This window comes from Nicotiana tomentosiformis, chromosome 7 (assembly GCF_000390325.3).
Source record: "Nicotiana tomentosiformis chromosome 7, ASM39032v3, whole genome shotgun sequence".
NCBI classification, from domain to species: Eukaryota; Viridiplantae; Streptophyta; class Magnoliopsida; order Solanales; family Solanaceae; genus Nicotiana; species Nicotiana tomentosiformis.
Genome location: NC_090818.1, coordinates 115,643,537 through 115,704,484, shown reverse-complemented (window position 1 = coordinate 115,704,484; position 60,948 = coordinate 115,643,537). Strand labels below are relative to the sequence as shown.

At 37.1% G+C, this 60,948-nt stretch overlaps 2 protein-coding genes across 2 annotated transcripts; both read right to left on the bottom strand.

Annotated features, from left to right (window-relative positions):
- Window positions 1-1,727: 1,727 nt before the first annotated feature.
- On the bottom strand, window positions 1,728-12,269 carry LOC104112173 (probable LRR receptor-like serine/threonine-protein kinase At1g67720). Its single transcript, XM_009622022.3, has 15 exons — window positions 11,822-12,269; window positions 10,139-10,670; window positions 9,444-9,955; window positions 9,222-9,354; window positions 8,985-9,056; window positions 8,808-8,876; window positions 8,648-8,719; window positions 8,437-8,505; window positions 7,726-7,880; window positions 7,398-7,639; window positions 4,042-4,168; window positions 3,898-3,966; window positions 3,622-3,808; window positions 2,729-2,864; window positions 1,728-2,225 (listed from the first exon to the last, which is right to left on the bottom strand). The coding sequence occupies exons 1-15, from the start codon at window positions 11,892-11,894 to the stop codon at window positions 1,890-1,892; spliced, it is 2,784 nt and encodes a 927-aa protein (XP_009620317.1). The 5' UTR covers window positions 11,895-12,269; the 3' UTR covers window positions 1,728-1,889.
- Window positions 12,270-16,807: 4,538 nt separating this feature from the next.
- Window positions 16,808-21,063, bottom strand: LOC104112174 (L-ascorbate peroxidase 2, cytosolic). Its single transcript, XM_009622023.4, has 10 exons — window positions 20,924-21,063; window positions 20,663-20,808; window positions 19,688-19,862; window positions 19,523-19,588; window positions 18,475-18,523; window positions 18,298-18,380; window positions 18,102-18,181; window positions 17,840-17,942; window positions 17,543-17,601; window positions 16,808-17,057 (listed from the first exon to the last, which is right to left on the bottom strand). Exons 2-10 carry the CDS (start codon window positions 20,779-20,781, stop codon window positions 17,039-17,041), a joined length of 753 nt encoding a protein of 250 aa, XP_009620318.1. The 5' UTR covers window positions 20,782-20,808; window positions 20,924-21,063; the 3' UTR covers window positions 16,808-17,038.
- Window positions 21,064-60,948: the final 39,885 nt, after the last annotated feature.

Genomic DNA, 60,948 nt, shown 5'->3' with positions numbered 1-60,948 from the left:
TTGTCAATCAGATTGTTTTTTCACTCTTCCCAGATGATAAAAGTTCTGGCTCTGAGGGAGGTTTGTCTTCCCTTTCTCAATTATGACGTACGTGGTTAGGTTGCCGTAATAGTTCTCATTACTTATGGCTTCCTTGTTCATAGAGAAAGTTAACTTTCTTCTTTCATTGAAGGCCAAATACATATCTAGTCCTTTAAACTTGGCACTAATTTTCATTTAAATACCTAAACTGAGACTTGTTCCCGTCAAATACTTAAACTATGCTTAAATTGTAGTACCTATTAGACACATTTGACTTATGTGGCAAAGTGCGTGCTCCACACTTTCTCTAAGAGCGTGAAAAGGTAAGATTTTTGTATTTTAAGTGTTTTCTCTCTCCTTCGTCCCTCTCTCTCCCCCCTCAAGCAATCTCTCTACCTTCACCATTTTTACAGTCATCACCTTCATTAAAACCACATGAACCCTTTTTTCCCTTCGATCCTTCAAAGCACAGGTGCCCATGGTTTCTCTCTTATTAATCAAGCGTCTTTCTCCGTGGATGTGAGAGATAAACCAACCACACCACCACCATTGTAGTCGTCGGCGCCAATTCCAGTGACCCTACTTTTAAAGTTCTGGCTGCCAGGGAAATTCGGCGTCTCATCAAGACTTTCAAACGTTACCATTGTTATTCCTCCAACGCCGTGAAACCCTTCATTGATATGTTCCGTTTTAACTCCACCACTGCCCCACCATTTTTGCCATTGACCTCACCTACCTCCATTACTGCCTCGTTAACACTACCGTCCCTCTCACCTACCTCTTCTCGTCCACCATCGTTCACAGATCCAACGCACAAAATTTCTAAAACCATTCTTGATAACATAACAACCAGGTCCCATTTATTTCAGGATGTATATAATTGATAAATTTGAGTCCTTAAAAACTAAAGAGATATTCAATGGGATTGACTTATCTTTATTGATAATGCTCTTTTTGGTTGATATGGCGACCGGAGACACCAACTTTATTAGACCCAATTATTTTTCCTTCAATCTCAACAAATATTTCTAGGGGTTTCCGCAGCTTTTCTCTGTTTATCATAGATTGATTTGATCGCCTTCTCTGTAATGACAAAGATATTGTTTTGAGCAAGAAAACTGTAAGAATTTGCCGGAATAGTGAGGTGGGGGCAGGGGGTGGGAGCACAGCTCCAACATTTTTTTGAACTCAAATCTACATGACATATTTTCATTCGTTATTTTTGCCATTTCAGCGCGTGGGAACTTCACGCATATTTTTCTTGCACTGGCTAGTCTCTGAGGTATTTAATAGGTACAGATTGATTGAAGTTAGAGTGTCTAATGGAGACAAACCTCAATTGAGGTGGCTAAATGAAAATTGATGCCAAGTTTAAGGGGCATTTATGAATTTGACCTTCATTGAACTATTCCTATATCATACATGTGGGTGTAAACAGGTACACACATATTAGGGAAACACAGATTCATGTGATTTGGTTCTTGAACTAGTTATCCCCTATAAGGTATTGTAAAAAATCATTAATTCCTAATGAAATGGATGTATCAGTAATTTGAAGGAAACCAGAGGTGCAGGCCCTTAGTCAAGTCTGCAGCCACTCAAATGGAATGGAGAATCTTTTTGTTTGATCTTGATTTGATGTATATGTTATGATGCCTTCGTATGAAGGAGGATTGGGGGTATGGCAGATAAGAAGAGCGACCCCAAAAACAGAAAGAAGAGGAATTTCTACCAGAAGGGCAGATAGAAGCAGGCATTTTCTTGTACAATTGCTTACACTTTTTTCTCTTGGTTCACTAGTCAAAAATGTAACATTAACAAAGGCCTAAAAAAGCTTGCCTTTACACAGCATAAGAAAAACTTGCCTATCATCGAGCTGTTGGTCTCGTGATAGACTCATCAATGGACAAGTAATGGTCACTTGCACCTAGGTCCATTGAGCCCGCGTGAAGGGACGAATGCATCGAATGCCTGGATATATCATCTGAACTACCTTCCCTTACTGCTTCTGCGCCTTTTTCGATTGCAATTGCATCCTGGATTTCCTTAATAACTTCCGAGATCGACGGTCTCATGCTCCCATGGGGTTGGACACACATCAAAGCTTTCTCAGCTATCTTCCAAATTGATTGGATATCATAGTCGTTGTGTAAAGCGGGGTCGATAATACCCTGAATATCCCCACTTTCTATGTGTAGTTTTGCCTAGACGATTAGAAGCAGAAAATATTAGAATCAGTCCAGTAAATGCAGGAGTACCAACTATATAGCATGGTTCAATGTATAAATTATTTCCCATAATACATCGAGTATTAATGCAAATTATTCCGATATTCTAACTAAATCATTAAAAACCTAGAGGAGAGAAACAGAAGAAATCATTAATGATAAGGTAATATAGGACTGATTTAAAAAGCAGAAGCTAGAAGGGGAGCCTTGGAGTAACACTAAAGTTGTCTCTGTGACCTATAGGTAATGGGTTCAAGTCATGGAAGCAGCCAAGAATTCTTGCATTAAGGTAGGCTATCTACTCCCTGGACGATGCGTGAATGTGGGATGCTTTTGTGCATCGGGCTCCCCTCCCCCTCCCCTTTTTTAAGAAGTAGAAGATAGCAGCAACTTATCTTAAAGGGAGAAAGTATTAAGGTGATGATTCACTAGCATATTGTAATAAAAGATAGTGCATATAAGTCAATAAATGATCTTACCCATTGGACTATATTGCGGCAATTCAAACCAAATTTTTCATTAGAAATTGCTTCTTGACCAGATATTAGCTCCAAGAGAATGACGCCAAAACTGTAAACGTCACTTTTGTCCGTCAACTGCTGCGAAATGTAATATCTGTGTAGAAGTTGGATTAAAAGAGTCAATATACAAGTCATTAAGAGCATATGACTTATTAGGGGAAGACAATTTGTGAGAGGCATTAGCCACCTAACTGCAGGTAGAATTCATAAGCATTCAAAATAGTTTTGGTAGAAAGAGCATAGCAGCAAGTTTTAACAATTCTACATTTTCTTATCAGGATTTATTTCTTTTTCTTTTATTTAAATCATTGAATTCCACATGAAATTATTGAGAAGGAAACCAAAACTTTCACAAAGAGAAGGTGGTGCATCAATTGTCGATACTCCTGGAAAGGAGATTGTGCACAAAGTCATTTTCTGTAATTATCATTAGATTTACTACAAACGAATTTTATTACTATTGAGGAAACGGACGAACATAATGGAAGAAAAATCTGGTTAGAGTTGTATGACAATGTAGGAATTGAGAACCAAATAAATAAAGCATACTACAACCAAGGCCCTTTCCATAGGATGTCGCAGTTCTGGAACATGTCCTTTATATTCGGCCTTTTTAGAGGGTGAAGATAAAACTGCAAGAAGATTGGCTTGTGCTATGGGGAAACTTCTCATATAGTCCAGTGATTTGCTTTTCCCCACAGCTTTGCAACTTGTGTATAACTCAAGTTGGGAAAGGTTAATGTTAGCACTAGCTTTATTCGCATTATTTGATATTCATAAAATAACATGCGGTTGATGATTGGCCTTGTACAGTAAATAAAAAGTTCAATATTCCAGAGAAGAATGCATACTCTGGATCGAGATATCCTACAGTTCCGCGGACTATGCTCGACACATGAGAGGCTCCATCTACTGCAAGTTTGGACAGACCAAAATCTGAAACTTTTGCTCTCATATTCTTGTCAAGCAGAATGTTGCTAGTTTTCACATCTCTGTGGATGATGGACGGAACACATCCCGTGTGAAGATATTCAATTCCTGAAACAAAACATAGTAACACAAATTAGAAAGACGATGCTTCTCTTCTAATCCCCCCCAAAAAAAAACACTCTTCCTTTCTCACCAACCTTTTGCAGCATCTTCAGCAATCTCAAGGCGCCTGATCCAATTAATACTCCGATCAGGTAATTGAGGACCTGCCGGTGTTTATACACATTGAGCATGATCCAGTTTTTAGAACTTACTGTAATTAAAGTGACAGATAAAATTACCATAGAGATGTTCTTTAAGAGTTCCATTATGCATGAATTCATACACAAGGATACTCTTCCCATCTTCCTGGCAAAATCCCAAAAACTGTACGAGGTTTCTGTGATGTATTCTTGAAAGCAGAGCTACCTGTGTCAAATATCATGCATTCACATTTTAAGTAACCAGTGACACTGTACTCATTCTTCCATGAAGTAAAACCCTCAATAAGAATGGAAACTCTAATTTTGCATGTTTCTGTGATGTATTCTTGAAAGCAGAGCTACCTGTGTCAAATATCATGCATTCACATTTTAAGTAACCAGTGACACTGTACTCATTCTTCCATGAAGTAAAACCCTCAATAAGAATGGAAACTCTAATTTTGCCACATATAAACTGGAAATGGTTGTTCTAATTTGCATCAGATCCAAAATTGCACCATGTAAAGGAAAAGAAAGAAATTGCAGCAGTGCGCAAAAAAATTAATCAGGTTCTAGTCCATTGCTGGTCATGAAAGCAGGTTCAGATGGCCTGCAAGCTTTTATCGAATTTACATTTGAGATGTGTTTGGCATGAAGGAAAATATTTTCTGGAAAATAATTTTCAATTTTCCCATATTTTGTTGGCTTAAATGTTTTGGAAGATATTTTCCTTATGAACTCATTTTCCTTATGCACATGGTGTTTATTGACCTAGAGAAGGCGTATGACAAGGTCCCTAGGGACGTTCTTTGGAGATGCCTGGAGGTGAAAGGTGTGCCGGTAGCGTACATTAGAGCGATAAAGGATATGTATGATGGAGCTAAGACTCGGGTTAGGACTGCGGGAGGCCGAGGCGACTCAGAGCTTTTTCCGGTGGTTATGGGGTTACACCAAGGATCTCCGCTCAACCCGTTCTTATTTGCCCTGGTGATGGACGCCCTAACACACCATTTTCAAGGAGAGGTGCATATTGTTTGTTGATGATATAGTTCTGATTAATGAGACGCGAGGCGGCGTTAATGAGAGACCGGAGGTATGGAGGCAAACTCTTGAGTCCAAAGGTTTCAAGTTGAGTAGGACTAAAACGGAATATCCGGAGTGTAAGTTCAGCGGGGTGACGGGGGGAAGCGGACGTGAAAGTGAGGCTCGACTCACAAGTCATCCCCAAGAGAGAGTTTCAAGTACCTAGGGTCAATTATCTAGAGAAATGGGGAGATCGACAAGGATGTCACGCACCGTATTGGGGTGAGGTGGATGAAATGGCGGTTAGCGTCTGGAGTCCTGTGTGACAAGAATGTGCTACTGAAACTTAAAGGTAAGTTCTACAGAGCGGTGGTTAGATCGACCATGTTGTATGGGGTTGAGTGTTGGCCAGCCAAGAATTCACATATCCAGAAGATGAAAGTAGCTGAAATGAGTATGTTGAGATGGATATGCGGGCATACTAGACTGGATAAGATTTAGGAAAGAAGACATTCGGGAGAGGGTAGGCGTTGCTCCCATGGACGACAAGATGCGGGAAGCGAGGCTTAAATGGTTCGGACACGTGCGAAGGAGAAGCCTAGATGCCCCAGTTAGGAGGTGTGAGCGGTTGGCTTTGGCAGGTACGAGGAGGTAGAGGGCGGCCTAAGAAGTATTGGGACGAGGTGATCAGGCAGGGCATGGCGCGGCTTCAGATTTCTGAGGGCATGGCTCTTGATAGAAACGTGTAGAGGTCGAGCATTACAGTTGTGGGCTAGGGGGCAGTCGAGCTTTTTTCCTCTTTGTACCAGATAGACTGATAGAGTTTTGTCTAGAACTGCTAGCGGTTTATGTTGTGTTCACACTATTTTTTGTTTTGTTTTGCATAGTATCTGTGTTGCTCGGACTCTCCAAAAGTGTTGCCGCACCCGTGTCGGATCCTTCAAAAATGCACTAAATTTGGAGGATCCGACACACACCCAACAACATTTTTGAAGAGTCCGAGTAACATAGCATAGTATTGTGTTATTGTCCTTCCACTTATTTGTTGTCTCTTACGATGCTGATATTATTTTTCTAGTTTCTTTTGTTGTTACGGATCTATTCCTTTATTCTTTTCTGATATTATTGCCTTTTCTGTTGAGCCGGGGGTCTCCCGAAAACAGCCTCTCTACCCTTCCAGGGTAGAATAAAGGTCTGCGTACACTCTACCCTCCCCAGACCCCACTAGTGAGATTTTACTGGGTTGTGTTGTTGTTGAACTCATTTTCTTTCAAATGGAGGAAAATGATTTCCCACCAAGAGGAAGGAAAACATTTTTCAAAACTTTCTTTCAACCTTCCCCGCCCCAACCCTCAACCCCCAATCCACACCCCTCCTCCGCCGGCTCTCAGACTCCCACTGCCCCGCTCATCCCCCTGCCCTCGCCTCTTTCATCTCCTGTAATATTTGCCTAGATTATATGTTTTCCAAAAAATATTCTTTGCCAAGCAACCAATCACCAGAAAATAAGAAAATCATTTATTTTCCAAGAAAATATTTCCCATGAAATTTTTTTTCCTTCATACCAAACACACCCTTGATGAGTGTGAAAACGCACTGCTGAGAAAGTATCCTCTGGCGTTGAATTAATCCGTTAGAAATTATGCAACTTTTACTGTTTATAAGTAAAAAATGAAAAAAATTCCTCTAACCAACAAAGCCTCCTTTTGCAGGCATCCAATTATTTTTAGCCCCGCTCACTTTAGCAGCTCAAGCAATTCATTTCGATTTAAGTAGAATATTCTCTTTCTTCGTCCGTTCATACATATTTCATATATTGCTAATATGGAGTTGGGTTTTATGTGATTTGCCAAATAATACTGAGATGCTATGCAGACTTGAAAAACAAAAATAAACACAAGTTTCATGGTAGCCCCAGGGCTTCAGTTCAACGGCAAAGGTAGTACAACAGAGGAGCAAGGGAGAAGCAAAGTTAGGTATTTAAGTGAAAACAGGTAGAGGAGTGGGCCCATTATCCCCGAGTTTCAAAACTAAAACAATGGATTCATCGGTCATAAAAAGTAGAAAAGAATTAGTGTCATGGTAAAGACACTTACATTTTCCTCACAAAGATTATACAAATAATAATGGGTTTTTAGCCTCGAAGTAAGTATTCAACATTTAAGACCATGCTTATGCCGATTCACCAAGCAAACAGGCAAACTTGATAATAGCTTAGATTGGTATCAGTAACGAATATAAACAATTTCGTTTCTTCAAGACTTACTAATTTAACGTCAAATGACTCCTTCAAGTCGTTTCCCTCACTATTTAAAATAGCTAGACTTCAAATTGAGGACTAAAACTGCAGTTCCATCTTTATTCTTATTCCTTTAAATGTCACAAAGTGTAAACAAGCTTCTAGAATATAGTAAGAACATCCACCTACTTACCTCATTTGAGAACTCTCGCTTCCCTTGAAAGGAATTATTTGTAAGAACTTTGACAGCAATTTCCTTCCCATCCTTCAATTTCCCATAGTATACAACTCCAAATCCCCCTGATCCAACCTTTCTTTCAAAGTTCCTGGTTGCTTCTTCAAGTTCAGCTAATGTAAAGCAGTGTGCTGCTTCTGTTGCAGCATCCCCAAAGGAAGAGACAAACCTTTGAGGAGGTAAATTCTGTTCGAGACGGCCTAAAATAGAAACAGATATATAATGTGAGTCCCACCAATATTTTTTATGCATTAGGAATATGACATAATTAAGTATTGCATCACACCTTGCTTAGGAGAGCTTTTTTTTCCTTTTTGCAATAGTATGCAAGAGGCAACAGTAGCAAGAAGAAGAGCGGAAGCCCCAACTGTTGATCCGATGATGATTTTCTTACGGCTGTGATTGCTGTCCTCTTTGCGAAGATTAGTGTTTCCAGTGTAGCTGAGGAGAATGCAGAAATTTCAGCAGATTTAGTAAAGAAACAGAAAACATTTTCTTTCAAAAAAAAAAAAAAAAAATTTAAAGGCAGCATGATTATCAGTGGAACTAAAGACTTGTGATTTCGACATGGAAATTATAGAGCAGTGAGCAGAGCCTAGTAACTAAAACTTTTAGTTGCTGAAGACACTTTGTATGCACGGCCAATAGAGTCACTCAAATAAGAACCACGAGCTAGATTCATTCTGTGAAATAGTTAGGATTTTTCTCATTTGCACCTCACTGTAAGATATTGCATAAGACTGGCAAGTGGCAACATATAACAACAACTACGCCTCAATCCCGAACTAGTCGGAGTTAGCTATATGAATCCTGTTATCCATGTAGCTCCATTTAGACTCACCTCAATCCAATATTTGAAGTTTTAGCTTTTTAGGTCTATAGTACGATAAAAAATAAACTCAACCTCAAATCTACTATGGTACACGGCCTATGCATCATCATAAGATACAAGAAGTAACCTCAGAAACAAAACACTTGGCACAGAAATGATACCCACTTCAAAATGACACCATTATTGAGAAGACCAGATGGCACGCTTCCAGTTAACCTGTTGTTCTGAACATACCTGCAATCATAATTTTCATTAAGAGAAGAAAACTTTCCTTAGAGGTAATACTTTTGACTGCAAAACTAAAATAAGAGAAAGAAAATGCAAGCGGAGCAAAATCTTTTTAACATTTATCCACGAAGATGATTCTGCAGCTTACAGTTCTTTCAAACTTGTTAGGCCTTCTAAGGAGGAAGGAAGCTCTCCACTTAACTGATTGTTCTCAAGATGTCTGCAAGAAGCATTATGATGAGATTCACAACTCAATCTGCTTAAAAAGGATAGCAAAAGAAGGAATTGAAAGAGGAATTTTGATTCACATTATCTGCAAGTTTGGACATCCACTTAAATCAGGTATTGGACCAGTCAGTGAATTCCCATCCAGCCAACTGCAGTAGGAACATTGGTGCATAATGATTACAATGCAGCAGAAAACGAAGCAAGGAGCCTCTGCAGATGGTGTAAGGAACATTTGAAAGAATTATCTTTGGACTTACAGCTCAACTAAGCCGCTCAACTTTGTCAACTCCGGCGGAATATTTCCAGTCAAAATTTTTCCAGACAATTTACTGCCAAAGGTGACAGTGATGAAGCATTAGCTCACAGGTTCAGGTTGAAAGGGTGATGCCAAGTAGAAAGTAGAAATTTAATTACAAGACTTCTTCCATAAGAAAGGTGCAGAAAGTTGAATGTGTGAAACTTAGCATAAAGAAGATAAAATTAATGAACTCTACATTGATGTTATTCTTGGTAAGATATCTGAGTCACAACGGATCCAGGACCATGGGACTGGTAAGCATGGGTCACCACCTTCGTTTGTCCAATTGGCAGAAGAGTAACGCGAAATTAAACTGGAAATAACTGGTCCTGCAACTCATGGAAAAGAGTAATGGACATACCAAATTAGATCTTGAAACATACGAAACAAAGGTGCTCAAAGAAAGACATTGTTTTACCATCTAAAGAGCCGCCAGTTCTCTTCACATATCTGTTTATTTCCATAGCATTCAAGAGGGGCCCCATGGTGGAGTCACCTGTCTTTCCAAAACGAAAAGATAACACAAAGGGTAAGGACAAGTTGAAATAGCCTGGCTCATATAAACGATATTTCCCGTGGGCATTCTCTTGAATATTAACAACAAGCTTGCTGATATCAGGATCTCCAGGGAGGACCAACCGAAATTTCCTAGTATCACTGGGATCCAAATCCTCAATTTCGGCAAAATAGACAAATGCCCATCCAAAACCAGGGAAACCATCGAGATTCAGACGATAAGTCAACGAGCCATTTCTTCCTACTACAGCAGTCTGCATTGCTTTCTGAGGAGGAATTTCACCATTTACAGTGTTGACATCAATTGGCATTTTGGTTGAAACTCTTTCGGTGCCAGCAGCAACATCAACAAGGTAATTGGCTTTTTTTATGGTGTCAGACGCCCATATTCTATCGAATGGGTCATCAGGGTACCTACAAGAACAAGGACATTAAGGGCAGATTACGATAAGCCATAAGAAAAGATCATGCTACGGACAGAGCCTAAGCACACGTTTATTTCAATTCAAAGAAGTCAATAGCTGTCATATTCTAAGTGTATATTTAAGAACATGAAAAAACAACGATTTGGAAGCTGTAACAGTAACTGAAACATACCTTACAGGATCATCACTCTCTGCACCAAAATTTATCCTTGCGGAGACACTCATGAAAAAATCATTTTCAAATTCATTCATATATATTGAACCATTAAAACGTCGGAGCTCAAGTGTAGAGATGAAGGGCTGCCCAGTAGTTGCATTGGATAAACAGACACTTATTGAAGGGTCTGTGGCTAGAAATATTAACTCTTGGTACTCCATTGTATTAGCATCAGAAATAACTATTGTAGCCCAACGAGTTGCGCCAAGTGAGATGTCAAACTTTGGGTAGAAATTGTTGTTATCAAAGTTTCCATATAGAAAAGTTGCTCTTACAAGGTACCTGTTCCTGGGAATCACATCAAGTGTATAGCAATACTTTCTGTTATCGGCTGGAAAGTATCTCAAGGTCATATACTGTGTCCTCGTCTCATTTAATACAGATATATTAGCTATATCTCCACTTATCATTTGAGTATCAGGAATCCATTCGAGACCAAGTTCATCTGTGAAGTTGTCTTTACCTCCGCAATCTAAACTTATAAAACCTGTTTCACAGTTTGAAATCTATCAGCAGTGCATGAATATATTTCCACCAACTTTCACACCCATACGTAAAGCTTTATTAAAGAATGAGAACTGCTTAGTCTTTTACATGTAACAATCTAAATATAGGGATCAGGAATATTTCTTGCATTTGTAGCAAGTTAAGTTCAATTTCTGTCAATGGCAATGCTATTCAACATAGTCTTAAAATCTATCCTCCAAAAAATAGAATTTTTTGCTCTAAGTCAGTTTTTCAATTAGAGTTCCTTTTATGGAGATATCATAGAGAGTGGAAGCGCTCCACTTCTCCTACTCTTCAATTTGTTTTCCCCATTTTCCTTTTCAAATTTAATTAACGACCTTAACAAATAGTACTGATTTTTTAAAAAGCACCACCATAAACAGCAATAGATACACCCCCCCCCCCCCCCACTCTCTCTCTTTCTCACGCACACACACATATGTATACATATATATGTTTCTTTTTTCTTCAAGCATCCAGTGTCTAGAACCTACTGGCATACTAATCTGGAATCGTGCCATAGAAAGCCCACTGTGGGGGGTTTCAGCGCTCCCTACCGAAGAGGACTTCATCCCCAGACCTCTTATTAAGGGTGAACAAAATTCTACTATTCCGACACACCTTTTCTGTGGTCAATTATGTATGTATGTATCGATGGCATAGCCACATAGAGTGAAGGGTATTTAATTGGACACGCTTGATCGAAAAATTACACTGAGTAATAAAAAAGATTATACTATGTATGTAGATTAAAAATTACTTTATATATATATATATATATCAAACCTTGAATCCCCTTTGCAAAATTCCTAGCTTCGCCACTATATGTATATATGTATGTATATGCATTGTGTATCATAAAAAAAAACAATAGGATTAAATGCTTCTAAAATCACATCTTGCAGCAGATATACTACATCAGAGTACAAGATGAACATAAAGAACAGACCTTTTAAATAAAATAAAACAAAAAAAAATCAGAACAAATTTTTTTAACAAAAGTACAACCCAAAGCAGCAAAAACATAACAAGAACTATGTAACTGTAAAGAACAAGTAAATCTAGAAACCCAGAACACATATTAAGTTAATATTTCTAAAAAAAAGCAGACAGATTTAAGCAGAAGAGTACCTGGTTGTGCTTGGCTACCATTTATGAGAAGAAAAAGAAACCAAAAAAAGAAGATAAAAAATCTACTCTCCATTTACTCTAATCTTGTTCTTTGATGAAAAGGGGAACAAAACTATGAAAATGGGAACATCAAAAAAGACTGAGCTAAAAAGTTGAGAGCATATACTATCAAAGAAATGAAAATGAAAAATGGGAAAAACTAAGTTTCACTGACACATAATAAGATTTAATAAATGAACCACATAATTAAATGATTGCCATATGTTTCTGGAGTGGAAGAGAGAGAAAAGGAATGTTTTTACTACTTAAACAAATTGAGTAAATGTTGAAAGAGAAAGTGCAAAAATATTTGATGAAATGTTAAAAATGGAGTTTTTAGAGTGTGGGAAGGAGTCTAACACTGCTAAGTTAAGTTTGTTGGAAGCATTATCACTCGTCAGGGCACTACTTTCTATCTTTCTTTCTTTTTCCTGCTTATGTTTATCTACTTTCTATCACTTATGTTTTTCTTTTAAGGAGAATCTTAGAGCCTGTTTGGATTGGCTTAAGAAAAAAGTGATTTTTCGGGAGAAATAATTTTTAAGTCAAAAAATAATAAGTTAGGGTTGCCCTGCTTATTGCTTTTGGATTGTTTTAAGCAGTTTTTAATTTATTTTAAGCACTTTTTAACTTTGCCAAACACTGAAAAAAACTAAAAAAAAGCTTAAAAGCCAATCCAAACACCCTATTAGAGTAATGGCAACGGCATCGTGTAACATATAGGTTACGAGTTAGGTTACAGGTTCGAGTCGTGAAGTTATCCACTAATATTATATTAGGATAAATTATCTACGTTACTTTCCTCGGATTCTTGTCCAGAACTTATGTGAATGCAGAATACTTGGTGATACACCGATCTGCTTTTTAATATAGTAATTTTTTTTTTCATAAAGCTTATTTCTAACGTGTCATCTTGAGTTGTTACTTGAATTCCTAATCATAAATAATTCTTTCCTATTTAATATTTAATATAAAGATTCGAATTAATTTCGCATCATATAAGATCCTTTAAAATGAGAAATGTTTACCATATAATTTTCTTATTCCAATGCTCGAACTCAAACTCTAATTTTCGTTTCTTTTTTCTCTCTCAAACTCTACTTAAAATGAAGAGATTTGACTGTTACCATATGTAATGACTTATGTGCTGAAAAGTCCACAGCTTTCATTCATATATATAATGACCCTGAAAGGCTGAAACATTTACTTGATTTTTTTGTTGACCAGTCGATTGCAACATTAATTAAAAATATAAAATGACATAAAAAATATATGTGTTTTAATTAACTGCAAAATTTGATTTTCAACATTTTATTTTATTTTTCCCGTACTTAGCCTAACAGCCAAAATAAAAATGAAACTTTTTTATAATATTAATAAAATCAACTTGTGTGTATCTCGATTATTTCACCGAATTCATGTGATAAATGGTCCAACTTATCCATCAAATTTTAAATAAGTGAGAAAAAATCACTAAAAGTTTTTTTTGTAATAGTGATCACCATTAATTTTCATCTATTTCATTAATCGTTGGCCACAATTTTGAGTGCAAAAATATATTATTAACTTTTTAATTATAAGGTGTTATACTTCTTTTCGCTTTTGAAGTTGAAGAATTTATTTTTTTCTATTTTTTGAATGAAGTCGAAGAATAAAGAGTTAAGTTTTTTGCTTTTTTTTTCTCTTAATATTTTGACAGGAAAATGTGAAGACAAGCTGTAGGAGTAATTGCTTCTGATATGCCTACTGAAAGAGAAGAAAAAGGTCAAATGGGACCCTACATATTGGCAGGTTTAAGTTGGACTATTCATAACTATGTAAAAAAGAAATATTCCTTACCCAATATAATAATTTATTATTATTATTATTAATCTAATAATAATAATAATAATAATATAGGGTCCTACAAGTTGCATACATACACATGGCCATTTGTTTCCTCTCATTATTCTTTTTTCATCTCTTTTTAGATCTTTCTTTGTTGATCTGCATAAAGTAGTGTGATTGCAGGTTGTTATTTGCATTAAATTATAGTACACCCAATTTTAATATCTTTAATTATTAGGATAAGCTCCAGAACTTAATTTTTTCAAAATATGAAATTTCTTGGTAAATAAGGCTGTGAAAATTTATTTTTTTCTTGTCTTTAATTAGGTGATAGGTTGGAGTGACTCTTGTGTTCACTCTTAGGTCTCTATCCCTTAGGAATTAAGGACTAATTCAATTTCTTAGTTACAAGAAAATCTAAATAAGGAAAGTTGGCGTAATATTGCAAACCAAAATAGAAGTTAGTATTATAAAGCAAATGTGAGGGAAAGTCTTTGAAATTGTCATTTTTGGTTATAACCAGGAAAAAAAAATAAGTAAAATATTATTAAACAGATAGAGAGAGAAAACAGTAGTAGCAAGTTCTGCAAATGTTATTCAACCATAAAATGGCTATAAAAAGTCTAATCCTAGTGGTCAAACTGCTGGATGATCGTGGGCGGAGCTAGAACGGTACAGGCTATGAGTTCGGCCGAATCCAGTAGTTTTAATCGAAATTTTATTTTTGTCTTAAGAAATCTATTGAATATATATAAATTATTAATTTAAAATTCAGTAACTTAAACGAACTAAGAATCCGAACTCATAAACTTTAAATTTTAATTCTGCTTCTGTGGTCGATAGCAATTTCAGGCTCGCAGACGCAACCAACATATATTTCAGCGTAAGGTCAACTTAATTTTAAAAAGTTCAACGTAATATACATTACACACCCATACTATATATGTGCAAGTTGTAATATGGATTAACTGCATGTTGAATTATTTTGACCAAATTCGTTTTACTCTTCAATGCCAATTAATTGTGGTTTTCATAATTATGCAAGTTGAGGAACTTGTAAATATTTCGACATTACACTAATCAAAAAAAGGAAAATAAGTTATTAATGTGGTTTAAAGAATCTATCCTCATCACTCATTATCCATTATCAAATATAATAATTAGGTTTGAAAAATGTTATCAATGCCTTTTGAATACTTAATAGCTAAGAGATTTTTATCTTGTCAAAACCTGATAATGATTGCGAAAACAATCCAATTAAGTATTTATTATTTTATACTTAAATATAAATGCAAACCAAATCTATATGCAAGGTCAATAAAATCCTCTATAATCGTAATTAGCTTCTAACAACAAAGCTTATCATTAGGAGAAAAGGGAGCGCAGATGGTGCTTATACGAGGCTATATTATTTGACAAAAATATAAGATTTTTGAGATCAAGTAAATAAGGTCACCACCTCAAAGTTAGAGTAAGAATATTTTTGTCGTCTGATCGTAATTTTAAATATTTTTTATCGTATTCAATTCTAGAATATTTTTTGAATCGTCTGTTCATAAATTCAAGTAATTTCTATCGTATTGATTCTTAATTTCTATGCTCTCTCGGACTATCGAAAGAAAAGCAAGATAGGAAAAAATAATTTAGACAAAACAAATTCAATCTTGACAATAATTATCCTTAGTATGTATCATCATTCAAGAAAAAGTATTAATTGTGGAGTTATCCTCCCTGCCAGGGGCGAAGCTACGTTGTAGCAAGGGTGGTCAATTGACCACCCTTCGTCGAAAAGTGTCGGAAAATTAACACTATGTATATAGGTAAAATTTTGAATTTACATGCATTTAATACATATTGAACACCCTTGCAACAATGAAAAGTCATAGCTCAGTGGCAAAGGGTGGTCAAGAGGGCCTCATGGGCGCGGGTTTGAGCTTTACTCTCCACAATTTTTATTTTTCTTGTTCAAGTTTGAATACCCTTGAAATATTTTCTAGCTTCGCCACTCTCCCTGCACTTAACCTTTTATCTAATTTATAAATCTTAATCGCGATTAAATTGTGCAATTTTACTATTTTTTCATTTCTTATCGCTTTCTCATATGCAAAAAAAATTCTTTTAAAAAATTACCCCATTTACTGAAACTTCTAAGCAAGAACGTAATAACAACTAATGCTTTGAAAATGAAGTGATAAGAACGGTTAATAATGCTGAATTATTAAGCACTTTTCCACTAAGATGGACTTACTTTATTGCTACCTTTTAGTATCAAAGTGTGTGATTGAAAACTTTTTGCTTATGACTTTACAGAAATTAAATTTCTCTTTGTTTTTCTTTAATTTGCCTTTTGCTTTACCAGCTTATCAACTTTCAAACGGAACGCCAATTTGCATTGTGTTTGGAACCACATTTTTCTACGTATGTATTGCTTAATGTCGAAGTATATGTATAAAAACAACATTCTAAAGTCCAAATAATAGCAATTTTGAAATTCATACAAAAAAACGTTTATTTTTTTCCTCCATCAAACTAAACTTGATTGGTTTTATGGACTCAATCGAGTATGACGAGAAGTTTTTCTAATTATATGGTCATTTACACGGAGATCAATAATAAAATACGTGAGGTCGATTATAAATAAAATATATAAGATCTTTGTAAGATTATTTTTTTATTTAAATCGTGACAGTCAATCGGTCATATAAGATCATTTTCTTTGAATGTTTAGTTAACCAAAATTTGGTTAGTATTTTGTCAAATCCAAACTAATAAGTTTTCACTTTAACCCTTGTCCCAAAAAGTAAGAAAAATGAAATCCTAGAGGGTACCGTTTACCATTTGTAAGTAATGGCATTAGGCTATTTGAAATTGGACTTCAACTAAATTTTGCCTAGAATTGTATTAACAATAGAATAATGTAAACCTAAACTTGAAGTTTAAACCTGAAGACACCTAAAAGAGGAAAAAGAAACCAGAAAGCATTTTTATTTATTTGCGAGTACTATCTAAACATAAGAAAAGATACATTTTATTCATTATATTTATATACTAGTATTACTTTTCACCAAAATTATCACTACTAAGAGGTGAGAATAGGAAAATGCAGAATTGGACAAGTCATATCAAACTATAATAAACAGACTATACCAACATCAACATATCAATACAAAAATTGTATCACGTGTGATTACAAGACTCAGAGGCCAACCATTTTCTTCAATCCATATAATATAGGAAAAGTTGGGTCTTTGACCTTAATATATAAAGTTTTGATACATACTCCATACAAATAAAAAATTGGAAGAACCGATATTGATCTCCAGAGATCATTGATCATCTTTCTCACACACCTTATGTAGAATCTGCAAACCTGAAATTTGGTGCACATAAAAGAAAGCTTTCTCACAAACTTCCATCATAATTCATGAAAAATATACTAGCTACCAAGCAGTGGTAGAGCCAGAATTTTTATTAAGGGGTGTCAAAATATATAAAAGTAAACATACCAGAAAATTAAGGGAAGTCAACACATAGTATATATACATATAAATATTTTTTTTACCTACATATACAGTGTATTTTTTCCGCGAATGTGTCATTTGACACCCCTTTCTATAAGGTGGCTCCGCCATTGCTACCAAGAGCGGAGCTAGGGTGACGCAAGGGGTTCATCCGAACTGCCTTCGCCCGAAAATTACATTGTATATACAAGGTCAAAATTAATTTTTATGTATATAAAATAAACATTGAATCTCCTTGACTCTTTCGTGTGTTTATTTATTTATATTTTGAATCTCCTTAGTCAAAATTTTGACTTCTGCTAGTTAGTTAGGGGGGCAGAAGAAAGAAACTTACCCGAGCTCCGAGAGCTTTAAATGAGCTTCAGCATAGTCAGAAAAGAAGGCATCTTCATCCTAGAGCAAAGCCATAATGTTATCAAATTAGACGAGAAGATCATCATATAAATGTTCATACCAAGAAAAAAGAGAGGTTAATTTCATGGACAACCATCCAACTTTATACTTATGGAACCAAAGTTATAAAACTAATTTTTAATAAAAATATGACTCAACTATGGTTATATATTAGGGAAGAACACCAGAAAATGCTAAATACGGCCCTGAAAACACAATTAGGATTCAGTCAACATACTGCAGCGTATTTCTCGACGAGAGGGCGGAAGACTGGATCTTCTAGAAGTGCTTTGTCTGATGGTAGCTGGAGAAGACCTTCTTTCTCTCCACTCAGGAGTTCCCTGGCATTCAAAGAAGTTAGCGTTCGAGTTATACAACTAATCCTGGCAACTTTTTCTTGTGCTTAAAATAACTAGCAAATTCATAAATAGCATGAAAACGGAATATGTGGATTCAGGAGCCAAAGTTAAGTAGGCATTTCTAGAGAGGCAAAAACTTACTTGAAATATGAATTATCAAATATGAGAGGGTTGTTAGTCCATGCTCCCTCAAATCCTGACCGTTCTTTGTGGCACCTTCCCTGATCAAAGAACCAAGAAACCACAATACTATGGACCAAAGACAATGGAAATGCATCTTCTAAAGGCTTAACTTCAAGGAGTGATTGCAATATATATCAATTCTTTCCGTGCTTACCAGAGTGTGACCACCAGATAAAGCAACAATGTCTTTATCACTCAGCCCCATGTGCCCGAAAACCTCTCTCAGATGGTCTGAGCCTGAAGAAAACAAAAAAGTTGCACGATTTTTCAGGGACACTGCGCAGGTTGAATAGCTTTAGATACTGAAAGAGTAAAAGAAGCAAGCAGTGACCTTTTGTGGCATCAGGCAAGCGGCCTTCTGGAGGTGGTTCTGTCTTGTCCTGGAACCGAAACAATGATTTTATCAATTTAATTGGCCGATGAGATTAATTACTACAGGAAGTTCTAAGTTACCAATAACTGAAAACCTCAGCGCACTATTTGCCTGATAGTTCACAAGCAATTCTTGCATTCTAATAGTATAATTTTCTTCTACACAGCAACTACTGAAATTAACTTCACAAAAGTCTGGAACTAGATAAGCAATTATGCACACTACTGGTTTTCCTAAGGACATGATTTCAACTCCTCCCCCCCCCCCCGGCACACACACATCTCTCAATTGGCCTTTTAACAAGTTGAGAGCAAATTTCTGCAGTCTGTACAATCTATTTTATCAGTTCCCCCTTTAAATTCTTCTTTACTATTTCAAGAATTTTGTGTTTCGATATCTTGTTTTCACTACATAGAAATGCTAAGTAAATAGTTACCAAGTCCTACATAATGAGGTGCTAATCCTAGTCAAGTTCCCATAGCTCAGGTTCAACATTCAGAAATGACTTCAAAAGGTTCACCTATTATACCATTACCACAAAGTTTTCTCGAAAGTCACAATTTCAGTAAATCATTTCTTGGCAGGATTGAAGATTACATACACAACCCTAAAAGACGATTTTCACGTCTATATATGGAGAAGACAGTGAAGCATTTAAAGGGAGAAATAACTTTTATCCAAAGAAGGTGAGTACTAGCCTAGCTGAAGCGAATCTGAGGTTCCGTTCACCCTTTTCTCAAATAAATGGGAACAAACTAAGATTAGTCTACAATAAATGGCACATATGCATGGTCTACAGACTAATAGATATCTGATCACACTCCATTTACACCGATATCGAAAATAACTTAGTTAATAGTAAGCTACCAACACAAGGAGAACGATGGAACCATGTATTGCATCTTCAAATTGGCTACCAAGCAAGAGACTGATTGATCCTTTAACACACTTTTATTATATAGCCAAACTTTCTGGAAAAGTAAGAAAAGAGAATCAAGTTACTGACCTGTCTCCCTGGGTGAAAAGGAATATCAGGGCCTCCCGTAACTTTAACCGCCACTACGCCAGCCAACTTCAGTTTAGGACGGAAAAAAAGACGACCAGTTAGATGCATTCACACAAAAAGAAGTGTCTTACTCCAGAGGTTGGCATTGTCCAAGAACTTTAATACCTGATAAAAGTCGGCATAGGATAAGACTGGAAATTGCTCCTTAATTGGCTCCAAAAGTCGAACAGCAATGTCAAGACCATTGTTGGCTCCATGTTTAAGTTCATCAGGGTGCCTGATTGTCCCAAATGGACCTCCAGTTTTGGTTTTGACATCATATGTCCCTGCTGAATGCCATCTGAAAGTCGAGTAATAGTACACTTCAGGCCACCACTATGGATAAGGTGCTCAAATTTAGTGGACAATATTATAAGTTCTCTTACCTTTCAGTTTTACAAATGACAATCAAATTACACGTTAAGGCAAGTTATTACAATATCAACAATTGAATTTCTAATATTCCTCTTAAGATAATCTAAGGTGAGGCTAGTACTAAGATTGTCTTATAGAACCATTTAGAGTTTAGTTAGCCAATTACACTGTAATTTACAACAACAACAACAACAAACACAATGTAATCCCACAAGTGGAATCTGGAAAGGGTAGTGTGTACGCAGAGGTTGTTTCCGATAAACTCTTGGTTCAGTAAAAGCATAGTCACAACATTATTAAAAAAAATACAGTAATGGATACAGTAATAGTAACGAAGCAATAACAAAGAGTGTTAACAACGTCAAGATAATAAGGTAACCGAAGCAAAAGAAATAACTGGGAGTACTAGAAATCTAAGTATCAGAAAGTACGAGAACCAATTACACTGTAATTTGCAGTCTACAAATGGAGGCAATCCAATATTATGATTGCACACATGATTCCGTATATAAACACTTCTAATCATCAAAAACAGAGAGAGATATGCACACTTATAATTTTTACAAAAGAAAAATAAACTTATCAACACCACAACATATCCTCTCTTTCGATATTTACAGTCAAATATGTTGAATTCAACTCAATAATATTCGATGTTGATCTCAATTCTTTTTAGCAATAAGCAATTAAAAAGGCGAGAGAGAGAGAGAGAGAGAGAGTGCTTACGCCAATCGGAGGATAATAGGAGCACAATTTTTCTCAGCAATGAGTCCTCTAAGCTTTCTCTTACATTTCTCTACTGCTTTTACATACTCTTCGCTCACTCTCGGATAGCATTTCCCCATTATTCCCGATCACAGAAGATTTCCCAACTACAAATACCAAAATTAGTAACATTAAATCAGCTTAAGCTCAATCAAATTCAAATATATTACTGTACAAAAACCAATCATTATTGAAAGAAGAAAAAAGGAGGAAGAGTCAGACCTTTGAAGCAAAATGGACCACTGTAGAGTGATTGAATCTAGAATTATGTAGATGAGCTCTGAATTTAGACAGTGAAACAAATATATAGGCTTATAGCATACACTAGAAGAATCTAGCAAGTGCTATGAGTCACCTTAACTGTAGTGTTCTATTTACGTGAAAAAAAATGTTAAACTGCGGTCTAAAATTCTATAAGTTATTGCAAGCATTAGATTACAGTTTAATATTTTGTGAATAAATAAAAAATAACAAAAATCAATATTAGACCGAAGATAGCTTGTTTGGCCAATCTTTTAAAATTAGCTTATTTTGAAAAATATTTTTTCTTAAAAGTGCTTTAAAAAAAATATTTTTAGTAAGAAAGAATTTATATTTGTAATTAATTTGAAAAGTACTATTGAATAGTAATTATTGTTTGGCCAACTTTTTCAAAAGTGATTTCAAATGTATTTTTCTCAAAAGCGTACTTTTGGAAAGAAATTATTATTTTTTTTTCTCAAAAACTTTTTCTACTTTCAAAAGCACTTTTTTCTACTAAAAATTTGGTCAAATACTTTAAATTTAGGAAAAAATATTTTTGGCAAAAAAAATTAAAAAATGTTCAAACCGTTATAAAATAAAGAATGTAAAGTAAAGACAAGTATAGAGAGAAACTGATATATTATTCAAACTTCAAACTTATGTACATAATGAACTGAATTCTCCTCTATTTATATAAGAAAGGAAGTTGTTGCTGCAAGCTGCTGTGTAAGCTGCTTGTAAACTGCTGCTCTAAACTGTTGTGCCAGATATAGATAATCTTCTATCATGGGTAATATTTATCCATAATGGAGTACCGAAAGGATAAGCTTCTTCAGGAGGCTTATTTCCAATAGAGTACTAAATAGATAAACATATTTATGGCGAAGTCTCATATCGATAAACTTCTTCAGGAAGCTTATTTACAATGGAGTCCTAAATGAACATCCATAATATAATATATTCATAACACTCCCCCTTAGATGTTCATTAAAAGATAATGTGCCTCGTTAAAATCTTACTAGGAAAAACCCCGTGGGAAAAAATCCTAGTGAAGGAAAAAGAATACACATATTTAGTAATACGCATTGCTAACTGCCTCATTAAAAACCTTATAAGGAAAACCCTGTGGGAAAAAAAACTTTAATAAGGAAAAAAGAGTACATCCCGTATTTTACTCCCCCTGATGAAAACCTTGTTTCAAATATTTAAGTCTCTGCATTCCAATCTTGTATACCATCTTCTCAAAAGTTGAAGTTGGTAAAGATTTGGTGAATAAATCTGCCGGATTATCACTTGAACGGATTTGTTGCACATCAATGTCACCATTTTTCTAAAGATCGTGTGTGTAGAATAATTTTGGTGAAATGTGCTTCTTTCTATCTCCTTTTATAAATCCTCCCTTCAATTGGGCTATGCATGCAGCATTGTCTTCGTATAAAATTGTGGGTCTTTTCTCACATTCCAAACTACATTTTTCTCGAATAAAATGAATTATTGATCTTAACCATACGCATTCCCTACTTGCTTCATGAATAGCTATTATTTCAGCATGATTTGAAGAAGTAGCAACAATAGATTATTTTGTGGAGCGCTATGATATGATAGTACCTCCACATGTAAACACGTACCCGGTTTGAGATCTAGCTTTATGGGGATCAGATAAATAACCTGCATCTGCATAACCAACAAGATCTGCACTATCTTTGTTAGCATAAAACAAACCCATATCAAGAGTTCCCTTTAAATATCGCAATATATGCTTAATCCCGTTCCAATGTCTCCGTGTAGGAGAAGAGCTATATCTTGCTAGTAAATTAACAGAAAATGCTATGTCAGGCCTTGTAGCATTAGCAAGATACATAAGTGCACCAATTGCACTGAGATAGGGTGTTTCAGGACCCAGGAGTTCCTCATCCTCTTCTGGAGGTCGGAACGGGTCCTTATTCACTTCAAGTGATCGAACAACCATTGGTGTACTCAATGGGTGCGCTTTGTCCATGTAAAAGCATTTTAAGACCCTTTCTGTATGGGCAGATTGATGGATAAAGATCTCGTCTGCTAAATGTTCAATTTGCAGACCAAGACAAAGTTTTGTCTTCCCAAGATCTTTCATCTCAAATTCTTTCTTAAGATATTCAATTGCCTTTTGGAGCTCTTCTCAAATGTTCCAACAAGATTTATGTCATCAACATAAACAACAAGTATAACAAATTCTGAAGCCATTTTCTTTATAAAAATACATGGACAAATAACATCATTTATGTAACTGTTATAAAATAAAGACTGTAAAGTAAAGACAAATATAGAGAGAAACTGATATATTATTCAAACTTCAAACTTATGTATATAATGAACTGAATTCTCCTCTATTTATAGAAGAAAGGAAGCTGCTGCAAGCTGCTACTGCAAGCTGCTGCTGCAAGCTACTGTGTAAGCTGCTTGTAAGCTGTTGCTCTAAACTGTTATGCCAGATATAGATAATCTTCTATCATGGGTAATATTTATCCATAATGGAGTACCGAAAGGATAAGCTTCTTCAGGAAGCTTATTTCCAATAGAGTACTAAATAGATAAACATATTTATGGCGAAGTCTCATATGGATAAACTTCTTCAGGAAGCTTATTTACAACGGAGTACTAAATGAACATCCATAATATAATATATTCATAACACTCCCCTTGGATGTTCATTAAAAGATAATGTGCCTCGTTAAAACCTTACTAGGAAAAATCCCGTGGGAAAAAATCCTAGTGAAGGAAAAAGAATACACATATTTAGTAATACGCATTGCTAACTGCCTCATTAAAAATCTTATAAGGAAAACCCTGTGGGAAAAAAAACTTTAATAAGGAAAAAAGAGTACATCGCGTATTTTACTCCCCCTGATGAAAACCTTGTTTCAAATATTTAAGTCTCTGCATTCCAATCTTGTATACCATCTTCTCAAAAGTTGAAGTTGGTAAAGATTTGGTGAATAAATTTGCCGGATTGTCACTTGAACGGATTTGTTGTACATCAATGTCACCATTTTTCTGAAGATCGTGTGTGTAGAATAATTTTGGTGAAATGTGCTTCGTTCTATCTCCTTTTATAAATCCTCCCTTCAATTGGGCTATGCATGCATCATTGTCTTCGTATAAAATTGTGGGTCTTTTCTCACATTCCAAACCACATTTTTCTCGAATAAAATGAATTATTGATCTTAACCATACGCATTCCCTACTTGCTTCATGAATAGCTATTATTTCAGCATGATTTGAAGAAGTAGCAACAATAGATTGTTTTGTGGAGCGCCATGATATGATAGTACCTCCACATGTAAACACGTACCCGGTTTAAGATCTAGCTTTATGGGGATCAGATAAATAACTTGCATCTGCATAACCAACAAGATCTGCACTATCTTTGTTAGCATAAAACAAACCCATATCAAGAGTTCCCTTTAAATATCGCAATATATGCTTAATCCTGTTCCAATGTCTCCGTGTAGGAGAAGAGCTATATCTTGCTAGTAAATTAACAGAAAATGCTATGTCAGGCCTTGTAGCATTAGCAAGATACATAAGTGCACCAATTGCACTGAGATAGGGTGTTTCAGGACCCAGGAGTTCCTCATCCTCTTCTGGAGGTCGGAACGGGTCCTTATTCACTTCAAGTGATCGAACAACCATTGGTGTACTCAATGAGTGCGCTTTGTCCATGTAAAAGCGTTTTAAGACCCTTTCTGTATAGGCAGATTGATGGATAAAGATCCCGTCTGCTAAATGTTCAATTTGCAGACCAAGACAAAGTTTTGTCTTTCCAAGATCTTTCATCTCAAATTCTTTCTTAAGATATTCAATTGCCTTTTGGAGCTCTTCTGAAGTTCTAACAAGATTTATGTCATCAACATAAATAGCAAGTATAACAAATTCTGAAGCCATTTTCTTTATAAAAATACATGGACAAATAACATCATTTATGTAACCCTCTTTCAGCAAATATTCGCTGAGGCGATTATACCACATGCGCCCAGATTGCTTTAAACCGTATAAATATCTTTGTAATCTGATTGAGTACATTTCCCGAGGTTTTGAATATGCTTCAGGCATTTTAAATCCTTCAGGGATTTTCATGTAAATTTCATTATCAAGTGACCTGTACAGATAAGCTGTAACCACATCCATTAGATGTATTTCAAGCCTTTCACGTAAGGCTAAACTGATGAGATATCGAAATGTTATGGCATCCATAACGGGTGAATATGTTTCTTCATAATCGACTCCAGGTCGTTGTGAGAATCCTTGTGCGACAAGGCGAGCCTTGTATCTTTCAACTTCATTTTGCTCATTCCTTTTTCGCACAAAAACCCATTTATGACCAACTGGTTTTATACCAGCAGGTGTTTGGACTACTGGTCCAAAGACCTCTCTTTTAGCAAGTGCTTTCAATTCTGATTGAATTGCCCCTTGCCATTTTGGCCAATCAGATCTTTGTTGACATTCTTCGACAGATCGGGGTTCAAAATCTTCACTATCTTGCATAATGTTAAGTGCAACATTATATGCAAAAATATTATCCACCACTATTTCAGATCGATTTAAATTAATCCTATCACCAGTAGAACTTATTAAAAGTTCCTCGCTCACTTGAGTCTCGGGTTTATTGATTTCTTCAGGAATCTCATAACTAATCAGATCTTGGGTCTCTTCAGGAGATCCCTTCATAATATCATTTTGATCATTTGTCGATTTTCTTTTTCTAGGATTTCGATCCTTAGAACCCATAGGCCTACCACGCTTCAGGCGTGCTTTAGGTTCACTAGCTCTCATGCTAATAAATGGTCCTGCTGGGACATAAATTCGGATAGGCACATTCTCTGCAGGGATATGTGACTTAGTTATCTTTTTCAAATCAGTAAATGCGTCTAGCATTTGATTTGCTATATTCTGCAAATGGATGATCTTCTGGACCTCCTGATTACATATAAGGGTACGTGGATCAAAGTGAGATAATGATGAAACTTTCTACACAATTTCACTTTTGATTTCCTTTTTCTCTCCCCCTAATTGTGGGAAATTTGTTTCATCAAATCGACAATCTGCAAATCGAGCAGTAAATAAATCTCCCGTCAATGGTTCAAGATAGCGAATAATAGAGGGTGATTCGAACCCAATATATATTCCTAACCTTCTTTGGGGGCCCATCTTACTGCGCTGTGGTGGTGCTACTGGCACATATACAACACATCCAAAAATTCTTAGATGGGCAATATTTGGTTCATGACCAAAAACTAATTGTGACGGAGAATATTTATTATAATGCGTTGGTCTGAGACGGATAAGTGGTGCTGCGTGCAAGATAGTATGGCCCCAAACAGTAGTGGGCAATTTTGTTTTCATAAGTAGTGGTCTTGCTATCAATTGCAGCCGTTTAATGAATGACTCTGCAAGACCATTTTGAGTATGAACATAAGCTACAGGATGTTCAACTTTTATCCCAACTAATAGGCAGTAATCATCAAAAGCTTGAGATGAGAATTCTCCAGCATTATCAAGGCGAATAGCCTTTATAGGATAATCTGGGAATTGTGCCCTTAATCGAATTATTTGGGCTAATAACTTTGCAAATGCCAGGTTGCGAGATGATAATAGGCACACATGAGACCATCTTGAAGATGCATCTATTAGGACCATAAAATATCTAAACGACCCACATGGTGGGTGAATAGGTCCACATATATCCCCATGTATACGTTCTAAAAAGGTAGGGGACTCAATGCCAACCTTCATTGGTGATGGTCTAGTGATCATTTTGCTTTGATAACAAGCATCACAAGAAAATTCATTATTTGTAAGAATCTTCAGGTTCTTTAATGGATGCCCACTCGAATTTTCAGTAATTCGTCTCATCATTATTGATCCAGGATGGCCCAAACGGCCATGCCAAAGCACAAAAGTATTTGAATCAGTAAACTTCTGGTTTACGATAGAGTGTGCTTCAACTGTACTAATCTTTGAATAGTATAAGCAAGAAGATAAAGTTGGTAACTTTTCTACAATGCATTTCTGGCTAGAAATATTCTTTGTAATAGAAAGATATTCCACATTCATTTCATCTATTGTCTCAACATGATACCCATTTCGGCGGATATCTATAAAACTCAACAAGTTTCTTCGGGACTTGGAGGAGTACAATGCATTGTCGATAATAAGTTTTATTCCCTTAGACAGAAATACAATAGCTCTTCCGGAGCCTTTAATCAAACTTATATTACCAGAAATTGTAGAAACATTTGCTTTTTTCTTATGCAAATAAGAAAAGTATTTCTGATCTTTGAATATGGCATGAGTTGTTCCACTATCAACTACACAAATATCTTCATGATTGGTCTTTGATCCAAATATAATTTGAGGATTATCCATATTTTTCAAAATGACATAAACAAAATAAATATGATAGTAAACATTATTATCAAAGCATAACTTTTATTTATGTACAATAATTACATAACCATACTATCTACTACAAATAACAAAAATTAAAATATTTACATCTCTACAAATTCACTACCGATCGCATGACTTGTTTCTCCTTCTGGGAGTGCAAAGTAATCAGCTACATCCAAATGCATGAAGTCTAAATTATCTTCAGAAATAAAATTTGCTTCAGCCTTTTTCTCTATCTTCTTCAAGGAAGCTTGATATAGCTCAACCAGGTGCTTTGGCGTACGGCATGTACGTGACCAGTGCCCTTTTCCTCCACATCTATAACATGCATTTTCTGGCTTTGCTGCTTGCATCGCTTCATGCTTTTGCTCCTTCCTTTTCCACTGCTGGTGGTGAGGAGGGTTCTTTGGTGCATTATTATTACCACGATTAGAGTTTCCTCTCCGACCACGGCCATGACCACGACTGGGGCCACGTCCTCTTCCACGCTTAGCTTGGTAGAAGTTCGTCTCATTCACTTCAAGGAATGGACAAGAACCAGTAGGTCAGCTTTCATGATTTTTCATTAATAGCCCATTATGTTGCTCGGCTACAAGAAGATGTGAGATAAGTTCAGAATACTTTTTAAATCCCATCTCTCGATATTGCTGCTGCAGGAGCATATTCGAGGCATGAAAAGTGGTGAAAGTTTTCTCCAACATATCATGATCAGTAATATTATCACCACATAGTTTCAATTGGGAAATAATTCTGAACATAATAGAATTATACTCACTGATAGATTTAAAATCTTGTAGCCTTAGATGAGTCCAATCATAACGTGCCTGTGTAAGAACGACCATCTTCAGGTGGTCATATCTATCTTTTAAATTACTCCACAGTATGACTGGATCTTTAACAGTAAGATATTCCATTTTCAGGCCCTCATCAAGGTGATGGCGTAGGAATATCATTGCTTTGGCACGGTCTTGGTTTGATGCCTAATTTTTATCTTTGATGGTGTCTGCCAGACCCATCGCATCAAGATTAATTTCGGCATCAAGCACCCAAGACATGTAGCTTTTGCCCAATATATCCAGGGCTACAAACTCAAGTTTAGAAAGATTTGACATTATTTAGAAAAAGAAAGTTCGTACCTCTGATACTTTCAAAGTATTTTCTCGAGATGGCAGAGTCTCGTGCTGATAACGTGTTATAAAATAAAGACTGTAAAGTAAAGACAAGTATAGAGAGAAACTGATATATTATTCAAACTTCAAACTTATGTACATAATGAACTGAATTCTCCTCTATTTATAGAAGAAAGGAAGCTGCTACTGCAAGCTGCTGTGTAAGCTGCTACTGCAAGCTGCTGTGTAAGCTGCTACTGCAAGCTGCTTGTAAGCTGCTGCTCTAAACTGTTGTGCCAGATATAGATAATCTTCTATCATGGGTAATATTTATCCATAACGGAGTACCGAAAGGATAAGCTTCTTCAGGAGGCTTATTTCCAATAGAGTACTAAATAGATAAACATATTTATGGCGAAGTCTCATATGGATAAACTTCTTCAGGAAGCTTATTTACAACGGAGTACTAAATGAACATCCATAATATAATATATTCATAACACAAACAGGCTACAAATTAATGTTTGCTTGAACAAATATTAGACCCGAGTCTTAATGTTATCCGGAAGAGGTAATTTTTTAAGTGTTATATTTGCACACTATTTTAAAATAGAGTATATGAGCCATTGCAGTTAAAATTCTGATTTTGTGCCTGTTCGTCACGTTTGGGTTGGTGGAGGTATTTGGGCCGATAATGGAGTGGCCCATTTAAACTCAACACGGTAAATGACATCAGGTAGGCACTCTAAAGGGTTGTTATTTAAAAATTAGCCAGTATATTTTGAATTTTCTGTTTTTCAGTTTAATTTTTCAGGACATAAATGTCCTGAAGTTGAGATTTTTAATTTAAAATTTGACAAAATAAATATTGACTAATCCCTAAATAGCATCCCTGAGAATGACTATCTGTGTACTTGTTCGTGTAGTAAGATTTGTGGGCTTCTTCGTTGACTCAAAATGAAGGGGAGCCTTGGCGAAATTGGTAAAGTTGCTGTCATGTGATCAGAAGGTCACAAGTTCAAGACGTTGAAACAATCTTTTGCAAAAATATAGGTTAAGGCTGCTTATAATAAACCCTTGTGGTCCGCCCCTTCTTCGGACTCTGCACATAATAAGAGCTTAATGCAGTGGCGGCCCTTTTACGTTGACTCAAAATGTATACTGATGCGGCATGCTACTTTTCCGTTCTTCTGGAGACTTTCGAGTCAGTTGTCCTAAACAAGTCTGTTTGGCCATCGAATGGGGCGAATTTACATGTCATCATTATTAGGGCAAGTTACATATTTATTAGGCGGTCAAAAATAATTTCATTGCCAACCAAGTATATACAAAGAAATATATATTTTATCATTTTTTATTTTGGGGAAGTGCATAGCTAGCCACTAATTAGAGATATCTTTACTCTTTATCCATTTTTTAAAATGTATTTACTCTTTAGCCAGTGCTTAATAAATTTTTACCTGCCCGAACGAAAATACCCCTGTGCTAGACATGGGTGATGTGTAAATATTAAGGACATAGTGTCGTTAACTTCATGAATATTGTGTAACTATTAAGGACAAAGTGTCCTATATTTGCACCTTCCGTTGTTAAACTTTAGGACATCGTGTCCTTAACTTCGTATGTGTAGTGTAAATGTTAAGGACATAGTGTCCTTAACTTCATGTGTGCAGTGTAAATGTTAAGGACATAACGTCTTTAACTTGTATTTGCACCTTCTGTTATTAAACTTTAGGACCCCATGTCCTTAACTTCATATGTGCAGTATAAATGTTAAGGTCATGGTGTCCTTAACTTCATATGTGCAGTGTAAATGTTAAGGACATAGTGTTCTTAACTTTATGAGTGTTGTGTAAATATTAAGGACATGGTGTCCTTAACTTCATGAATGCTGTGTAAATATTAATGACAAAGTGTCCTGTATTTACACTTTCCGTTGTTAAACTTTAGGATATCATGTCCTTAACTTCATATATGCACTGTAAATATTAAGGACATGGCGTCCTTAACTTCATTAGTGCAGCATAAATGTTAAGGATACCATGTCCTTAATATTTACACATCACTCATGAATAAAGGGTAAAAATGTTTTTTCATATTAATTTTAATAGAGTAATGGCTATTTTTACTTAGCATTAAAAATACTGGATAAAAACTAAATACCATATTAAAAAGTGGCTATATGTCACGACCCAAAATCCCACCACAGGCATCGTGATGACACTTAGTCTCTAAGACTAAGTAAGCCGATTATAATTATAATTCAAGCCAATTTTTTTAAACATATAATTAAATACTAGTGTCAAAACCAACAACGGAAAATAATTCTATCAACCTCCCAAGATTGGTAATACTGAGTCACGAACTCTAACTGAATACATGAAATGATCTCAATGATCGAATACTCAATACTGTTTGATTAATAATTAACAATACAATAAAATGGAAAGACTCCAAGATACTGCGACGACCAAACAACTCTACCTTGAATCCTTGTGATCACACTCTAACTCTGTCTGAGTCCGATATCTTCAATACCTGGCTCTGCACAAAAATGTGCAGAAGTGTAGTATGAGTACACCACAGTCGGTACCCAATAAGTATCAAGACTAACCTCAGTGGAGTAGAGACGAGGTACAGTCAAGACACTCACTAGTCTAATAACCTGTGCAATATAATATACAAAATAATAGGAAACAAATAACAATAAGGGCAACACAAATCAAACAATGATATGCACAACAGGGCAACAAGAACACCATTAATATTGATCAACAAATAATAAATACAAATACATCTAATTAAATCAAGTCCTTCAAATATAAATCTTTCGCCTATATGCTTCTCAAATAATACTCTTCAGAATAAAATTCTTTCAAATAAATCTCTTTCTAATATAATTCCTTCAAATAGATATCTTTCGAATATAATTCTTTTCAATAATACTTTGAATATAATCCTTTCAAATAAAAGTTACCTTGTGATACCTCATCTCATATTCATAAAAATACGGGTCTCAGCCCACTTTCATATTTACATGATACCTCGTGCCCGTATCTCTATCACAATCGCACGGATAACTTTCGTGCCAAATATGTCTATACATAAAATCCATACGATTAATTTATTTTCAATAAAGTAAGGTTATCATTTTTAAACCGAGTAAGAATTCAACAAAGAAATGAGTTTATTTTAGAAATAGTTGGAGTGAAGAAAAATGATATTTCAATTTAAATAAAACATCATATAATCTATTGCTTCAGATGTAAAACTTATTAATTCAAAACATAATAGTAACTTCTTTTATTTAAAATAACTCAGTCATCAAAAATCGATAAAACCTGGAATATAAATCTTCAGAGTCTCGTACTAAAAAGCCCAAGCCAACACAATACAACAGGGAAAACAAACACATAGTAAAATCAAATAATACATCACGGCAGATCACAAGGATTTTCCTATCACGGAAATACAAAATAACCAAAGGTAAGTGCAACCATAGAGAGATGTCAACAAAAGGGCACTCTTGAGATACCGTCTCGTTGTCCCAAAAGTAAATGCTCAACATGGGATCTCCCGAGGTACCGCCTCGTAGTCCCAAAAGTAAATATGCAAGACAGGGGGATCTCCCGAGATACCGCCTCGTAGTCCCAAAGTAAATATGCAACAACAACAATGGCCCCAGGCTATCATAAGTCATCTCAATTCAATTCTTGACATAGCCCACCTTGTCTCGCCACGTGCGCAATAATAATGTAAATGCCCGTCTTGTCTCGCCGCACGCGCATAATAATATTCCCACCTTGTCTCACCACATGCGCAAACCAACTACCTCCTATATATATATATATATATATATATATATATATATATATATATATATATAGCCCGCCTTATCACGCCGCGCGTGCATAAATCAATAGTAATAATAGCATGGCAGAAATCTCGTGCAAACACCCGAACAAAACTTCCCAACAATATAACGTGCCAATATCACATCTCATAAATTGCACCTCAAGTGCTCAAATATTACAACATATCAAAGATTTGCATATCAAGTGCTCAAATATTACAATTTATCATAGATTGTACATCAAGTGCTCAAATATTATAATTTATCACAGATTGCACATCAAGTGCTCAAATACTACAATTTATCACATATTGCACATCAAGTGCTCAAATATTACAACTCGCCATCAAATTCAACAATACATTATTTTTCACAATAAAGAGCCCATGGCTCGACCATAATGTGCACAAAATCTTAACAAATATATCCGGGAGTGAACAACTCAACAAAATAATATTTCATATAAAAATCAAGGTGGCAATCACACCAAATCATCATATAAAAACAAATCCAACAAAATAAGGATTTAGGTAAGACAATTAAAGGATTTAATAAGTGCCAATAATTTTTAATTTAATACATAAGGACGTCTAAGGATTTTAACCAATGTAATTTGCATATATAAACCAAGTACGTACTCGTCAGCTCACGTACATGATTTTTAATTACATAAATTGCACATAAGACTCAATGCCTAAGGGGAATTTCCCCTACTCAAGGTTAGGCAAGATACTTACCTTTTTGAAGTTAGGTCAATATTCCAAAATCGCCTTCTTGCTTGAATTGACCTCCGGACATCTCAAATCTAACCAAATTAATTCAATTCAGTGAATACTAATTATAGGAATTAATTCCATACAAAAATACTAATTTTCCAACAAAATCCAAAATTTAACTCAAAAATCGCCCGTGAGGCCCATGTCTCAGAATCCGACAAAACTCACAAAATCTGATAACCCATTCAATTACGAGTCCACACATACCAATTTTATCAAATTCTGATAACAACTCGACCTCCAAATCTAGTTTTTTTTGTCACGACCCAAAATCTCACCTGTCGTGATGGCGCCTATCTCAATACTAAGCAAGCCGAAAATCTCAATAATCCACCATATCTTTCAAATTTAAAAACAATTAATTAAATTCAGCGGAAGAAATCTCATAATTTCAAATATAACACTCCCAAAACCCGGTGTCACTGAGTGCATAAGCATCTAATATGAGTACAATGTTTGACTGATAAAAACCATTGTCTAAAAATATAGAACAATACAATAACTAAAGGAAAGAGAGAAAAGGTCAGCGGACGCCAAACAGCTACCTTGATAGTCTCCAACTGATAGTACTCTGAAATCTAACAATCTCTGTGTCCGAAAGCATCTGGATATGCACACGAGGTACAGAGTGTAGTATGAGTACAACTAACTCAATAAGTAACAAGACTAACCTCTGGGCTGAAAGAAATGATGAGCTCCGCAGGTACAGTCCAGTAAATATAATGGTACAGAAATGTAGGCATGCTTTCAAGTTCAACAGTTAAACTCAATACAAGTGAAATAGATCAATACTGCATGATATGAGGCATATGACATCTCAGTAAAAAGACCTCATGTAAATACTTGTCACAAATTATCCGGTCACTAGGTACTGTTTATGGCCAATCCAGCCCAGGGGTGTTCCAACCCGTATATAAATACACATCGACTGACAGTGAGTCACTCAGTATCGTATAAGGCCAATCCAGCCCTGGGATAATTTATCCCCCAAATATAAATAATTCAATCAAGATCCATGTCCAGGTACACTCATTACAATACAAATAAGTAAGGCAAGTTCATGCCCTGGGAAACTTCATCCCAAATATATATATAAGCAGTAAGTAAGGCAAGTCCATGCCCTGGGAAGTCCATCCTGAATATCGATGATTATCTACGCTCACTAGGGGTTTGTACAGACTCCGGAGGGGCTCCTTCAGCCCAAGCGTAATACAATGCCAATATGGCCTACTGCAGGCGGGGAGTCCAGATCCGTATAATTACAAAGCCTATAAGGCCTGCTATACGCGGGCATTCCCGATCCATAAAATAGTAAAGCCAATAAGGCCTGCTGCAGGCGGGCAGCCCCGATCCAGAACAATAATAATATATAAGCCATTCTGTCCTGCTGCAGGTGGGCAGCCCCGATCCATTTAATAATAACATATATAAAGCCAAATGGCCTGCTGCATTGCGCAGCTCAATCCGATAAATATTCTCACAATGGACAATTATTACCGAGTGTGAAATATACATTTTTGAACAATTAATTCAACATCAACACAACCCCATGGGTCCCAAAATATTGGCACGTAGCCTAAACATGATCTTTAATAGGACCCTCAGCTCAATTCCTCTAACACGTGGAGAATGTTCAGATAATAACATGATTCATTAATCTTACAACTGTACAAGATTTATTCAAGACACAATTTATATGGTGCACGTCCACATGCTCATCACCTATCGTGTATGTCACCTCCAAACAATTTATATCATACCAAATTTGGGGATTCATACCCTCAGAACCAAGTTTAGAAGTGTTACTTACCTCAACCCATGTAATTCTTTATTCCGCTATGCCCTTGCCACGAGAATTGGTCTCCGAAAGCCTCGTATCTAGGCACAATTAATTCGATTCAATCAATACCAATTATTGTAATTAATCCCATAAGGAAATACTAATGTTTCCAATAAAATCCGAAATTAACTCAAAAATCGCCCGTGGGTCCCATGTCTCGTAACCCGACAAAAGTTACAAAATATGAACGCCCATCCAACCACGAGTCCAACCATACAAATTTCACCAAATTCCGACATCAACTCAACCCTCAAATCTTCAATTAAAATCTTTGAAGATTTCTACCATTTTCAACCCAATCTATACCTATTTGAACTCAATAATCTTTTCATAAACCTTATTGATATGTATAAATTATAATATTACACCCAAGAATCATACTCTTAATCACCCATCTTTACCCAAACTCGAAATTGAAGACTAGGGGTTAGAACCTTACCTCTTGGGTGAAGATTTTATGGTATTTCCTTGTTGGATTTCAAAGCTTGAACAAGATCTTGATGAACAAAGCACTTGAGCTTCTTCCTCTCTCTAGAACACTCTCCCTTCTCTCTAAAAAATATCAGAGTTTTGCTCCACAATGAGTCCCAAAGCCTATTTATCAAAATGGGTTCGGGTTATGAAAATAGAAAAATTAACCCTCCGAAAGTAGGTCTGCGGTCGCATAATGGACTGCAGAATGGGTATGCGGGTCGCAAAATGCACCACAAAATCGATGCCCAGAAATGGGTTTCACTGGACAGGTTTGCGACCATTTTGCGGCCGCATAACTACTTTTGCGATCGCATAATGGTTCTGCGATCGCAGAATTGGTCGCATAATTGCATTTTTCCAGACATTGGTAATTTAGTCATAACTTCTTGTAGGAATGTCCAAATGACAAACGGTTTGAAGCGTTAGAAACTAGACTCGAAGATATTTCATTTGATAGGTAGATCATCACATAACTCCATATATATGTATATATGTAGATATTCTTTTTCAAAGTTGGGTCTTGTGCGAACTCACTTGAAACTTTAGTCTTATGAAATTTTTAACTTCTACATTCGATGCCGAAACCTATCGAATCAAGTCCGATTGACCTAAAATTTTGCACACAAGACATAAATGACATAATGAAGCTATTCCAATTTTCAGAATCGGATTCCGACCTCAATATCAAAAAGTCGTCAAACTTCCCAAAAATTCAACTTTCGGCATTTCAAGCCTAATTCCACTACGGACCTCCAAATAATTTTTAGGACACGCTCCTAAGTTCAAAATCACCATACGGAGCTAGTGAAATCATAAAAATTTAAATCCGAGGTCGTTTACACATAAGTCAATATCCGATCAACTATTTCAACTTAAGCTTCCAACATGAAAGTTCATTCTTCCAAGCTAACTCTGAAATACCTTAAAACCAAAATCGATAATTTACACAAGTCATAATACCTCGTAGGAAGTTATTCAATACTTCAAATAGTTGAAAGGAGCGTAAATTCTCAAAACGACCGGTCAGGTCGTTACAATCTCCCCCATGTAAACATACATTCGTTCTCGAACGTACAGGTTGTTTCCAAGCCACCACATCACTATTCCATATTACCACGCACGTAGCCGGGGGTGATGTCACGTCACCCTATTCTATATAGGCCTGACCACACAACATAACTGAAAATCATTAATTTAACCTTAGCCCAAAAATCATGGAGCCAAATTTCTAACATCTAGAATTCTTTTCAATACCCGAATCTCACATCTATACACTATATAATTATGAACAAGCTGTATCCAGCCATAACCGTAGTCCCAGATAAAATCACTTTCTATGCCGACCTTCAATATTATCCTCCCAATATACCGAAATCCAACCTGATAGTATCCGTTCGAGGTCTAATGACCTTATATTATTAAACACAACTATCCTATTGACATGCCACACCAATATAACTCAATCCACAACTGCGCAACTTTGTACCCTAAAATGGAAAATGTCTCAAAGTAGAGAACCGTATTGTAAGTTCAACAAGCACCACCACAACTGTAATGCTATAATCTCATTATATATTGTACAACCGATACACAAGTTTAATAACAATAACCATATCTTTTAGAGTTCACATTAACATCACTCGCACGGACAACTCACGTGCTATCGTATCAATATCTGAACCCACACGGACAACTCACGTGCTAAAAACATCAGTATATGGATCCACACGGATAACTCACGTGCCAATAACGTAATTCGACAGGGATGGTCACAGGCCTCCAGTCCAAGCATATCATAGAGGAGCAATCAAATAAGTACACATGTATGTGATAAATGAAATAAGATTCACATGCTCCTCGACTGGTATATATAACACGCCATAGCATAAGCATGTGCAAAGTCTGGTGTCACACTTCAAATTGGCAAGTTAACGCAAAAATAGTAACTACCCTATTTATTCAGGGGAATTAACCTCTTTGAAACCCCAAATGTAGCCCAGATAGTTCTCAACAAAGGTACGAACACGAGAAACGTTATAACTTTACACTTAACATTCAACTCTAGGCATATCATAACCTAAGCATTCTTTCGAGTATGAGTACTTGCCCTGATGCCCGCACATTGGCTCAAACCTCACATATATGCACAGTTATAGTGCGTAGCTATCACAAATAATTAACGCAACTAGTGCCTCCACTGAGTAAAAATAAAATACTCACCTCAAACAGGCCGCAACCTGAAATAATATACTTCTGAGAACTCCCAGTCTCCAAATTCATCAAACACATGAATCACCGTAACTGATCCCAACTCCAGCACTAGAATGACTAACATGTCTTCCTTTCATGATCTTCCCATGAGGAATACTTTCATAATTCTTTCGTGCCACTTAGAAATAATTTGAATATTAGCAGTCTATAATCCAGGTGGGTACTGCAATATTGATGAACATCTGTAAGTCAAAACACAATGCGCCTTCTGAAATGCGCACCCTTCTCAGGGATCCTCGGGCAGTTATAACATTTCTCTAAATATCTGAAACTGACCATTCTGTTTAAAATTCGTGATCTTTCTTTCAAGAATGAACTGCCACCTTATGCGTGTGAATCTAAATCCCGCACAACACACCACATCTACCATGTGAAAGGCACAATAATCTCATTATCAACTCTGAGTCACTGGCAAATTACATATCCGATTAGTTATAAACCTTTCTATCGCTTCCTTCCAGGAGAAAATCACAATATACAACATGTTTCCCACACCAGTAGAAAATATCCGGTTCAAACCGTCAAGAATACTTTAAAATCCATCGACACATAAGTAAGCTATTAGAACTAAATTCCTCTAACTCGACCAAACTACGTAGGTCACCAAAACCCAAGAATATTGCCACCAAAACATCTATAGATCTCACCACATCATAATTACCCCTATAAATACCACAATCGAAACACCCACTCTGAAAATACCTTATTTGAGTCTAAGACCGTTTCATTCACCTTCCCGATACCGAAATATAAAACCCATAATGATATACAAAAATGCCATAAGTTTCGACACCATCCAACTTAAATCTCAGATTTTTACCATAAACAAATCCGCCAAAAATTCTCAATTGTTACATATTAATCTCGAATCCATTAGAACTTTCTCGAGAGTCACCCCCTTTGTTCAAATCCACATTACACCGCCCAAATGAGCCAAAAGACACATGCCCCATTAGCACAACAACACCCAAAGAAGTACCCCAGTCTTAACACCACCAATCAAATTCATACTCTGGGCGCACTACGTCCTTCACAAATAACAACTCACTCATTCCATGATTTTCATATATTCATAAGTTCAATATAACTCGTATCCATGAATTTCCTTATTCGAGTCACCCTCGATCTCAACCTCTGCAAGTCATAACTAACCCACAAGTATACCTCAGACCAAAACTAAATTTTAAACATATAACCATGAATTGAATTGTCAATAACAGACTCCCCCACTTGGCTCAAAGCCATAGAACAAAACACTCGATAATTCATAATACCCATACTTTATTACTGCCATAATACTGTAGTCAGTTCAACGAAAATTCTTCTCAAGCTTATGCAACACCCACCATAAACTACCTCAATCATCCGCTAAGTTCACATTTATTCTCGCGACAATCAAGTGATCTTTCTCAACCAGATTCAAATTCAAGTCTCAACATATACCTCCCGCTGGCAGAAAAGAAACTTTCTATTCACATCGTAAGGAACACACCTACATAGATTACTCCGCATGAGATAACCCACCTGCTTAGTCTCAAATTGGCATCTTGTTATACCCTTTCTCAACCATAATTACCATGCAATCACTTAATCTTTCTGAGTCCAAACTCATTAACAAGACATGAGAATTTAATGTGTCCCACAATTTAACTGAAAGATCCTTCAGAACATTCATACTCGAGACTGTACGTTATATCAAAACGAAAATCAAGCACCTAATGGCCCTTTTTACATTTCAAGAGAATACTTCTCGTCATATTCAAATCATTTTAACATATTCCGAAGTAACATCATTCTCATCACAAAGCCATTCCACCGCTCATCGAGTCACAAATTCCACTCGTAAGGACATTACCGGACATATGAGTCCAAATGTACATGTTACAACTGAAGCTATCGAGCCTAAGCTGCGGTCTAAACCTGGCCTCAAGTTCTCCAGACTGGCCCATCACCAAAACACAACATACACATCTTGAACCTCGTTCATAGAATCACAAGCCGACGATGCACAACTTATACCGAGCGGTCATATGCGCATATGAAATGCGTGGAAGGAATTCAAAGAGTTATGTTTCAAGCCGAATCAATTCCGCACGATAGAATACAAGAAAGTGAAATTTCCTAAGGTTTTGGCAGCCTCTCGAAGATAAGTACAGACGTCTTCGTACCGATCCGCAAGACTCTACTAAACCTTCTCATGACTCGTGAAACCTATGTAACCTAGGTTTTGATACCAACTTGTCACGACCCAAAATCTCACATGTCGTGATGACGCCTATCTCAATACTAGGAAAGCCGAAAATCTCAATAATCCACCATATCTTTTAAATTTGAAAATAATTATTTAAATTCAGCGGAAGAAATCTCACAATTTCAAATATAACACTCCCAAAATCCGGTGTCACTGAGTGCATAAGCATCTAATATGAGTACAATGTTTGACTGATAAAAACCATTGTCTAAAAATATAGAACAATACAATAACTGAAGGAAAGAGAGTAAAGGTCAGCGGACGCCAAACAGCTACCTTGATAGTCTCCAACTGATAGTACTCTAAAATCTAACAATCTCTGTGTCCGAAAGCACCTGGATATGCACACGAGGTACAGAGTGTAGTATGAGTACAACTAACTCAATAAGTAACAAGACTAACCTCTGGGCTGAAAGAAATGATGAGCTCCGCAGGTACAGTCCAGTAAATATAATGGTACAGAAATGTAGGCATGCTTTCAAGTTCAACAGTTAAACTCAATACAAGTGAAATAGATCAATACTGCATGATATGAGGCATATGACATCTCAGTAAAAAGACCTCATGTAAATACTGGTCACAAATTATCCGGTCACTTGGTACTATTTATGGCCAATCCAGCCCAGGGGTGTTCCAACCCGTATATAAATACACATCGACTGACAGTGAGTCACTCAGTATCGTATAAGGCCAATCCATCCCTGGGATAATTTATCCCCCAAATATAAATAATTCGATCAAGATCCATGTTCAGGTAAACTTATTATAATACAAATAAGTAAGGCAAGTCCATGCCCTGGGAAAATCCACCCCAAATATATATATAAGCAGTAAGTAAGGCAAGCCCATGCCCTGGGAAGTCCATCCCGAATATCGATGATCATCTACGCTCACTGGGGGTGTGTACAGACTCCGGAGGGGCTCCTTCAGCCCAAGCGTAATACAAAGCCAATATGGCCTACTGCAGGCGGGGAGTCCCGATCTGTATAATAACAAAGCCTATAAGGCCTGCTGCAGGCGGGCAACCCGATCCATAAAATAGTAAAGCCAATAAGGCCTGCTGCAGGTGGGCAACCCCGATCCAGAACAATAATAATGTATAAGCCATTCTGGCCTGCTGCAGGCGGGCATCCCCGATCCATTTAATAATAAAATATATAAAGCCAAATGGCCTGCTGCGTTGCGCGGCTCAATCCCATAAATATTCTCACAATGGACAATTATTACTGAGTGTGAAATATATATTTTTGAATAATTAATTCAACAACACGACCCCATGGGTCCCAAAATATTGGCACATAGCCTAAACATGATCTTTAATAGGAGCCTCAGCTCAATTCCTCTAACACGTGGAGAATGTTAAGATAATAACATGATTCATTAATCTTACAACTGTACAGGATTTATTCAAGACACAATTTATATGGTGCACGTCCACATGCTCGTCACCTATCGTGTATGTCACCTCCAAACAATTTATATCATACCAAGTTCGGGGATTCATACCCTCAGAACCAAGTTTAGAAGTGTTACTTACCTCAACCCGTGTAATTCTTTATTCCGCTATTCCCTTTCCACGAGAATTGGTCTCCGAAAGCCTCGTATCTAGGCATAATTAATTCGATTCAATCAATACCAATTATTGTAATTAATCCCATAAGAAAATACTAATTTTCCAATAAAATCCAAAATTAACTCAAAAATCGCTCGTGGGTCCCACGTCTCGTAACCCGACAAAAGTTTCAAAATATGAACGCCCATCCAACCACGAGTCCAACCATACAAATTTCACCAAATTCCGACATCAACTCGACCCTCAAATCTTCAATTAAAGTCTTTGAAGATTTCTAATTTTCAACCCAATCTATACCTATTTGAACTCAATAATCTTTTCATAAACCTTATTGATATGTATAAATTATACTATTATACCCAAGAATCATACTCTTAATCACCCATCTTTATCCAAACTCGAAATTGAAGACTAGGGGTTAGAACCTTACCTCTTTGGTGAAGATTTTGTGATATTTCCTTGTTGGATTTCAAAACTTGAACAAGATCTTGATGAACAAAGCACTTGAGCTTCTTCCTCTCTCTAGAACACTCTCCCTTCTCTCTAAAAAAATGCCAGATTTTTGCTCCAAAATGAGTCCCAAAGCATATTTATCAAAATGGGTTTGGGTTATGAAAATAGAAAAATAACCCTCTGAAAGCAGATCTGCGGTCACATAATGGACCGCAGAATGGGTATGCGGGTCGCAAAATGCATCGTATAATCGATGCCCAGAAATGGGCTTCACTGGATAGGTTTGCGACCATTTTGCGGTCGCTTAACTACTTCTGCGATCGTAGAATTGGTCGCAGAATCGCATTTTTCCAGACTTTGGTAATTTAGTCATAACTTCTTGTAGGAATGTCCAAATGACAAATGGTTTGAAGCGTTAGAAACTAGACTCGAAGATATTTCATTTGATAGGTAGATCATCACGTAACTCTCTCTCTCTCTCTCTCTCTCTCTCTCTATATATATATATATATATATATATATATATATATATATATATATATATATATATATATATATATATATATAGATATTCTTGTTCAAAGTTGGGTCTTGTGCGAACTCACTTGAAACTTTAGTCTTATGAAATTTCCAACTTCTACATTCGATGTCGAAACCTACCGAATCAAGTCCGATTGACCTCAAATTTTGCATACAAGTCATAAATGACATAATGAAGCTATTCCAATTTCCAGAATCGGATTCTGACCTCGATATCAAAAAGTCAACCCCCGAGTCAATCTTCCCAAAAATTTAACTTTCGGCATTTCAAGCCTAATTCCACTACGGACCTCCAAATAATTTTTCGGACACGCTGCTAAGTCCAAAATCACCATACGAAGCTATTGAAATCATAAAATTCAAATCCGAGGTCGTTTACACATAAGTCAATATCCGGTCAACTATTTCAACTTAAGCTTCCAACATGAAAGTTCATTCTTCCAAGCTAACTCCGAAATACCTTAAAACCAAAATCGATAATTTACACAAGTCATAATACCTCATAGGAAGTTATTCAATACTTCAAATAGTTGAAAGGAGTGTAAATGCTCAAAACGACCGGTCGGGTCGTTACATTTTCGTTCTTGAAAAGTTTTACAAAAATCTTGATTTCTTCCATTTAAATCCGAAATAAATGATGAATATGACCATGGATTTATGAAATATAATCATTTTTGGATATAGGACACTTACCCAAGTTGAAGTCTTGAAGAAATTCTCAAAATCGCCCAAGAACCATGCTCCCAAAACAAAATGAAGGAAATGACCATTTTTGGTCCTTCAGTTTCTGTCCAAAAAACACTATTCTGGTTGCTAAATGTGTCAAATCTGGTCGCTAAAGGTGCGCTCCAGAACTGTTTACACCAGCAGTTTTATTTTCACTAAAAAGGCTCCAACTCCATTATACGAACTCGGAATTCGACGATTCTTGTTCCTATGAGTCACAAATAATAATACAAACCTACTTATTCGATCGAAACTCAATTCGAAGCTCATTTTCTCAATACGATACCAATTTTGCTCGTTAAACAATTAACTCATGTTTCGCGCTAAAAACTCAATCACGGCTTGATGAAATTAGACCAAACTTTCCAAATCACTCCTATAATTAATTATCAAAATCTCAAAAGTCTCGAAATCGAATTTCGATCTCTAGAACTAAAAATGAACTTTTGGATTATTACATGCTTATGTTAAAAATATCAAACTCTTCCTCGATAGCCTGATAGCCTGTAGTGTATCAATCATAACTTCTTGTACTCAACTCCAACTGCCAAACGGTTTATATTTCTGCAAACTAGATACAAAGGGCTACAACTTTCATGTTTTGCTCATCGTCCACCTCCTTATATATTGCGAGATATAAGCTCCCAAAGTTAGCCTTGTGCAGCAGAAATTTCCGGCGATGCACACTGATGTAGCCAAAATCTGTAGTACCAGCTTTAGTCAATAAATCATAACTTTTTGTAAAAATGTTTGAATGATGAATGGTTTATCATTCTAGAAACTAGAATAAAAGGGATACAACTTTCATGTTTTGATAATTTCCAGATTCCTTATAGATTTCGATATATAAGCTTCCAAAGTGAGCTATGCGCATCAAAAATTTCGCACATTGTTGTCAAAAAACAAAAAAACCAGCAAGCTGCCAGCTTCACTTCTGCGTGTTCAAGCCAACCTCTGTCCAACTCCCTTTCCAGTCGCTTCTGCGATGATTTCCTCGCTTTTGCGAGGTCGCTTCTGCGATGAAACTTCCGCAGAAGCAAAAGCATCAGCTGCTGCCCAGAAATTCCAGCAGCTTTTCTTCAAGTCCGAATTGATTCGTTAACCTTCCGAAATCCACCCGAGGTCCTCGGGACCTTAACCAAATATACCAACATGTCCCAAAATACAATACGAACTTAGTTGAGGCTTCAAACTATGCCAGACAATGCCGAAATTACGAATCGCGCATCGAATCAAATTATGAGTTTTCAAATCTTCCAACTTCTATATTTTGCGCCGAAATGTGTCAAATCAATTTCGATTGACCTCAAATTTTGCACATAAGTCATAAATGACATAACAGATCTATTAAAATTTTCAGAACTGAATTCCGACTCCGATATCAAAAAGTCAATTCCCCGGTCAAACTTTCCCAAAATTCAATTTTCGCCATTTCAAGCAAAATTTCACTACGGACTTCCAAAAAATTTTTGGACACGCTCCTACGTCCGAAATTACCATACGGAGCTATTGGAATCATCAAAATTCCATTCCGGGGTTGTTTTCTCAAAAGTCAACTCTTCGGTCAACTCTTTCCATTTAAGCTTCAAAAATTCTAATCTTCCGAAAACCAAACTCGACAACACACGCAGGTCATAATACATATTACGAAGCTTCTCGAGACCTTAAGTCACTAAACGAGGCGTAAATTCTTAAAACGACAAGTCGGGTCGTTACATTCTCCTCCTCTTAAAACATACGTTCGTCCTCGAACGTGCCAAGGATTATTCTGAAGACATTAAATTACTGAGTGTATCTTTACACACATACTCGCGGGTGATTATATGTCCCCGCAATTAACATGGGTCCGACAACACCATCTCAACTGAGATTATTCCTTTTACCCTCATTTATAAACTTTAAAGCCAATTTCTTACACTCCAATTAATTTCAAAAGGCCTGATTTTCCATATTAACACACTGTGTTAGTCTCAACTGGTGGTAGAAATTTCGTGCCTACACACACATTATACGTATGCCCATAAACACACCTCTGGTCATAATAGCTATTTATAATTAATTCCAGCATCCTCAATTAATCTCATATTAACTAAAATCTCATTTCAAATTTTCGTAACACTGACAGCAACACGCGAGGCATGAAGACCTCATAAATATTTATCCGAATCAACGAGTCGCATTTAACATCACCTGGGCACTCACCTTATAGGCTAAAATGCAATGTTTATAACACGAATATGTCTAAATATGCACAGAATTATATAAAAGAATTATCAAATAAACCTAACAGGCATGACACCCCATTAATACTATAATTCAAATTTAATTTCACAAAGGGAGAATTTAAACTCATAAATGTTTCACCACAAGGACCTCGTCCTTATATAACTTCCACCCGCGGCTTGTAGCCCAGTTTAAATATTTCACATCATAAAAAATTGTGAGGATCTCGTACTCAACTCTAAATCACAAGTATTGCACATTGTACCAACTGATTTTTTTTCCATTTCCTTTCTTTCTTCTTTTTAATCAATTCCGTAAATAATTTTCACAACACACAATAAACCCCTATACCAAATAGGGCATGTAATTCATAAAATTAAACTCAATTATTCCAAAATCACATCAAAACCCACTGTAGAGAGCAATAGAAAGTCACTTTTGTACTTATAGTCCTCAATGGTGTACAAAATAAAAACGATAGACACGGGCTAACCTCATCGAATCTCCCAACAGGGATAACATATAAGTGATTCACAAAATTACGAAGCTCACCCATAAGTGGAGCATAGTAGGAGGACTCACCTCAATATTCAGAACCGAATCAAATTAAGGAAAAATATTCTTTTATAATAGATCAAGATCATACCTGTAACGACACCATCTGGTGTAGTGGCTTCAGCCACACCATAGAAAATATATCAACGGGTTGGGCCTCCCCCTCTAGGGCGCCCTTTACCCGCATGTCCTCCACCTCTAACTGGTTGTGCACGTGGGGTGGTAACTGCATTGAGGCCCATAGCCTGAGTGTTCTGATAAAATCCACCCCTCCCAAGTCTGGGACAATCTCTCATGATGTGCCTATTATCACTACACTGATAATAACCCCTCTGCAGGTTCGGCTGCTCATACTGGGTCTGTGCCAAATAACTGGAATAACCATTATAGGAACCCTGTGTTGGTGGTGCATTTAAAGAACTTACTGGAGCACTCCGAGTATTCTGAAATTGTTTCCATGACCTCGCTGATACTGAAATGTATAATTATTAAGGAGGCGGGAATACCACAAGTCCCAGCATCATCCCATACAAATCTCAACTCTTAATCATATACAAGTTTCGAAAAACCTTTCAATACCACATAAATACATCTCAGACCAAAACTGATATAACACATGACCCCGTAATCTGATCATTGATAGTGGACTTCCTTCACTTGGCGCAAAGCCATAGGACACAGTCTGATGATCCACAATACTAACCTTCATCGCTCGTACGACACCAGTCATAAGACACCTCAAGCCATTTATTTGGCGCATGTCATCCTCGTGACAGTTAAACTCGCTTCCTCTAGTGCCTTGACTGCTAGTATGTACCCTTCACTAAATGGAAATCCCATACGAATCACATAGTCTCTAATACCACCAACTATCTTCAGAACTACATCCACCTCGTGACCCTACCACGATTGTGATGATTAGGCAACTAATTAAACCTTCTTAAGATCGTACTTATCAACCAGATGTCAGAACCTGCTGCACCCTCTTGTGCCCAACTGAATGATCTCTCAATACTTCCGCATCCTCGATCTGGATGACACGTGATAACAATGGTTGAGCAACCCTGGCTCCCTTATAACCCCTCCGTAGTATCATGAACCATTGGCGCATAGTTGATACCGAGTGCGCAATTTCATACACGAGTGGATGCAAAACAACATATGATATATGCTTCAAGCTTAATAAATGCCGCACGATAAGGAATGAAAGAAGTGGAAATTTTCCTACTAGCTCTGTAGCCTCTCAAAGATAAGTACAGATGTCTCCGTACTGATCCGCAAGACTCTACTAAACTCATTCGTGACTCATAGAACCTATGAACCTAAAGCTCTGATACCAACTTGTCACGACCCAAAATCCCAACACAAGCGTCGTGATGACACTTAGTCTCTAAGACTAAATAAGCTGATTATAATTATAATTCAAGCTAATTTTTTTAAACATATAATTAAATACTAGTGTCAAAACCAACAACAGAAATAATTCTATCAACCACCCAAGACTGGTAATACTGGGTCACGAACTCTAACTGAATACATGAAATAATCTCAATGATCAAATACTCAATACTGTTTGATTAATAATTAACAGTACAATAAAATAGAATGACTCCAAGGTACTGCGACGACCAAGCAACTCTACCTTGAATCCTTGCGATCACACTCTAAATCTATTTGAGTCCGATATCTCCAGTACCTGGATCTGCACAAAAATGTGCAGAAGTATAGTATGAGTACAACACAGTCGGTACCCAGTAAGTATCAATACTAACCTCAGTGGAGTAGAGACGAGGTACAGTTAAGACACTCACTAGTCTAATAACCTGTGCAATATAATATACAAAATAATAGGAAACAAATAACAATAAGGGTAACACAAATCAACCAGTTATATGCACAACATGGCAACAAGAACACCATTAATATTGCTCAACAAATAATAAATACAAGTACATCCAATTAAATCAAGTCCTTCAAATATAAATCTTTCGCCTATATGCTTCTCAAATAATACTCTTCAGAATAAAATTCTTTCAAATAAATCTCTTTCTAATATAATTTCTTTAAATAAATATCTTTCGAATATAATTCTTTCCAATAATATTTTGAATATAATCCTTTCAAATAAAAGTCACCTTGTGACACCTCATCACATAATTATAAAAATACGGGTCTCAGCCCACTTTCATATTTTCACGGCACCTCGTGCCCATATCTCTATCACAACCGCACGGATAACTCTCGTGCCAAATATGTCTATACATAAAATCCGCATGATTAATTTATTTTCAATACAGTAAGGTTATTATATTTAAACCGAGTAAGAATTCAACAAAGAAATGAGTTTATTTTAGAAATAGTTGGAGTGAAGAAAAATGACATTTCAATTTAAATAAAACATCAGATAATCTGTTGCTTCGGATGTAAAAATTATTAATTCAAAGCATAATAGTAACTTCTTTTATTTAAAATAACTCAGTCATTAAAAATCGATAAAAACCAGGAATATATATCTTCAGAGTCTCTGTAACAACCCAGCCAGTCGTTTTGAGAATTTAAGTCCCGTTCGACGGTATAAGGCCCTGAGCAGCTTCGTATTATGTGCCTTGACTTGCATGCGTGGTTGAATTCAATTATCGGGTGATTAGAAGTGATTTGGGATACTTAGTCCCTAAATGAGAGCTTAAGTCTTAGAATTTGGACCGTAGTCGGAACTGTGTGAAGACGTATCTGGAATAAAATTCTGTCGACCCTATTAGCTCCGTTGAGTGATTTTGAGCTTAGGAGTGCGTCCAGAATGTATTTTGGAGGTCTGTAGTAGATTTTGGCTTGAATTGGAGAAAGTTAGATTTTCGACGATTTCGGCCGATAGTGAAAATTTTGATATCGAGCTCGGAATGGATTTCCAAAAGTGGATGTGGGTTCGTAGTGTCATTTGTGACCTATGTGCAAAATTTGAGGTCATTCGTACGTTGTTTGATAGGTTTCGGCATCGGTTGTAGGAATTTAAAGTTTCAAGTTCTTTAAGTTTGAATTGGAAGGTGATTCGTGATTTTAGCATTAGTTGATGTGATTTGAGGGCTCGACTAAGTTCGTATGGTGTTTTAGGATTGGTTGGTATGTTTGGTTGAGGTCCCGGGGGGCTCGGGTGAGGTTCGAGTGCTTAACGGATCAAAAGTTGGATTTGTGTTGCTGCTAAAGTCTTCAGGCATCTGTCATTTTCGCACATGCGGTGGAGAGACTGCAGGTGCGTGATCGCACATGTGGGGAGGAAAACGCAGAAGCGAAAAAATGGAAGAGTGACCGGGGTCGCAGGTGCGAGGTGAATTCCGCATCTACGATGCCCGCAAATGCGTTAGGGTCACGCAGGCGCAGAGGAGATCACAGAAGCGGACAATAGTCCGCAGGCGCGCACTCGCAGGTGCGGCCCTTTTTCCGCAGAAGTGGACCCAGCCCTCTTAAGTTGTTTCTGCACCTGCGGAGGAAATTCCGCAGGTGCAGCGTCGCAGGTGCGACCCAAGGTTCGCAGATGCGGAATAACTGGGCAGAAAAGGGGCATATTCGAGGGTTTGAAGTTCACTTCACAAATTTGATTGAGAGCTCGGTAGAAGGCAGAATTTGGAGAGATTTTCGGAGGAAGTTTTTGGGTAATGATTCTTAAATCTCTTATGGTTATATTCTACTAATCTATGGTAGAATTCATCGTTTAAATTCTGATTTGGGGTGAAAAATTGAGAAAAGTTCTTAAGCCGAATTTTGGGGTTTTGATCGAGATTTTGGTGTCAGATTTTAGTAAATTCGATATGGTTAGACTCGTGAGTGAATGAGCTTTCGTATTTTATGAATTTTACCCGATTCCAAGATGTGGGCCCGTGTCGACTTTTTAGGGCGAATTTCGGAATTTTTGTTAAAGTATTGATTTAATTAATTAGATGAGTCTATTATGATTGTAAATATGATATGTAATTGCTTTTGGCTAGATTTGGGCCATTCAAAGCCGGATATTCGCGGAAAGGGCATTCTTACAGATTGATTGAGCTTGACTCGAGGTAAGTATCTTGCCTAACCTTGTGTGGGGGAACTACCCCTTAGGATTGGAGTCATCTATATTGATTATAGTCTGTGTACGCGAGGTGACGAGTGCGTGCTCAGACTTATTTGTTGAAAGTTGGCCTTTTAGGGTCCTTTTGTCCTTATATTCACTCTGTATGATGTTGTTTTTGATACGTTTGAATTCCTATTTGCTAGTTTTACCTCTACATGCTTTGATTAGAGATAATTGCTTTAGGATTCACTCTTACTGTCTATTTGACCCTTATTCGACTTAACCAAAGATTTTACCTCTTCTATCGTCGTGCTATATTTTTCATAACTGCTTATCTTTAATTGAAATCATTATTTTCTCATCCTATAATTGTTTATTCTTAATTGGAGTTATGATTATTTTCCGCTGCTTATCCTTACCTGAATTGCTGAATTTTTCTTGTAATTGCTCAACCTCAAAAGGAGTTTAGATAACCTATATCCTTCAAATAAATATCTTTCTAACATAGTTCTTTCAAGATAAAACCTTTCAAATATAAACTTTTCAAATAATTAGCCTTCAAACATAGTTCTTTCAAGATAAATACTTTTCAAGTATAACCCTTTCAAATAAATATCTTCAAACATAGTTCCTTCAAGATAAATACTTTTCAAATATAAACTCTTCAAGTAATATCCTTCGAGTATAAGTCACCCTGTGACACCTAAGCATGGAAGATTAGCAGCTCCGAATACAGATATAACCATAGGGTAAATCTACCGGGATACCGTTTCGTAGTCCCATATTAATTATGCAAGACAGGGGGATCTCTCGGAATACGTCCGTAGTCCCAATTTAAATATGCAGTGCTGGGGGATCTCCCGGAATATGTCTGTAGTCCCAATTTAAATATGCAGTGTTGGGGGATCTCCCGGAATACGTCTGTAGTCCCAATTTAAATATGCAGCGCAAACAACAGAGATAATAACTATAACACGACAGAAACCTCGTACATCACCACAACGAGTACAAAAGCAACAATGACAGAAATGCAAGGTACGGCGAGCAAATCAACTCAAGAATTTAAATCACAAGAACGGTAGAACTCATTCACAAGGAATAACCACCGTAAAGAATGCTAGGCACAAGGAGAACAACTTAACAAGGGAAAACAAAACAAAAATGCAGCAACAATTCCACAATATTCAAGTCAACAATAAGAAGCCAACACGAGTCAAATAGTTCCAAATAATGGCAAGTCAACTTATATTTCAAAAATAATTTCTTATTGGAAAGGATTATATTCTAAAGACCTCAATTTAAAAACTTACGGGTGAAAGTTTCCACTTGAAGGATTTGACTAATTTATTGGGGTTGTTGGCTGAGACCTAATGTGAAAACTATTGCAGCTGCTGAGTTACTACTTGCCTTTACTGTATTGTGATTTCTGGATTTGGATTGTATTTTCGTTCATTCTTCTGTGTCTTATTCTGGTGTTCCGCTGTTACTTCCTGTTTTTCCTTCCTTCCTTGTTCAGTTTATTAGACCAGTGGGTGTCTTGACTAGTCCTTGTCACTACTTTACCGAGGTTAGTCTTGATACTTACTGGGCACCACTGTGGTGTGCTCATGCTACTCTTCTGCACATTGTTTTGTGCAGATCCAGGTAATTGTTCATTAGCTAGTTGTGTGGACTGTTGTTGCGGAGACTCAAGGTAAACTTGCCGCTGTGTTCGCAGGCTTCAGAGTCACCTTCAACTTTTCGTTTTGCACTGTTTATTCTTATTTCTGGACAGTTGTATTTAGAAGTTTTCTAGCAAACACTCTATAGAGCTTATGACTTGTACTACCGATTTCGGGAACTATAAGAGATTCTATTTAAATAATGCAGTTGTTTTAATTATTGTTAGGATTACCTAGTCCTTAAGACTAGGTGCCATCACGATACCCAAACGAAGGGAAAATTGGGTCGTGACAAGTTGGTATCAGAGCCCTAGGTTCATAGGTGCTACGAGTCATAAGCGAGTTTAGTAGAGTCTTGCGGATCGGTACAGAGACATCTGTACTTATCTTCAAGAGGCTACAGAACTATTAGGACAATTTCACTTCCTTCATTCCTATTGTGCGAGTTCATTGATCTTGAAGTTTGAAATTTACCATTCCATTCTCTCACAAATGGTGAGGACACGAGCTACGGTTCCTGATGATGTTACCCCCAGAGTAGATGCCGCTATTGTCAGAGGCAGAGGCCGATGAGGAGCACGTGCCGTAGCTAGGGCACCTACCAGAGGAGCAGTTGGGGAGCCGTCAGTAGTTCCAGTTTGGGGCAAGAATCGAAGGTGCCTGCTATTACCCCCAGACTTCAGGAGGCTTTAGCAAAGTTCCTGAGCATGTTTGGTATATTGGCTCAGGCGGGGATATTCCGGTTGCACCAGTTACTTCACAGACCGGGGGAGGAGCCCAGACTCCCGCTGCCCACACTCCAGAGCAGCGAGTTCACGTTGGTCAGGTTCCAGGTGTCATGGTAACACATGCCGTGGTTCCAGTTTAACGTATGGTCAGAGCATCAACATCCGAGGAAGGGCAGCTTAGATTTGCAAGGTTCTAGAGGTATAACCCTCCTACATTCAGCGGTTTGGCTTCAGAGAGTGCACAAGGTTTTCTGGAGGAGTGCCATAACATCCTCCGCACTGTTGATATTGTTGAGAGGATTAGGGTTACTTTCACTACGTTCCAGCTTAAGGGAGCGGCTTATCAGTAGTGGCGGGCATATGAGATGGGTAGCCCAGCCAAGTTAGCTTCACTTACATGGGTTCAGTTTTCATAGATGTTCCTGAGAGAGTTTGTACCTCAGTCCCGTCGAGATGCATGGTGCACGGAGTTTGAGCAGCTGCACCAGGGCACTCTGTCAGTGTAGAGTATGTCATGAGATTCAGTGATTTGGCCAGACATGCACCTGTTTTGGTCGCCACAGTTAGAGAGTGTGTCCGTAGATTCATTGAGGGACTCAGGCATGATATTCGGTTCAGTATGGCTCGGGAGTTAGATTCAGATGTTTCATTTCAGTAGGTGGTAGGGATCACTCGCCATATAGAGGAAATGTGGGGCCATGAGAGACAGTACATGTGAGATCAAGAGAGAGAGGACAGGGAGGTGAGGAGGCCTCGTAGACCGGAGAGATCTGCTGGTCCTTATTTTGGAGGCAGGGTACGACATGGTAGAGGTTTTGTGGGTCAGCCAGTTCGGTTTGCACTTCAGGCTTCGCATAGTGAGTCAGGTGCTCATAGGTCTCAGAGTACCCGTACCACACAATTCCCACAGCCACGTCAGCAGAGAGGTTGGTTCGAGTGTGGAGATACCAGCCACAGGGTGAGAGATTGTCCTAGATTCTGGACAGGTGTGTCACAACGAAGTATTCAGGCGCGTAGAGGGCACCCAAGAGGGGAAGGCCCGACCCGTTGATGTGTTTCATATAATAGGCTTGAGGCCACTATGCCAGATGATGTCATACAAGTATGCTTTTGATTTTTTACAGAGGGGCACCATTCGTATTTTGATTCGGTTCTGCTTATCGGGGCAAGTTCCCCTATTTGTTGTCCCACCTATGGGTGAGTTCATGACTTAGTATTATGTTTAGGTGTTTACCCCTGTTGGGAGACTCTATGAGTGGTAGCCTGTGTCTATTGTTTGTTTCTATTTATTATCGAAAGTTTCGAGACTAGAAGTGAATTCATGTTGTCCATTATGCAGGTTTGAGGTGATTCCTGATTAAATTGGTTACGATTTGTAATTTGATACTCTACCGGGGTGAGGGTTTAGTAAGTGTTGTGATTTTATTGGCAGAATTGAATTAGTGAAAGATTTCCGTTGGTATGATGTGTATTCGACTTGTGATTCAGAGTTGAGGGTGAGACCCTCGTGATTCCAGGTGATTTGATATGTTTGAGCCGGGCTGCGTGCCGCAGTGGAAGTTATATCAAGATGAGATTCTTGTGATTTGTTCATATACTTTGATTTTTCCTATTTAAAATTGATTCGTAGTATGGTACTGTTAGAGAGTTGTGCCTGTCGGGCTTGTTTAATATTTCTCTTATGTGTTTCTCTTTACGTATTCAGTCATTCTCGTTATGTGCTTCTTGAGTTTTTGCTTGTGGGGTGTGTTCCCGATGGTGTTAGTTGTCACTTGTTGATTCAGGTGTATAGTTAAGAGGTCTTCATGTTGTTTTGCATCGTTGTCAGTGTTGTGGAGGTTGAAACATGGTTCTAACGGATATGAGGCTAATTGCCGGTGATGGTTTTGATTTCGGGCAGCTATTGTGATCAGAAATGTTATTATGGGCCTATGTGTGGTGTGTCTTGTTGTGTGGTCATACCTTGTGGGTGTAGGCATGAGTTGTTATAGCTGGTTGAGACTGATATCGGTTATGGATTTAGAATCGGGTCTTTTGAAGACAAATAGAAGGTGATAATTTTTGACTCTAAGGCTTATCGGTGTTGATAGAAAGGATAAATTACAGTTGGGATGGTGTCGTTAGTCTTATGTAGATTGGGGTGACGTGGGTCCCCCGCTGGTTTATGTTGAATATGTGCTTTCGATGATTGAAGACTTCGAGGCGATTTTTAGCATGTTCGAGGATGAACGTTTGTTTAAGAGGGGAAGGATGTAACGACCCGGCCGGTCGTTTTGAGAATTTAAGTCCCGTTCGGCGGCATAAGGCCCTGAGCAGCTTCGTATTATGTGCCTTGACTTGCGTGCGTGGTTGAATTCAATTATCGGGTGATTCGAAGTGATTTGGGACACTTAGTCCCTAAATGAGAGCTTAAGTCTTAGAATTTGGACCGTATTTGGAACTGTGTGAAAACGGATTCGAAATGAAATTCTGTCAACTCCGTTAGCTCTGTTGAGTGATTTTGAACTTAGGAACGCGTCCAGAATGTGTTTTGGAGGTCTGTAGTAGATTTAGGCTTGAATTGGCGAAAGTTAGATTTTCGGCGATTTCGGCCGATAGTGGAAATTTTGATATCGAGCTTGGAATGGATTTCTGAAAGTGGCTGTGGGTTCGAGTGTCATTTGTGACCTGTGTGCAAAATTTGAGGTCATTCGGACGTGATTTGATAGGTTTCGGCATCGGTTGTAAGAATTTAAAGTTTCAAGTTCTTTAAGTTTGAATTGGAAGGTGATTCGTGATTTTAGCATTAGTTGATGTGATTTGAGGGCTCGACTAAATTCTTATGGTGTTTTAGGATTGGTTGGTATGTTTGGTTGAGGTCCCGGGGGGGGCTCGGGTGAGTTTCGAGTGCTTAACGGATCAAAAGTTGGATTTGTGTTGCTGCTGAAGTCTTCAGGCATCTGTCATTTTCACACATGCGGTGGAGAGACCACAGGTGCATGATCGCACATGCGGGGAGGCAAGTGCAAAAGCGAAAAAATGTAAGAGTGCCAGTGGTCGCAGGTGCGAGGTAAATTCCGCATCTGCAATGCCCACAGATGCATTAGGGTTACGCAGGCGCGGAGGAGATCATAGAAGCGGACAATAGTCCGCAGGCGCGCACTCGCAGGTGCGGCCCTTTTTTCCGTAGAAGCGGACCCAGCCCTCTTAAGTCGTTTCCGCACCTGCGAAGGAAATTCCGCAGGTGCGGCGTCGCTGGTGCGACCCAAGGTCCGCAGATGCGGAATAACTAGGCAGAAAAGGGGCATATTCGAGGGTTTGAAATTCACTTCACAAATTTGATTGAGAGCTCGGTAGAAGGCGGAATTTGGAGAGATTTTCGGAGGAAGTTTTTGGGTAATGATTCTTAAATCCCTTATGGTTATATTCCACTAATCTATGCTAGAATTCATCGTTTAAATTCGGATTTGGGGTGAAAAATTGAGAAAAGTTCTTTGGCCAAATTTTGGGGTTTTGATCGAGATTTTGGTGTCGGATTTTAGTAAATTCGATATGGTTAGACTCGTGAGTGAATGAGCTTTCGTATTTTATGACTTTTACCCGATTTCGAGACGTGGGCCCGTGTCGACTTTTTAGGTTGAATTTCGAAATTTTTGTTAAAGTATTGATTTAATTAATTAGATGAGTCTATTATGATTGTAAATATGATATGTAATTGCTTTTGGCTAGATTTGGGACATTCAGAGCCGGATATTCGTGGAAAGGGCATTCTTACGGATTGATTGAGCTTGACTCGAGGTAAGTATCTTGCCTAACCTTGTGTGGGTGAACTACCCCTTAGAATTTGAGTCATCTATGTTGATTGTAGTCTGTATACGCGAGGTGACGAGTGCGTGCTCGGACTTATTTGTGGAAAGTTGGCCTTTTAGGGTCCTTTTGTCCTTATATTCATTGTGTATGATGTTGTTTTTGATACGTTTGAATTCCTATTTGCTAGTTTCACCTCTACATGCTTTGATTAGAGATAATTGCTTTAGGATTCACTCTTATTGTCTATTTGACCCTTATTCGATTTAACCAAAGATTTTAACTCTTCTATCGTCGTGCTATATTTTTCATAACTGCTTATCTTTAATTGAAATCATTATTTTCTCATCCTATAATTGTTTAGTCTTAATTGGAGTTATGATTATCTTCCGCTGCTTATCCTTACTTGAATTGTTGAATTTTTCTCGTAATTGCTCAACCTCAAAAGGAGTTTAGATAACCTATATCTTAGTTGACTTACCATTATTTGGAACTATTTGACTCGTGTTGGCTTCTTATTGTTGACTTGAATATTGTGGAATTGTTGCTATATTTTTGTTTTGTTTTCCCTTGTTAAGCTGTTCTCTTTGTGCCTAGCATTCCTTACTGTTGTTATTCCTTGTGAATGAGTTCTACCGTTCTTGTGATTTAAATTCTTTATTTGATTTGCTCGTCGTACCTTGCATTTCTGTCATTGTTGCTTTTGTACTCGTTGTGGTGATGTACGAGGTTTCTGTCGTGTTATAGTTATTATCTCTGTTGTTTGCGATGCATAGTTAAATTGGGACTACAGACGTATTCCGGGAGATCCCCCAGCACTGCATATTTAAATTGGGACTACGGACGTATTCCGGGAGATCCCCCAGCACTGCATATTTAAATTGGGACTACAGACGTATTCCAGGAGATCTCCCTGTCTTGTATAATTAATTCGGGATTACGGGACGGTATCCCGGTAGATTTTCTCTGTGGTTATATCTATATTCGGAGTTGATAATATTCCATGCTTAGGTGTCACAGGGTGACTTATACTCGAAGGATATTACTTGATGAGTTTATATTTGAAAAGTATTTATCTTGAAGGAACTATGTTTGAAGATATTTATTTGAAAGGGTTATACTTGAAAAGTATTTATCTTGAAAGAACTATGTTTGAAGGCTAATTATTTGAAAAGTTTATATTTGAAAGCTTTTATCTTGAAAGAACTATGTTTGAAAGATATTTATTTGAAGGAAGTATATTTCAAAAATAATTTCTTATTGGAAAGCATTATATTCTAAAGACCTCAATTTAAAAACTTACGGGTGAAAGTTTCCACTTGAAGGATTTGACTAATTAATTGGGGTTATTGGCTGAGACCTGATGTGAAAACTATTGCAGCTGCTGAGTTACTACTTGCCTTTACTGTATTGTGATTTCTGGATTTGGGTTGTGTTTTCGTTCATTCTTCTGTGTCTTATTCTGGTGTTCCGCTGTTACTTCCCGATTTTCCTTCCTTATTGCAATTGCTATGTCGTTAGCCATATCGCGAGGTCCTTAGATAGATGTCGTGTTCTGTCATCCCTATACTTATGCTTGTTCAGTTTATTAGATCAGTGGGTGTCTTGACTAGTCCTCGTCACTACTTCACCGAGGTTAGTGTTGATACTTACTGGGCACCGTTGTGGTGTGCTCATGCTACTCTTCTGCACATTGTTTTGTGCAGATCCAGGTAATTGTTCATTAGCTAGCTGTGTGGACTGTTGTTGCAGAGACTCAAGGTAAACCTGCCGCTGCGTTTGCAGGCTTCAGAGTCACCTTCAACTTTTCATTTTGCACTGTTTATTCTTATTTCTGGACAGTTGTATTTAGAATTTTCTAACAAACACTCTATAGAGCTTATGACTTGTACTACTGGTTTTGGGAACTATAAAAGATTCTATTTAAATAATACAGTTATTTTAATTATTGTTAGGCTGACGTAGTCCTTAAGACTAGGTACCATCACGATACCCAAACGGTGGAAAAATTGGGTCGTGACAGTCTCGTACTAAAAAGCCCAAGCCAACACAATACAACAAGGAATACAAACACATAGTAAAATCAAATAATACATAACGGCAGATCACAAGGATTTTCTTGTCACGGAAATACAAAAATAACCAAAGGCAAGTGCAACCATAGAGAGATGTCAACAAAAGGGCACTCCTGAGATACCGTCTCATAGTCCCAAAAGTAAATGCTCAATAGGGGATCTCCCGAGGTACCACCTCGTAGACCCAAAAGTAAATATGCAAGACAGGTGGATCTCCCGAGGTACCGCCTTGTAGTCCCAAAGTAAATATGCAACAACAACAATGCCCCCATGCTATCACTAGTTGTCTCAATTCAATTCTCGACATAGCCTACCTTGTCTCGCCACGTGCGTAACAATAATGTAAATGCCCGCTTTGTCTCACCGCACGTGCATAATAATATTTCCACCTTGTCTCTCTACATGCGCAAACTCACACACACACACACACACACACACACACACACATATATATATATATATATATATATATATATATAACCCACCTTGTCACGCCGCATGTGTATACATCAATAGTAATAATAGCACGGCAGAAACCTCGTGTAAACACCCGAACAAAACTTCCCAACAATATAACGTGCCAATATCACATCTCATAAATTGCACCTCAAGTGCTCAAATATTATAATATATCACAGATTTGCACATCAAGTGCTCAAATATTACAATTTATCACAGATTGCACATCAAATGATCAAATATTACAATTTATCACAGATTGCACATCAAGTGCCCAAATATTACAACTTGCCATCAAATTCAACAATACATTATTTTCCACAATAAGAAGCCCATGGCTCGACCATAATGTGCACAAAATCTTAGAAAATATATCCGGGAGTGAACAACTCAACAAAATAATTTTTCATATAAAAATCAAGGTGACAATCACACCAAATCATCATATAAAAACAAATCCAACAAAATGGGGATTCAGGTAAGACAATTAAAGGATTTAATAAGTGCCAATAATTTCTAATTTAATACATAAGGACGTCTAAGGATTTTAACCAATGTAATTTGCACATATAAACCAAGTACGTACTCGTCACCTCACGTACATGATTTTTAATTACATAAATTGCACATAAGACTCAATGCCTAAGGAAAATTTCCCCCACTCAAGGTTAGGCAAGATACTTACCTTTTTGAAGTTAGACAGATATTCTAAAATCGCCTTCTTGCTTGAATTGACCTCTGGACAACTCAAATCTAACCAAATTAATTCAATTTAGTGAATACTAATTATAGGAATTAATTCCATATGAAAATACTAATTTTCCAACAAAATCCAAAATTTAACTCAAAAATCGCCCGTGAGGTCCACATCTCGGAATCCGACAAAACTCACAAAATCCGACAATCCATTCAATTATGAGTCCACACATACCAATTTTATCAAATTCTGATAACAACTCGACCTCCAAATCTAAAATTTTTATTCACGACCCAAAATCTCACCTATCGTGATGGCGCCTATCTCAGTACTAGGCAAGCTGAAAATCTCAATAATCCACCATATCTTTTTAATTTGAAAACAATTAATTAAATTCAGCGGAAGAAATCTCACAATTTCAAATATAACACTCCCCAAACCCGGTGTCACTGAGTGCATAAGCATCTAATATGAGTACAATGTTTGACTAATAAAAACCACTGTCTAAAAATATAGAACAATACAATAACTGAAGGAAAGAGAGACAAGGTCAGCGGGCGCCAAGCAACTACCTTGATAGTCTCCAACTGATAGTACTCTGAAATCTAACAATCTCTGCGTCCGAAAGCACCTGGATCTGCACACGAGGTGCAGAGTGTGTAGTATGAGTACAACTAACTCAATAAGTAACAAGACTAACCTCTGGGCTGAAAGAATGATGAGCTCCGCAAGTACAGTCTAGTAAAAATAATGGTACAGAAATGTAGGCATGCTTTCAAGTTCAACAGTTAAACTCAATGCAAGTGAAATAGATCAATACTGCATGATATGAGGCATATGACATCTCAGTAAAAAGACCTCATGTAAATACTAGTCACAAATTATCCGGCCACTTGGTACTGTTTATGGCCAATCCAGCCCAGGGGTGTTCCAACCCGTATATAAATACACATCGACTGACAGTCAGTCACTCAGTACCGTATAAGGCCAATCTAGCCCTGGGATAATTTATCCCCCAAATATAAATAATTCGATCAAGATCCATGTCCAGGTAAACTCATTACAATACAAATAAGTAAGGCAAGTCCATGCCCTGGGAAAATACATCCCAAATATATATATTCCCACCTTGTCTCGCCACATGCGCAACCCCTCCCCCCTCCCCCATATATATATATATATATATATATATATATATATATATATATATATATATATCCCGCCTTGTCACGCCGCACGTGCATAAATCAATAGTAATAATAGCACGGCAGAAATCTCGTGCAAACACCCGAACAAAACTTCCCAACAATATAACGTGCCAATATCACATCTCATAAATTGTACCTCAAGTGCTCAAATATTACAACATATCACAAATTTGCATATCAAGTGCTCAAATATTACAATTTATCATAGATTGCACATCAAGTGCTCAAATATTATAATTTATCACAGATTGCACATCAAGTGCTCAAATACT

Bases quoted from the DNA above. Each gene is read 5' to 3' on its own strand.
- LOC104112173 (XM_009622022.3), bottom strand. From the start codon at position 11,894: ATGGAGAGTAGATTTTTTATCTTCTTTTTTTGGTTTCTTTTTCTTCTC. The intron at 9,355-9,443 runs GTAAAACAATGT...CATGAGTTGCAG, and splicing joins AACTGGCGGCTCTTTAGATG to GACCAGTTATTTCCAGTTTA. The intron at 2,226-2,728 runs GTAAGATCATTT...CTAATCGTCTAG, and splicing joins GCCGCAATATAGTCCAATGG to GCAAAACTACACATAGAAAG.
- LOC104112174 (XM_009622023.4), bottom strand. From the start codon at position 20,781: ATGGGGAAATGCTATCCGAGAGTGAGCGAAGAGTATGTAAAAGCAGTA. The intron at 18,182-18,297 runs GTAAGCACGGAA...TTCTTTGATCAG, and splicing joins TATCTGGTGGTCACACTCTG to GGAAGGTGCCACAAAGAACG. The intron at 17,943-18,101 runs GTAAGTTTTTGC...TTTGAATGCCAG, and splicing joins TTTGATAATTCATATTTCAA to GGAACTCCTGAGTGGAGAGA.